The sequence below is a fragment of the Amblyomma americanum genome, chromosome 8, assembly GCF_052857255.1.
Source record: "Amblyomma americanum isolate KBUSLIRL-KWMA chromosome 8, ASM5285725v1, whole genome shotgun sequence".
Taxonomy (NCBI): domain Eukaryota; kingdom Metazoa; phylum Arthropoda; class Arachnida; order Ixodida; family Ixodidae; genus Amblyomma; species Amblyomma americanum.
In genome coordinates, this window is record NC_135504.1 from 53560435 (window position 1) to 53632523 (window position 72089).

The window sequence follows — 72089 nt, forward strand, 5'->3', positions numbered from 1 at the left end:
TTTCTCGCTCTATATATGAAGTAATTTTGGGAATCGATTTTCTGAAAATGTGTGGTTCTACAGTTTACTGACGGGGGAAGAGAGAGAGAGATAAAACATTTATTATTTCATTGAAGTGTTCTACGAGTCAGGTAGGCAGACTCCTCAGTTCAGGACTCCGGTGGCTTGGGCGGATGCCTGGAGCAGTCTGATGATGCGACACCGGTCCTCCAGACCATTGCTGGTCAGGGCTGCCTCCCACTGCTCGTATGATGTCTGTAATGTTTTTAGATGAGGTGGTTTTTGGGGACAATTCCAAGAAATGTGAAACAGCGTAGGCTTATCGCCGCACCATGGACAGAAGGGGCGGTATTTGGAAGTGTGAATTAAGCTGACGGGGGAAGTATTGTGCCTGACTTGCTGAAAAGTTCGTGCGGTGAGGAAACTGTTCTTAGTATATGGAGAAACAAACACTCCACAAAGTCATACTAGCTAAAAAAAGTAAAAGCATTTACGTTTCGGCACCGGTACGGATGCCTTGTTCACAACAGGATGAAAACGAGATGGGCTGCTGCTTATGTAAGAAAAACTGTACGTATAGTGCGGATGTCTATCACGGATAGATTGCCCCGTGTCCTGTTAAGCGCTTGGCTTGTCATTTGCATGTAAAGGGGTTGCTTGGGCAAGCGACTAGATAAAGATTTTTCTTTTTGATGTATGCGCGCGGCATCCCAGTCAAAACAAGCGGCGCCCGTTTTTGGCTGGTATTAACCGAGAGCGTTACAAGTCACTTTTTCGTTCCTGACGTGAGGCTGGTGTTCTTTGAAACGTCTCTTAAAGTCCCCTGTTTCGCCTATATAGGCTGCACCACATCCTTTCAAGGAATGTTGTAAACGACCCCAGGGTAGCTTGTCTTTTCAAGCGGGTCCTTTACCCGTACCACATAATTTCTGAGCTTGCTGCGTTCCCGCCAGACGGGTTTCCGTCGAACCCTCAACTTTGTCCTTAGTATGTTCAAAGACACAGGGGTGCCCTCGGGGTCTGCAGTGTTCGTTCCGATTACCTTACCACCCCGCAACAGCGGCACTTTCGAGACTCTAGTGCAAAGCGTCTATTCGACCTGCGTAAAGAGGAAAGTTACCGTACCACACTGTCTGAGCTCTGTTGTGCGCGGCAGCGTTTGGATGTGGACAGTGAATTCCTGCAGAGAACCCGCCGTTTTGCCAACCGCCTTGAAACTTGCCTCCTGTGTACAAGATATGCTGAACGCCGTGGCAGTGGTCGGGGTTGCTCTGGTCGACCCCGTGCAGTTTTGTCAGCTAATGTGCTGTTACCCGCAAGGTAAACGAGACCCTCGCATTCACTCAATGCCGGAAAATGGTTTACCTTCAGCTCCAGTACCCGCCTGCATTTTACTTTGCTCAGCCTATTGGGCCGCCCTTTATCCCGACCAGAGTTGTACTTAACATGTTACAAGTAATTGGTTACTTGTAATCAGTTAGACTTCTAGTAATTATTCGGTTACGTTTTCAAACGGTGACTTTCCAGGCAATTCAATCTCTTTTTATATAATGGATTTTTGGTAATCAGTTACTTTATTACCAGAAACAAGTTTCAGCCAACAGTAGAGCTTTGATATTTTCAACTAGACGGCCGGCACTGGTGCGGTCGGCTGGGTAGAAGCGATTATGTCCGTATCACAACCATGTCACGGTCGGCTTCTACAGCAGTTTTCGTACCGAGAAATATAAATGTCATGTGATGGCTTTATAGACAGTCCCCATTCTGTCAGATGGTGGGGCAACTTACCTCCCACGACACCGAACTGTCCGCCTTCCACACAGGGCAGGGAGGAGGGGACCTACAGGTTAAACTCGTTTCAACCAAGATCAAGGACCCGGTGGTTACTTCGTTATAGCAGTAGCTTCACTTTAGAATGTGTTGACCAAGCTTCCGAGGGGACTCATCTTTTCTTCGTTATATTCATTCTAAACCATTTCGTTATAATAATGTTTGACTGTAGCTCAAAAAAGCGTGTAGAGCAAGGATACTGTCCAAAGCAGCACCACTGCTAGAGTGATTTGTATTACTAGAGAGGAAAGTATGTGGACCACATGGGCTTCCCTTTCTCTTGCCGTCTGTAAATTGACTACGTTACTTCAATGCGTATTATCAAGGACTTCTCGGTGGGACGAATTCAATATCTCAACATCTAGCTGACAGTATTTCAGTTTATTCTTTTATAATTCCTCTCTTCACATTACACCAACCGGTGAAATATCTACTAGCTCTGGCCCACAAAGGTAGAAACGGACTTCCGGAGCAGTTTGTTGACGGATACAAGTAAAAAAAAACTGCAAACGCAATGGTCGGCTTTTGTGTCATTCTAATGAGTTTGCCTTTTTTATGACTCCACAAAACAACTGCTCTGTGCTAGAGGCTGTCATAGCATGTTGGTACTGCATATTGATCTAGTTTTGACGCGACAGCGTAAGAGCCCTGCATCGAAGAAAATCTGGCGTCGTCGTCGCTGCAATCGCCATTTACCTGCGATGGCAGGTGCTGCCACCGGTGGGACATGTGTGACCCAAGTTGCTCTTTCCGAGCATCGTATCGCAACCAATCCATACGTCAACTGCCCCTGCCATGGCGGTCAGTTTGCTCACAATATGGTGGGCAGGTCCTCATCACGCCACAAGGTCACGTGACCTAGGTGGCCGAGCTAGATTGCTTCTCCGGGGTTTTTCGCTCCCAGCTTCGACGATGACGACGCCATATTTTCTGCAGAGTGGAAACCTTAACGCTGTTGCTTCACGCTCTACAGCCAGGACTGGCTGCGGACATAGCGACCAGAAGCTGGCCTCATGGCGGTGCCCAGGCAACCCAGCACCACAATCCAACTCTTCCTCAGGAATTTAGGCTCTACCCCGGGCTTTGTGCTTTGATCTTCGCGAGCAGTTGGCATCAAGCTTCTTTGGATAACCGTCATTCACCATCTACACCTCCTCATCCGGACCATTTGCCATCTCTTATCTCTCATCCGTGTTCACCTCACAAGCGCCGCAAGGAATGGCAACCAGCGAGAGTTGAAGTGTTTGCTGTAGTATAGTTCCATCTCAATCGCATTTTATCTCATCTGATTCATAATGCCTTACCTTAACAATCTTCTGCATTGCAGCTATTTGTTTCTCTGCCGACGCGGAGAATATTACGTAGTCATTTGCAGCCGTAGCGGCTAGCTATTCGGTGGCCTGGTGCATTATGTCATATATTCGTAGTTAAGATCTCTGGAACTGTGCTGGCACCATTTAAAAACGCAGGTTATTTTCTCATTATGCGAAATAACAGTCGCATACCACACGTGGCTTCGCCAGCGTTGAGAAGCGCTATCTGACTAATGCAGAAAAACCGCAAACAGTCTACCTTCGGCGCATAAAAAAAGACTGCCACAAGGCCGTAACTGGCTCGGGTATTTGACGTTACGAGGGCATGCCTTGGAGGTCAGAAATAACGGCACGTGGAACAGATGTTCTTTGGCTGGCGCCAGGGCGGCTTGTCAGAGTTATCTCTCAGCTCGAAAAACAATTGTGACGGAACTTTAATTACAGCCGGCTTGAACACGCGGCCTTATTCAGGGTCATTTATCGCAGACACTGGCTCTAGCTGGCGTACGCGGACAATGAGCACCTCATACGCAGAGGCTGCGGACATGAGTGTAGCAACTATTCACGATACGATACACACTAATTAGCAGGTTTTTCTCATTCAATGACACATATCTTCCTCAGCTGTACATAGACATACACGTGCTCGCGTGAAGCGGCTCGTTCAGGAATGTTTATTTGCAATCAAGATGTAATCTCTCTTAGATAGGAGCACAGACATAGTGTCGATCACCGTAGTATATTTAATGAAGCAGAATTCGCATTTGAGCTAGTTGGTATTGCATCTTGCAAAAATAAATGAAGCGCCCTCAGGGCAACAGACAAGTAAGACAAAACAACACAAGCGCTTACTCGCAACTAGACGTTTATTGAAGAAACGCAGAAAAATAGAGAGAAACCGCATACAAAATAAACGCCTTCACTCAGGCGCATCAGGATAAGTATTCATGCAGGTGCGTAAAGATAAGGAAACTCCTTTTCATGCAGAACCTCCATAGGCTCTGCAACACACGTGTTCTCATTCTTACGGATGTGAAAGGCCTCAGAAACCTCTCTGGTCAGCTGATTAGGGTGTCGAAACAAGATTTTGGTTTGATCTAGCAAAGGTTTTGCAGCCGCTGCATTTCGAACAGTGCTTAGCGAGATTGGATGAAGGCGACTTTTTCAAGACAAAAAATGCTCTCGCAATCGCTCATTAAGGCAGCGCCCCGTTTGACCTATATGGGTCCGGTCACAAGAGAAAGGAATGTGATACACAACTCCTTTTGCACATCTGACATAGCGGTTCCCGTGGTTCAGGGTGTACAGCTTCCTTTTATCACGTACGCCGCAGCTAGAGCGCGCAGCAACCTTCGCACAAACACTACTAACTTTTTGAGGGGCAGAGAAGAAAATATGAACACCATATCGGTTACCCACGTTTTTTAGTACATGAGAAAGCCAATCGACATAAGGAATAACTGCAATATTTTTCTTTTTCCCTTCCTCAGAACTTGTAAGAAGTGACCTATTGAAATCTTTTACTTTTTCTCATCCGTATAGGTATAGAATTAATGATTTTACTCTCAACATAAGCAAGTCATTTAAATATCTAGGCGTCTTTTTTACATCGGACTTACGATGGAGTAAGCACATTAATTATATTGCGAATAAGGCAGCGTCACGTTTGGGTTTTCTACGGCGGAATTTTAGCCATTTACCAAGTAACTTAAAAACACAGTTGTATTTCAGTTATGTACGCTCCATACTTGAATATGGATGTGTTTGCTGGGACCCACACACATCTGAGTGTGTAGGAAAATTAGAGAAAATTCAGAATAGGGCAGTTAGATTTGTTCTTGGTAATTATAATTGGCAAGTTAGTATGACGGAAAGCAAACGAAAACTTAACTGGCAAGAGTTGAAGGACCGTAGAAGGTACATCAGATTGAAATTTTTCCATGAGATTTATTATTCAAAAACTGGCATAAACCGCGAACAATATATCCAGGATTGAAATTTTTCCATGAGATTTATTATTCAAAAACTGGCATAAACCGCGAACAATATATCCAGGCACCTCATTATATATCAAAGCGACTGGACCACTGCTTGAAGGTCAGAGAATTTTCTTGCAAGGGTGACGTCTTGCGTTATTCTTTTTTTGTTAGAACTGTTCGGGACTGGAACAGTTTGCCATCGAGCATTGTATGTATTACATCTAACGAAGCATTTTTCCATGCACTGCAATAATTGCTTTATACCTATAAATGAAGTCTGTACCCCCCTGCTGTAATGCCCTGCGGGGCGATGCAGGTAACTAATAAATAAATAAATAAACCTTCCTAGAAGCTAGAAACAACATGTCCTCTGGAAACCCAGCCAATCTTACTCTGTTCCCTTGGTCACAGAAGCTTTCTTTCATTTCGTGAAGGCACGACTTAAGCAAAGACGATCCTAAGCAGGCGACCGCAATGCCGCACTTCACAATTTTCTGAGTGACTTGACTTAAAATTTTAGAGACGTTTCACGGACCTCGGAGAATACATCCAGCACACATGATCCTGCATAAAATGAAGTTTATGTCAAGATACTGCAGGCAATCATTTGCATGAGTTTCGAAGGTAAACTGCAGTCCACACCCATATTCTTTAAAAATTTAATAAATGTCCACCGCCCTTCTTGTAAATTCATGTCTGTCAAGGAACACCAGATAGTCATCGACATACCTAAGAATATTTTATGCAAGGCCACTCAGATTATTTTCAATATAAGAGTCAACTCGAGACAGGAAGATATCATTGAGGACGGGCGCTACTTGGGATCCGATATAAACACCGGTCTTTTGAATAAACAAATTCCCATTATGGCCAACAAATTTAGAAGCCAGATAAAATTGGCAGATAAAAAAAACAACCTTCGGAAGGCTTTTTTTGTTTGTGGTTTTTTCTATCTTTTTTGTGTTTCTTGAATAAACGCCACTTGCGAGTAAGCGCTTGTGTTGTTTGGTCTTCCTTGTCCGTTGTCCTCAGTGCGCTTCGTATATTTTTGAAAGATAGATTTAATGAGCCGGAGTAAATTGAGAGCGCATTAATCCGTGCTCGAAAAAAGCCCCAGTTGATAGCGAGCGATAAAAGGGAGCCTGCTAACATACGACACATATCTTGGGTGCAGTGACGAATAAAAATCAAGCAAATCAGCGTTCAGTGCAGACTTCTCGTCTTGCTCGTATCTTTAAAAGAGGTTTGTATACGTTGAAGTTTTAAACTAGCGTGCGCGTAGTTACCTGAAGACCTTAAGTATCTCTTGACCCTCAATATCAGAGTATTCGACATTGTTTGACGTCTGCTGTAGCATCCCCTTGAAGAAACATAATTCAACCCATCAGGAATTGCACTGTGCGAGCGGTCACTGGGGGTTGTTCCACAAAACGTGCGATTTCTGCCACCTTATCAGTGTATATTGACCAGACACCAGTCTATAATTCACTCTGCCTCGACAAACAATGTGTGGTCGAGCTATTCAGAACTATTGAATGTTTCCGAGTTCTTTCGTATTTCACGGCAGCAGAGATAAAGTTCATTCTTGGGATTGACTGACTTCTGTTAGGGGTGCTTTGCTATTCATATAAAAAAAAATACATATTGCCTGGTTTTAAATCTGCACTGCATCAACATTCAAAACATATATGTAGACTTTTTGAAGTGGCGACTCATCTGTTAAGTTTTTTTCCTTCTCATGCTGGCAAATAAAGGGCGACCCGGATGGAAGGCTTTTCTACTGCTTAATGGTGCGGATTAAGAAAACGGTGCAAAGCTAGAGACAGAGGAGCGAAGTAGCTCATATAGGAATAGAATGTTCGCAAAGAAAGGCAACGTGTGCAGAAAGGCAACGTGTGCAGAAAGGCAACGTGTGCAGAAAGGCAACGTGTACCCGGGCGGCGCCTAGAGGACAAAGAAGTGAGAGACGCGCGTTCAGCTCGCTCCCGGCGACCAGCGCTGACATACGCGGCGAGCAGTTGACGTCAGAACTCAGGCCATGATGAAAGGGTGTCCTCACGGTTTTCGTACCACGTACAAGCACCGTCCTCCAAGCTGAAGAAAATGTTCCTCAGCTTGGCGGCCTCATCCCATTGGTTAATTGCGGCGACATGCTCAAACTGGAGGAGCCAATCGTCCACGTCCTCTAGCTCAGTCTCGTGAAGGGACTTTGGTAGCCGTGGGTTCTGGAGGTTGCAGTACGCGGCGCCTTGAATGACTGGTTAAGGGGCAGGCGCCGAGGTAGAGTCTAATGGCCTGTGTTCAGGAGGTAGTCGGCTAGGTACCGAGGCAATCACTAATAGCCCATTCTCAGGGGGCAGTCCTAGATTTCGGCGGCTCACTCGATGCACTGGCGTGTCGACAGGGACAGGTCTGGGGTCCGTGGTGTTAGGATGGGTGTGCGACATATTCCAGGGCGATTTTCAACTGTTTGGTCGAAGACCTTTTCCCAAGCATCTCGCCCTAGAAGAACCGAGCACCAGGCCAGGAAAATCTTGTACCCATTAAAAAACCGGTTGGTATCCGGCGGCACTGCGGATCGAACCCAGCATCTCCCGAATGCGAGGCGGATGCTCCACCACAAGGACACGCTTCGGCGTACCCGTCGTAGTGGCGCCATGACTACGGTCTGCTACTGTGCTTGACGTGATTTATTAATGTCCTGGTTCAACATCAGAGTAACATAAACGGGTTCAACAGAGAGTCGCAAGTTCTACATATTAATCCTGTGTTCTGCTGTAGACTGCATTACTGCCAAAGCATCCCTTTATTACTAAAAATTTACGGATATTATTGTTGACTACTTATATTTATGCTATGCATGGTATGGTAAGGTATAGTCAGGCACGGTATAGCATGGTGAGGTGTGGCGTGGCGTGGCGTGATACGTGTAATTCGACGTTCCGAAGTTGCACATGGGCTATCCCTTACAAAAATGGTCTATAGACAGTCGATAGATTTTTTATAGACTCTATTTTCTTCCTAAAGATATTTATTTTTGTCTCTTCATTGTCTATAGACTGTTTATAAATGAACCTTTACTAAGAGTGAATGGCCATAAATCTATAATTGTCTATAGACTGTCTATATAATTTGTATTGCCTACAAACCATTCTTTAAGGTTTGTCTATAAAGTCTGTAGTCTATATACATTAGTCTATAGACGTTATAAACAGAAGTCTATAGACTCTAAAGAAATTTTGTGAGGGATGAGAGACGCCGTAGTAGAGGGCTCCAGAATAATTTATATCACCTGGGGATATTTAAGGTGTGCTGATGTATAATAATGTAATATTATAGTCGATACAACTTAAGAACGCCGTCAGATTTCCCCGTCAAAAGACCCCCTTCCAGCAAATGATGTGGGTCGATTCTCAACCTCGTGACCCTGCTAGTGTGACAAACAGGGAGTGGTAGATGAAAGTTGATAGTCTCCTGTCTCCATGGTCGGGAGTGGACCCCTCTCTTCATTGTGGCGCCGCTCCCTTTATTGTCACGTTAGCAGGGTCATGAGAATCGGCCGACGCCACTGGCTTGAAACGCCTCCTTTGACGGGGAAACGCCTCTGCGTTCTTCAGTTGTATCCGACTACATTCACGACTTAAATTTAAAAACACGAGTACGATGCTCAACAATATGTTGTCACAGCGATGCGCTTGTTATTTTTCTGTTTGAAATATAAAGTTTTTGCCTGTTTTTAGGCAAATTGACGCATCGAAGCGCCTTTCACAGCTGGATGCTGTCGAAGTACGCGGGCTCTGTGTTGCTACTTCTCCACCTTACAGAGCTTGGTGTTGGCGGCGTCGGTGCTACGCGCTTAGGATTACGCCTAAGGAGCATCTCAAATGACGCGCGGGTTTAAAATGCTGCCTTGTAATTATACACTACATGGCATTGCAATTACCGTTTCCTTTCTTTCCTTACCCTCTTCCTAAACACCCTGTATGGGTGGCCCAGAACCTTTCCTTGTACCTCATACAGTCCTGCGCAAATCTTCTGAGAGACATTTGGAAGAGTTTGGGAGAACCCTGTTACCGTGGATATTAACCGTGGACAATGAATATACGAACAAATATGAGGGCATGATGTGGCCAGCGGATCGCGAAGAGCTAGGTATGGTAACATGGTGTCGAGTCTTAAGACAAAGAAATAGCGCGAGGCGCGTGCAGAATTGGTCACGTGATAGATTACGGTCACACCAAGACTCAACACTCAAAACGAACCATTAGCAGCAGCGTTGGAATCTTCTCTGCGCACAAAGGATACTGAAGCAAAACTCTCCAGGTACCCCGCATTTTTGGAACCACAAAAGACAGATGGCAGGAGAATATACGCAAGGGGGGTACGCGTGACTCCACGGGCCGTATAATATAAATTGCTAAGAAAAGAAGAATATTCGACCTTAAATTTTGCGGAAGGCTATCCTAGTTTACTGCAGTGGTTTAATTTCTAAACATTTTATTTTTTTTTTGTTTTCGCTGCTTTCGTAGTAGCATCTCGAGTTGACAGCCGGCTCAACGTCGGTGCTTCCTGATGCCCCCCCCCCCCCTGAAAAAAAACGCCCAAAACGTGACTGATAAATGTGTTGGGCGTAGTAGGAATGAAAAAATACACAAAATCTAAAAAAAATGTAGTTTCTCTTACCATTTTTGCAATCATGTACCCATCCTGTTCACCAAAATTCTGTTGCTGAAAAAACATCTCTATACGTATTATTTCGAGCAGTACGCTATAAGCGCCATTGGAAATGAAAATGAAAATTGGTTTTGGGGGAAAGTAAATGGCGCACTATCTGTCTCACATCTGGGTGGACGCCCGAACTGCGCCTTAAGGGAAGGGATTAAGGAGGGAATGAAAGAAGAAAGAGAGAAAGTGGTTTCGTAGTATACAGCTCCGGAATAATTTCGACCACCTGGGGATCTTTAACCTGCACTGACATCGCACAGCACACGGGCGCCTTTGCGCTTCCCGTCCATCGAAACGCGGCCGCCGCGGCCGGGTTCGAACCCGGCTACTCCAGATAAGTAGCCGCGCGGCGTAAACACTGAGCCATCGCAGTGGCTACCGCCACTGGGTTCATACTTGCGATACGTTCTTTGAAACTGTGGCCACCAACTGTTGCGAAAAAATTGAGGGCACATAAACTGTAGGTTCAGGATTAAATGTAAAAATACCATTTACGTATAGCTAAAATAACAACCTAATGTTTTTTGCGTACCAAATCTACACTGAGTTTAATGGAGCAATGAGATTCACTCTAGGAAAGGGCTTGAAACCTATTTCGACGAACAGTTCACTATAGGCTGGCCAGTATCGCGTCTATTGCGGGTGCTGATCCTAGGCAAATGGGCTGCACAACATATTACCGAGGATGCATACAGCTGATGAGAAACAAATATGAATAGGAATGGGATAACAAACGCGCCACGGTTATTAAGTATTATTGGCAGGGGAAGTAAAATGAACCAAAGAAGCGGACTGAAAGTTATATTTCTTCACACGTAGCATACCAATAACTGTGTACTTTCCCGGTAGACCACACGCATGGTAGACTGCTCTTCTGGCGTCTGTGATTGTGTCGCTGCAGTATTACGCATAGCTGCAAAACACCTTAAAAATTTAGTTTCTAACAAAGCTACCTTCTCTGCCGAAAGTTTATCTTGCCGATATCTCCTAACACCCTGGCATCTTCCCAGCGTCCTGTGATTACACCAAACCTAAGACGCTAACAAGAGATTCCCTTCAATGTAGACGACGCAGTCATCGGCGTGAGGTGAAATGTCAGCGAAAACCACCAGAGACCTCAAAAGAGTAATGCAAATATGAGGGGCCTACCGTGGTCCGGCAGACACTAACAAAACATCTGCTTTGCAATGGGTGGCATCTTATGTTGTGTAATCACAGCGACACACTGATCGCTCTCTGCTGGACTTTAATAAGTGTACAAACCCGTTCCCATACATATAATGACTTCCTTTCTGCCTTAAGGCTGCAGCGAAAGTGTAGAAGAAGTGAGCTGGTGATATTCCAGTTTAGGCTCAAAGAACAGACGAGGGTGAGGCCTCCAATGAACAGAGGAGAGAAGCAGTGGTCTGTCAGAACTACGGTGTGGATACTGAGAGAAGGAAAATGTGGAGAGTGGCAAAGGATCAAGTGCAGGCACCAGCAAATAAGGAAAGTGGCTGCAACTTGATGACAATATGAGTGAGCTCGCTGGGCGGTGCCCTTTGCTGTCCAGCAGGCACAATTCTCCATATATAGATGATGAAGATGCTGATAGCTTTGGAATGCTGGAGCGCTGAGCCCCTAAAGAGCGTGAGGAGATGTGGGGCTGACTGCGGAGGAGCTGGCGATTCGCGATGGGTGGATCGTGACTTAGTGCAGTGCTTGTATTTTCTTGTTCCCTAGTCGCTAACGGCCACAGACGCGTTGATCCCTGCCGCGACTGCTATCTTATCCTCACCCTACATCCTCTCTGTCTGTCACGACCTCTCTGCGCAGTCCAAGGTCGCTAAAGCCTGATGTAGACGGTTCTGGGTTGCTCAAGTTTATCCCTTCGTGCTCCTGCTCCATTGCGTTACTTCTTCGGGATGCCTCGGAGAGCGCAAAGCACGCTATAATAATAACAAATATCTTTGAAAGCTAGATTTTAGCGCTGGCCTGCCCTTTTTCTGCATGCCTTCAGTTCTAATAATGTGTCTTCGAGCCGCACAGGATATGTTTACGTAAAGTCACATAGCAATATACTAATCCTCCGAGAAAAAGTCGTCACGGTGGCTCAGTGGTTACGGCGCTCGCCTGATGACCCGAAAGGCGCGGGTTCGATCCCGGCCGTGGCGGTTGCATTTCGATGTAGGCGAAATGTTAGAGGCTTGTGTACTGCACGATGTTACTGCAAGTTAAAGAACCCCAGGTGGTCGAAATTTCCGCAGCTCTTCACTACGGCGTCCCTCATAGCCTGAGTTGGTTTGGGACGTCAAGTACTCATAAACAAGAGGAAATGTACGCAACAATAAATATGTGAACGTTGATGAGCAGTGGAGCAGCAGTAAAACTGCTGCTGTGATTGCTCAATTTTATGTAGTGCTTGTATCGCTGTGACTTTCTTTTTTCAGTGGTGGTATTTTGTCTCAGGATTACAATGAAGCAAGTGCATCACCAAACACGTAATTGGTTCTGTGAATTGACAATGCCGGTAATTTCCGAGCCAGTCGAATGTTTTGATTTATTCTGCAATGAGTATTATACAGCTGTCGTGCAGCATGATTCATTTTGCCTGTGGATTGCTTTTATGCTTTTCGTGCTTTTCTGTAGCCACTCTTTGATATAATGACGTCGTAAGCTGACTATGAAATGAAAGTTGTCCGTTGTCTTCTTCTTAGTTCGCGTCGGCTCGTCTCAATCTCTACTCCTTTTGATGAAAACTAATTTCGTGCTCTTATAACCTTTACCTGTATTACATGACCTCAACATTTAATCACAGCGCACTACTCTGACGTTTTTTTGCCATACTGTTAAACCTCAGAGGCTCATCTGTAGAATTAACTTCGGTTGGAAATCAATGCAGTTTTATTTTGATTATCAGTGTACATTACTGTTAAGGCTTAAGTGTTTTCTCTTCATCACCATCATCATCATTTATTTCATCTTAAAGACCCCAATAGGGTATTACATAAGAGGGGGGTACAAATGGTAATAACGCTAAATTGTATTTATTTTTGGACCAGTGAAACCGTCCATGTCAAAAAGTCCTGCTTGCTTAACAATAGACAGTGAGAATATTAGGTTACGCAGAAATTTTGCTGATTTGTTCCCGCGAAACAGTGGTAATAATATTGTAAGAGCAAGAAATGCTGCCGATGTGCACTGCAACGTATCCGGGTTTACAGTATGTAACACCTACGAATTTAACATATTTAATGTAAAGTGCTGGCGTGCCTCGTATAATATATTTGTGGCGAACACCAATAAGGATATTTTTTCAGGCCGCCACTGTGACTCAGTGGTTATTGCACTCAGCTGCTGACTCGGAAGACGCGGGTTCAATCCTGGCCGCAGCAGTCGAATTTCTTAGGAGGCGAAATTCAAGAGGCCGGTGTAGTGTGTCATGTCAGTGCACGTCAAAGAACCCCAGGTGGTCGAAATTTTCGGAGTCCTCCAAAACGGCGTCTCTCATAGCCTATTTCACTTTGGGACAATACGGGTGTTTTTCTTACATATGATCATTCTCTGAAAATGGTGCGAAGAAGGACACAATTAAATTCACATTTTCAAAGAATGGTTAAGGATTGGGAGAAAGAAGTAAGGAAGTATTGCAGCCATTTGGGCAGCTTATTTCCTTTTGTTCGGCGCTCTCTGCATGAGAATGTTATTTTCGTTCGGACTTTCATTATTTATTTTTATTAGTTATGTGCGGCTTCTAAGAAAACAGAATTTGTAGTAAATTACATAGAATTGGTAATTTTGCCACAGTTCTACTATAATTGCCTATGAACCGGTTCAGATAATGGCGCTGCGAGGCCGGAACTTGAAATGAAGTACACGTGTGACATCAACGCTGTCATTTCAAAATTTCGCCCTCAATCATGCGCTTGTCCTGCGAAAGAGTTTCACAGTTCAACAACCTTTACTGTAGATCAGAAAAATGGATTATTCGGACCGGCGAGACTGGAAAAATAGCAAGGAACGCAATTTGAAAGATCCTGCAGCTTTCAAAAACTGACACCATGTCTTTTGAGTGGAGAGGTGAGATAAGCGCTTTGGTGCCCGTTCTGGCCTTACATTTCATGATGGCTGTCATCTGTACTTGTCCACGTAGGAGGTTGTGGCGAAACTCGTAATGGCCCTGCACAGTTAATGGCCTCCGCTTGAGTGACGTCCCAATGTAGGCCGCCATGGGATAAATTAAAATTTTTGTGTCATGCAGAATGTGGAGAGTGCAAAAAAAAAGCAGAAGCAGCGCTTGACAAAGTGCTATATAAAGGGCCGAGTAAGGACCCTCAGCATCAGCGCCGTTCGCCCAGCCTCCAGCAGACGTTGTTGCCCAAAGTACAGCTTTTGTTCTCACCATGCTTTCCTTTAAGACCCTAGCTTTTTCAGCAGCGCTGCTGGCTGTGGCGATGTCCTCGGCGTCGGCGGTTGATCGTGAGTACATTTTATGATATTTCGATTAAGAGTACCCTGCAGCGATACCCTCTATCTTAGCAGTCCACAAAGCAGTCCTTTCTGCTTAGCGTACCCTGACTGTAAGCCATTAGGAACGAATGCTAACATTTGTACGAAACTTCATAAGCAGTTATTGGCTTCAGATAATAATACATTTCAGGCAGTGCGCTTTTTTTTTCGCCAGCGTCGCTGCGCACAGGGCACCTACCTGCAGCTTAGGAATTGTCATTTGCGCTTTAGCCACATTGTAGTGAGAAAATATTACGTAAATTGTTACGATGCACAGAACGTGTACCGGCGTTTCGAGAAAACTGGCGACTGACACCAGACGAAAGCAGTTCAAATTTATCCGAGCATAACATTATTTTGTTTTCAGGCATTATTAAGCACCTCGAGTTGAATGTCTCATGCCAGGAAGACATTTCACTAGTTGTTGAAGTGAACATAGACGTTTTAAGCGATGTACATGACATAGAATTCCAGCCTTAAATGCCGCACTAATAAAGGTGCACGCGCTAGTCCGCACTACTTGCTAGTTTATTTAAATAGAGTCAATAAATTGGAAAGGGAGAAAAATGGCTTCTTACAATTCGGGACCAGTGAAACTCGAAGTCCTCTACGCAACGTGATTAAACAGTTGCTCTTGACTCAAGGCCAGCTCAATGCAAGCGCTGCTCTGCTAAGCAACGTCTCGAAATCTCCGCCTTGAGTATAGGCGGCTGCAATGGGCGATAAGAAACATTCAACACTGTACGTCAAAAAATTTTTTTGTAGTGGGTGGTCAGGCTTTGCCGCTCTCCTGTCCATTTGATGTACTTATATTGTTCATTATATTTGCTGCATCTGAACTCTATGTACAAGTACCCTAAAAAACTCAACCCTCGCCGCATGCGTCTAGAAGCTCTTTAATATTGCTTTAAAAGCATTTGCATTGTAACAACTATTTTCATTTCAAGGATTCCTTTCGAGTTAGTCTCATAGCCGGCAAGGGTCCACTGGTGCACATACATGAACAAAAACTAAATAAATCATCGCTGCATCTTTTGAATGCTTCAGCATCCAAGTGTTCGTTATATTCGAAGTTCACGCACTGAAGTTCGTTATATCGAAGGTAAATACGTGAAATTTCGTCATATACGAGGTGGCATACTGAGGCTGCTTAAATCCTAGGTAGCGCAGATATATTCGCCATATCCGAGGTGCCATACTTAAGGTCGGTTTAACCGAGATAAACACACTAAAGCTCTTTTTCGAGGGGTATACCAAGTTCGTTATATCCGAAGTTGATATACGAAAGTTCTTTATATCCGAGGTGTCATACTAAGTAAGGTTCGTTATATAGGAGGTAGCAAAGAAAGTTCATATATATAGTATACCGATTTCATAGCCGCTGGGCAGGCTTCCACCTGCCAACTGTGGCAGTGGGACACCTGCCACTGGCTTCTGACAGATCGCAGTGACCATTTGCGCTTCGACAGACTCGCCTAATTCTAACGCATCAATAAAAGAGTAAGTCAGTCAAGCTTGTATATCGCTTCTCATGTCATGAACCGACCGAAGATGGAGCAGGGTTACCATTCGAAGCACGCTGCACCACCTGCATGTTCCGTCCTTGAGGAAAAGGGAGCTCGTCCCTAAGGCAATCTGCAAATACAAAATTAAAAAAAAACGCCAACACGCCGTCTTGTGATGTTTTTGAGCACCAGCAGGCCCTAGCATGTGCGTCAGAAGCGCTACGTTATGTTGAGGACGCGGTAATGCATCCAAAAAAGAACCTTTAAGTGGTGAGATACTAGCAAGCACCGCAGAACGAAAAGCTAGCAGTGTTGGAGTTGATTCACGGTTAAACATTATGGGCGAGATTTATGAAGCAACCAGAAAAAGAACGACGGTATATGACACCGGGGATACAGGGAGACATACGATCCGAGTAAGTTCGAGCCGTAATAAAGGGCCTCTATAGACGCAAATAGCTCGAGTATGATCTATAAAAGTGTTTAAGCTCAATCACTACAGCAAACCGCCCCATATATTTTGTTCTTAAAAGGTCTTCCCTAACTTCTACGCCGACAAGATTAAATTAAAAGAACGCACACAACCTGCAAAAAGTTGCAGCGAAAAAAAACTGCACGATTTCACATGAGTGTGAAATGAGCACAAATTTCCTCATGAAGCAAGCGTGACATAATATGGCGAGTGTCAGGGCGAGAACCGATGTACCGAAATTTTTTTCTAAAGGCGCGTTCGGTATGACGGCTATTGGATTTTCCCTAACGAGGTAACCTACAAGGAATAATATGCCTCTTTTAAGGAGCCTAGTCGGCAGACATTGCGGATCGCGGGCTCACTTTTCATTGCCTCATACGCAACGAGTGGCGCATCAGCGTTTAAGCGATGTTTTCTCTTTTGCCACACATAATGTGCTCTAAGAATTACGTATTGTGTCGCCCGGACTTCTATGTGTGTGACAACGGTTGGCCATAGCACAGCGAAGACGAAAGACTAAAAAAAATAGCACACGCTTTCCAGTTCGAGAAAAATATCGTCAAGGAAATGTATATAACTAGAGCGTCCGAAGGTTGAGTTATTGGAAGCACAGCCGGCCTTTCATGTACCCGTCCGCACGGAAGTGATATTGGGCCTCGGCTCCCTACTTCGTTAAGTGAAGCGTGCAGGTTGTCGAGAGTACAGCGGAGCTAGCTGACGGCTCATCGCTTGAAAGCGAGTATGACTGGCGTGCGCTTATGATGTGTATGGAAGGAATTGAAAAAAAAAAAAGAATAAAGCAGTGCTTGTCAGGTTGCCTAATGAACACGTTGTCTGGGTTTAACAAATTTTACCATAAGAATGCTGTAAATAAGTTCAGAAAGCAGCGTGACATGTTTTGGACCGTAGTTCCTTCGTACTAGGTGCATAGGGAAGACTTTAAGCAGATTTCAAGACATGAATTTTTGAGGTAAAAATATGGCTTTTGCGGCAGATTAATACCAGTGGTAGCGGACACCGGAAAACCGCTGAATCAAATAAAGAATTAAGCAAGTTAATTGCTGATAATTAAGTTGTTAGCTATCACAATTAAGCAGTTAGTTGCAAATAATGATTTGTAGCCGGTCGTTAGTAACAGTCATATCAGTTTATAGAATTTCGCACACGCAAAAATGCTCGGCGCTGTGAACCAGAAAATTTTGGCTGCATCGTGCAGAAAGACATGCGCTTTCGAAAAGAATGCAGGCAAATCATCCCCTCCAGTGCATGTAACTAGTAAAAAAAAATCCAAATTTTGTCCAGCCACAGTGCCAAGGGCAATCGCGTTTTATAAATTCTAAAAACTCATATGGCTGTTACTAACGATCGGCGACAAACAGGCAATTGCAACTAGGTGCAGAACTCTAACAGTTGAATAGGTAATGATTAAACACTATTTAACCAGATGGCTAATTAAGCGACTCACCGGTTTTTTGGTGTCTGCCAACGCTGGTAACACTACGCTGAGAGACCCATATTTTTACCTCAAAACACCCATTTTTGAGAAATAAACTCTTCCCTGAAACACCTGCTATATATTGATGTAAAACTGAATGCAAAGTTTTTATCTGATTGTAAATTGTTTTTCTATAATTCGAAGCCGCTATTCGTCTTTTACCCAAATGTCGGACAGTTGGCCTCTGTTAGAACCGGACTGAGGTGTTTTCATCGGTATCAGGCGAGGTCGTTGACCGGGTAACCTGACGGGAAAAACGTGTTAATATCGGTGTGGGAAGAATTAGTTTTATGCTATAGATGCGGAGGCGGTGCAGATTACTCCGAAGCGCTCGCACTGTATAGCATATCATCGCTCTAAGGTGCGATACCAGTGCTCGGCGAAGATCGGGTTAACTATCGGCGTTCTACTAGCTGCGTCATAGTCGTGCTCTCGCGCTCTTATTGAACGTAACTGCTTGGACGGGGTGTCAGCATTGCTAAAAAGCATTGTCCTAAAGATAAAGGGGACCAACCCGCCGCCAGCACTAGCCAGCGCCATAGAAGCGACTTCCTCGCTGTCAGGCATTACGCAGAGGCTGCCATTTCTGTAATGGGTAAACGTGGACGGGCTCACTGAGACTTTCACCAATTCTTCGTAGGATATGTAGGTACTTGCCATGCTGAATAATAAACAATTTCTTTTCGCCTTATTTTTATGCAGAATCATGTATAGAGGTTGTCTTTCCCAACATCTTCCACTTCGGTGAGGTGAGTCATTTGTGACCAAGTAGTAAAAAAATTCAGGCCAAGGGAAGTGGGGGGGGGGGGGGGGGGGGTGTTAAACACTTTTCGGTGTCTAATGACTTCGGCAGACTTCGGTGTTTTCGGAAATAGTCACTGGTTTAAGAATTCAGTTTGTATGTGAAAAAGAAAAACACTGAGCCTCAAAGCAGAAAACTTCAAGTAATCGTAACGATTTTTCTCTTACGCTGAATTCACCAACAGGTAGAGTTGCACAGCTTTCCTCTCTTCTCGAAACGACACCTACGCGTCTGCTTAGCTCAATTAACATGAGCGAAGACATGCTGCGTGCAATGGTTTGATGACAAGTTCAATAATGAATGCGCTAAATGTCTCTGAAAATGTAAATTCGGCAAAGTTTGCGTTCGTCTGATGCTGCTAACTTTTTCCTTGGAGCAGGAATGCTCTATGACATTGTGTATAGTTACGCGGGTGAAACCAGCTAAACGGTTCTTGTCGTTGATAATTTCGGCGTTTCGCACTGCACAGCATGCACTTGTAATAAAGGAAGAGCTCCGATAGAACGCTTTGTTCTGACGCAGCTCAAAAAAGTTCTCATGTTTTAGTTCTTGTTTTTGTGCAGTATCTATGAAACGTGTTCCTCAGAGGACAGCGAATTAGTATTAAATTAGAATTAGTATTAGCTCTACCCGAAGTTGTATATTAGATTTACCTGGCTCATTAAATTTGTCTCGGTTGAAACAACAAACTTGGGATAATGAACACTCTGATGGGGCTCCTAGAACACTATTCATAGGCCGTAAGTTTCTCGCTGGGATCCTTGTTCCAGCTTTTTGTTGTAAAAACAAAAGAAGCTAAACAAGTTAGCGTTTTCTTGAGTTTATCTTTATATACACCAGATAATGAAACCGCCTCATAACTCTTTCATCATTAGAAAACTTTCTTTTTCAGTGCTTGGGAGAAACTCAAGACTTGTGCCATGGCGACGTAAGTTATACAGATTTGCATTTATTTAGGAAAGAAAAATTTAATGTGATCATCATCCGCAGAAAATTTCTCTAAATAAATAAAAAACTAACGTGTGCGCAAACGCTTATCCGGTTCATCCTTACTGAACCAAATAAAGCAGGATTTGTTGGTTGTATAGGACAGGGTCGTAACGGCTACGAAGGCTTCATAATGTACACCTCCAAAGATTAAATTAAGATTAAATGAAAAATAAAGCCCAATAGAAGGTAAGCGATAACTAAAATGTCTTTTCGCTAAAAATGAAAAACAAAACGGAGGTTTGATATTTGTCCAGAAGCTCAGTAAACCAAAACACTGCTAGGAGCGAAGGATGCAAAAGGATAACAAATTCACCCTGCGTAAAAGGCCTAATAGTTATACTCTCAAAGGCCATTTTATTGAACGAGGATGCTGCTATCTGAACATAAGAATGTCACAGTAGTAAAGAGTTTATAAATTCCTTCGGGTGTACAAACATGGCCTACTCGGTCAAACACTAATGAAAGGTCATTATAGAATATCTAACCGGCGATTCCTAATGCCTGCGCTGTCCTCACTACAGACACTACTCGACTGTGTCAACTAGCGTCTCTGTAAGAGACAGCAGCTTTTGTACTGCGCCGCAAAAGGAGTAGGCCACGTTCCTGAATGCCTCAATGAATCTGACATTACGCACCTGAGCATGACTTCGCCGGCGTGTTCCTAAATAGCTGCAGCCTCATTTCAGTGGAGACTAAATGTGAACGTTATCGTGTGCTGATATATGAGATCTTGATAAAGAGGCTCAGGGAGTGAAAGCAAAAGGGGGCGTTGAACTGCGAAATGCTTTACTTCTTTGAAGTTCCAGTACACTAAATCGTTTAGTTTAGTTCAGTTTAAGGGAGTTTATGTCCCAAAGCGACTCGGGCTATGGATACGCCGTAGTGAAGGGCTCCGGAAATTTCGACTGCCTCGGGTTCTTTAACGTGCAATGACATCGCACAGTGCGCAGGCCTCTAGAATTTCGCCTCCATCGAAATTCGACCGCCGCAGCCGGGATCGAACCCGCGTCTTTCAGGTCAGCAGCCGAGCGCCATAACCACTCAGCCACCGCGGCGGCTGGTACAGCAAATAAAAAAGAACGACTTCTATTGATTGCCTGCCCGGTTTCGCCTGGCGCTCCAATTTGAAGTGTGCTCTGCCCAACTTAATGAACCTGTAGATTTCTTGATGGTGGTGAGCAAAGAACATTCCATTATGGGACACTAATCTTCAGTGTCGATTTTTTTCCAGGGAAGTGTGCTTCAAGTTATGGAGAACATCTTCCTAGTGAGTTATTTCTCTCGTTGAAACACTCTCACCTAATGTTACGTGCGCGCGTTCAGCGTGCAGAGGTCAGCCGTGTACAGAGCGTCTGTCTACATTGAAGATGCAATATTTATGTGATATTTTTGAACTAACGAGTTCGGATCATTAGCCCTAAGGTAATATCAGTAGCCAAATAGCTCTATATGCAGCAAGATATTTTATGATTCTCTTGATAAAAGTAAAGCCACTGGCAGAGTTCAAACGACGCAGGTGCATATCTTCGGCGTACATTCACAATTGCCAGATATTTTCGTTGGGCATACAAAATTTTAGTCAAAATATGCGCAGGATGCTTGGCGCAGCAGCTTTAGGACACCGCGTAAAGCAGTGACTGAATGTTGTGTTCTAAATATCTGTGCTTTAAAAATGGTGAAGCCAAAACAGACAAGAATGACCAGCTGCATTCGCCTTTCACCATAGGCTGGCCAAGGCTAATGAGCTTTCTGCCCTTAATCGTTAATTTAGAAAACAAGGATCTCGATCCTCTTCTTCATTTCTTAAAGGCCTTGTTTCATAACATTTTGTCCAGTAGGCATTCAAATAATCTAGGAAACAATGTGGACGCGTAAGAGTGAGTGAGATGGCCGAAAAAAATTTCCCGGGAACAGAGTTTAACACTCTTTTTGTTACCACTGGATTAGTAACACCTCTGAATATAGTCACGAAACTAGGAGTGCCTTAAAATATCAACTTAGGACGAACCAGTGAAAACCATTAATTATGGAGAACATCCGTACATTTGAGAGACAGTACGAAAGTGTAATGCTGCGAACCTTGATGCATTTTGTTTTGCTTTTGTAGCCCAGTGATTTTTGTTGTTAGGTTACATATATGTACGCAGTCTCTATGAACTACAGAATGAAAGAACTCGTTACAGCATTTCGCTGCCGCAGGCTATCCAGCAAAAGATTAAAGCATTTGGTGCCTTCATGTTCGGAGCTTTGCCTCTCACTTCTGAGCGAATGCTTTTTCCCTGTTTTTCGCGATATGCAAGCAATTTTCTTCATATAAGAGCAGTGTCCTCAGTTGAGAAATGTTTCGAGATTCGTATTTGTGAGCAGCTGTCCTGAACATGATCATGTCTGAACTAGAAAGGTTGCCATTTTTGAAAACAAGTCTAAATGTGCGCTGTTGCTGCCTTCAGCGAACGCCAAGTGTCTGCTGGCTCATTATTATGAACGGTTGACGGAACAATCAGTTACTCGGCCTCAAAGTGGACGCTTTAGCTAGTTTGTTTTATTTTGAAAAAGAAATGGCGCATGGACACGAACTGACACGTTATCTATTTAAGTTTCTGTCGTTCTCATACCCGCGATGTTTTTGAAACACGTTACTCAATGTACAGCCAGGGCCACCTTTTCTTTGATTCGCTTCTTTTTCCTATCAAACTAAACGAGACAACTGACATTCTTTTGTGCTTACTAGTGCGGTGTCAACGGAATCTCGCACCTGGACGTTGGAGCCCAGCTGTTTCTGCTTGAAGGAATTATAACCGAAGTTCTGAACCGCTTCGGGATGGGTACGTATTGTCATGGACGTCCTATATCACGGAGTATAGCAGCAATGGCACTCCATTTTTTTTTCATTTTGTGCAGACTGTTCCTGCAATACTTTTCCAAGCCTTGCATGTAGAGAGCTGAGAGAAAAAAAAAGAAAATGAATGCGGCCGACCGAATGCCCCGCTCAGCCGCACTACAAGCAGAATTCACTAGGCAGTTTGCGTGCCGTGAGCTCTGATACGCAAACACACACAGGTAACACACATACGGTCATACGGCACACCAAGTCACATATCCTTGTTTCTGTGTGTGCGTGTGAGTACGATCTGGTGTATACCCTGATAAACAAGTCGCAAGGGTTAATGGTATCGTTATAGCTTGGCCCGAGAGAACACCGAGCAGCGGAAGCAAAAGTACACTCCTCTTGGCCGCCCCTCTGTCTGCTCAAGCTGTCCCTCAATATCTTGCTCATATAACTGCTACTGGCCCCCACATTCCTCGCTATAGTTTCAAATCAGCACCACTAGAAACGGACTTGTCTTGAAAGCAGTGTTTCTACAAAAATAAAATGGGATAAGGCACTGTTTACGATGCATGGACTGATTTTGCGTCTGCTGGCGCAACTAATGGAATAAAACGATTTTTGAACTGTGATTTCTACTTACCGTACGAAAGCATCGAGCAGTAGTGAACCTTCATGTTTACTGTGTTTGAGCTTTGTAGATGTGTTTCCACGGTATAGCAAGAGAATACAAGTCGGACGAAAGCTAGAGTCTATCGTAGTCTTAATTGTCGGCCGCGTTTATACGAAAGTGGTGCATTTTCGACATGGGGTCATGCCAGCAGAGTGCTCCAGAGTTTAGGCGTAGCAGATCATGTCTCGCGTAAAGTTGCCGGAACCTCGTGTCATCAATCGAAAGTCAAAGCTAAACGCGCCAGCCCCCGCCCCAACCAAAATTTTCCAAGATACAATGCACCAGAGCACTATAAAGACCGACTTTGTATTCTCATTGTACCTCCTTCTATTACATCAAAACAGTGCGCCTGCCGAACTGATTATAACGTGTTTGTATTAATTTCAAGCTCTGTATAGTTGGTGCGACCGGATGCGATGCAATCTTCGTCCCATTAATGCAAACGCCGCTACAGTATGAATCCGGTGAATTGGCTTCCGACCGTTAGTTAGTTACCTTCTGCGTATGTAAGATGCTAGACGCTACTCAGCGCGGCGTGTGTGCTAACGGGCACCAGCCACCAGGCGGATGGGGCGATGGAATTTGAGGATCGTTGTAATAGTATCGCACTAAGCTTTCTCATGTCACAGATTCGCGGTCTGTTTACCGTGAGGACTGCAGGTCCTCTGGTGAATACCATCTTCGCGCTCTGCAAGACCGCTGGAGGCATGGTGAACACCTTGTCTAACTTGGGCCACTCGTTCCTGGGAGGATTCTTCTCGGGGGTCACCGACATGGCCACCTCCGTTTTGCCGCTCGGGGACTGCACCGGACTGCACATTGGCGGAGAGATCATGTGCGACAAGCCTGTCGTCTTCCAGTTTCCCAGTGCTTTCAACATCGGAAAAGTACGTGTCTCAGACATTATTCAGTGTTTGGTCCATGACTGGCTTTCCAGGCGTGTGATACAAGCTGCGGTCGCTCAGGCTGGTCGATCGATTACGATTAGCAAGCATGGCGCACTGAAAGATAATTGAGCTGTTATTTAGTGCGGGCCCCGAACAGCACATGTGTTTCGCTCAAATTAGAAATGAATGGTACCACACTGCTCTTTTCTAGGACCAACCTTTGCCAGTACATTTTTAATATTCGGCCGGTTACCTGTACTCCTTCCCAATTAGAACAGATAATCTGCCTAATATAGAAAATATATCGGCAAAGGCTGGTACTACATAGGAGCAGTGTGAAAATATCCCTTTCCTATGTTGGACCAATCCCTTGTGTTGCTTGGGTTGGGGCGTAACTTTCTACTTTGCAGCTGTCGGAGGAACACGTCGCTTTCAATCTTTGGTTGTGGTGTACAGAATTATTCGCATTTCTCCTACAAACGTCGTGAAGCCGGCTCAATAAAATAGCAAGACAATTTCACACGCACAAAGAAAAAGTAAGTGACAAAACGCGATGCAATAAATGGCGTATGGACTGAAAGAATTTCTCCTGCGTGGAGTTCAGAACTCCGCAGAAGTATAAAAGCGACTGTGCTCACTGATGTAGCTTATTAAACAACGTTGCTTCTGTCTCGCTACTAATCAATGTTTTGTGGCAGAATCCTTAATCTGTATTGTTTTCTTTCTCGTTTACAGTGCCTCAACACCACCATGGCCACCTGCGTTGGTACTCACCCTAATCAGGTATAGAATACTCTGGTTCGGTCACTAAAGGCTTTGAATATTTTGCGTTAGGGCTGTCGTTTGATAACTGTTTTTGTTTCTTCCCCAATATTTGCCCGTCAGGCCCAAGTGATCCAGCAGTTCTTCAGCACTCTTACCGTAAGTGGCTCGAGTTATAAATTCTCATCTGACGACTGTTTGGTAATTCCCTTAGGAAAGTGGGCTTTTAATAAACCGATTCCCGATTCATAGTATGCAGGATTCCTTTTGATATACACACGTCTAGGCTGTTAGAAAATCTTGATCAGTTTTAAAAATCTCTTTGAAAGAAGTTGCAGGCGAATTTTTTTGACAACATTATATGGGCTTTAGCATGAGAGAATTTCGATGTGAATAATTTCGAAGAGATGCACTCAATGTGTCAGGCTGCAAACTTTCAAGTCATTGTTAGGGCTGCTTGGGAAAATAATGCTTTGGCTATTTCTGCTCTAAAGGATATGTGTGTTTTTGGGCGCTCAATTTTTTTGTTTGCAGCTTGTTCCCAATCTGTTGGGAATGAAGCTTCAAACAATATTTTGTGCCACAAACAGTTTAAAAAAGGTTATTCCCTTTTCAGCTGAATAAAAACTTGCTGTTTGAAAAAACGAACAAAACAAACAGATGAATAAACGTAAGGAAACAATCTCCAGAGAGAAAACAAGTTAGTATTAAGCGGACTACTGTGCCAACATTGGATGTCTCTTTATGTTACGTGACGGAAAGCAAGCTTTTAATGTGTTACCACAAAAAAGGAAGAAAACGCGCTTCCAACCAATTATAAACTAGTCTTTTCCCGCCAACACAATTTTTATGCGAATATGAAACTGTACTCGGACTTATCAGAATGGACATCCAGGTATAGGCCTCATCTTATGAATTACATGTTGTTCTTCAGCGTCCGTCACGTTTGTACTGATTTCTTATGCATATCCAATCTATTAGCGCCGACGGCATCACAAACAAAATCTGGAAATGACATCTATTGTCTCACATTGCTGAAATGACATTTATATTTGCTTGGTTGGGCAGTTCAGCTGACAGCAGTGCCTTGCTTTGCGCAGTGTGTCTTCACCAGCGTGCTCTTCAACTCTCCAGCTGATACCATGACAGGCCTACTCTGCACCGCCGTCAAGGCCTTCGTGGAGATCCTTAGCGTTGGTCCTCTCAGCGCCGTCGGTTCTATTATGAAGCAGCTGGAAAGGGCTATCGATATGGAATGTGAGCAGACTCTTAAAGCAGTTCCGTAGACTGTTTGGACGCGTGGATGCATTATATGATCACCTGGATGCCACCTGTTATCATATACACGTATAAAGGCAACCCTGCATTTCAGCTTTAAGTGTAGAGTATGCAGGGATTGGTGTTTTCAAAGATACCAAATGAACGTGCAGGACGAGATACGAAGGAGAGAAATGCGAACACTTCGAAACGCAGAACACTGCGCACCTTAGTTTTTGCTAGGAGGCTTCTCGTAAGCGAGCATGCATGACGGGGCAGAAAAGAAGTGTCGTTGGAGTGAAAATCTGCCCACGCTATCTTTACACGTGGCAGATGGCGACGACTGCCATCTGCCAAACTTGGTTTTCTCTCCCGCCACCTCTCTCCTCTTCCTGGCAGGTGGCCACACCTGCTGTCTGCCCATCATATTGCTGCCTCATTGCTGCGATTCTTTCCCGCGCCTTTTGCCACCTCTCACCTCTTCCTCCAAGTCTTCCTCCTAAGTTGCAGGAGAAGAGGACGCCTTACAATAACTGATTGGTTTTGGGGGAATGGAAATGGCGCGGTATCTGTCTCATATATCGTTGGACACCTGAACAGCGATGTAAGGGAAGGGATAAAGGAGGGAGTGAAAGAAGAAGGGAAGAGGGAGGTGCCATAGTGGAGGGTTCCGGAATAACTTCGACCACCTGGGGATCTTTAACGTGCACTGACATCGCACAGAACACGGGCGCCTTAGCCTTTTGCCTCCACAAAAACGTAGCCTCCGCGGTCGGGTTTGAGCCCGGGGACTCCGGATCAGTAGTCGAGCGCCCTAACCACTGGGCCACCGCGGCGGGTTAAAGAGGACGCCTTACAAAGAATGACCTAGGTCATATGAAAATCACTGAGATTGACGCATGAAAATTTGTTAAAACAAGCGACCCGGCTCAGAATATAATGATAATCAGAACATAGTCAACTTTGAGTAAACATTGGAAGAGAATTTGCACTGGAAAGTAATCCGAGGTGGAATAGAATGACTAGTAAAATGAAAGTACTATCGCATACTTCTGCATGAACAAAAATTGATCGTCTCTATTATTTCTGGACACATGTAATGCTCGTAAGATCTACTCAAAATGCACAAGAATTTGCAGAGTGCTCGAACCCCTATAGCAATTGTCTATAGATAGTCTATAGACTTCTTGTAGACTGTATTGATTTCCTATAGATATTTCTCTTTGTCTATTCATAGTCTGTAGACTATCTATAGACAAAAGTCTACTAAATGTGTATAGCCATAAATCCAGAGACTGTCATAGACTGTAGTATTTGTGTGGCCTATAGACTATTCTCTAGCATTTGTCCACAAAACAGTCTATACTATTCTCTAGCATTTGTCCATAAACAGTCTATAGACTTCATAGAGAGAAGTCTTTGGACAGCCTATAGACCATATAAACAAATCTTTGTAAGGGAAGGTTTTGGAGCGGTAATGCAAATGAACAGAATGCGATGCGTGACGAAGCAGGGTAGTAAGTGGACAGCCCAAAATGGGTACCTCCAAGCGACGGCTCTTTTTTTAAATGTCCATCAAGATCATAAAATGCAATGCACCCAGGGCTACCACCTGCACTGTCCATCGAGTCATCGATGGGCAGTGCAGGTGGTAGCCCCTGGCAGCACGCGTAGCGCCTTGAACAGAAAGCGAGTTCAGGGCCCCACGAATAAAAAAAATGGCGCCGCTGTAAATCCGGGTAATGTCCAGCATGGAACACAGAACTCTTCGCATGAATTTAGACTTTATGAATGCAAGCTTCAATCGCGGTAGCTGCGGAGAATAAGATTTCTAACGTTCTTTGCATGTTCTGAATAACTCAAAAAGTGCAATTACTTGCTATGATTTTTCTGAGGACCAATGCGTCTTTTTTTGTGATGGTAGTGTGCTTCACCAGGGCATGCATATTTAGGCATATCACGCATGTGGCGGAGACTGGAGGGCACTGTTAAATCAGATGTATAGAGCGGTGTATCTTTCGCTTCTCTAGACCAGTCAAGTCTAAAGTTTCCGGTTGGAGAACTCAAGAGTCCTAATTCTGGACTTATCTAAAGCTTTTTTGAAGTAACACGTCTGTGCAGTGAAACTCATTAATAAATCAAGATATTATGAATGATATTGTACCACCACTTGTTTAAAGTCTTGCGAATTCTGCATTGAAGCAGCAGTTAGCGGCGTGCATACCATCGCAGGAATATGTAGTTTGTGCCAACTAATGAGATAGAAAAAGCAGCCTAATTATTAGTTCTGTTCCAGCAACACTAGAAAGTATATTTTTCTTGATGTGGCTCAAGCCGAGCCACAATCGCTACCATGTGCAGATAGTAGGAGCGTTGAAAGATGGGATAGAAAAGCAGGATAGTAAAGACGCGCTAAAGACAAGGCCGATCCCGGAGGTAGTGCAATACCGGGCCAACCGGTGGCAGGAGTGAAGCATCCTTCAAACTCTCCGCCACATTTCCAAAAATAAGTCCAATTGGACCCGTAACAGATACTCTACGGGGTCCGGACATACGCGAAAAAAATGGACCTGTAAGACGAACCAGCAGCCTCACAGCGGTGCTGTCTGGAGCGGTAAGACGAGCCAGGAGCCTAACAGCGGTGCTCTCTTCTCGTTCCAGGTTGAAAGGACGTTCTCTCTGACGTACGGCTTCTCCGTCGCATCAAAGACGAAGTCCATGCTTGAAGATACCTCACTGCACACGCTAGTCTGTTTTTTTGTTCTCAAGAAGAATAAAGGTTTCGAAAATCACCGCCACTTACTTAGGCTGTCTGTTTTTTTTTCGTTACGGATTTCTTTACAGTTTGATACTATATAGAATACTGGACTGTCTCCGCGGGTAACAGTTGCAGTTAACAACATGACTCGAAGAACAAGCTATTGATACAAAGTATTGATGCACAGTTTTGTGGTGTGCTGAAAACGAGGTAATATGGATCGAGATTTGCAGTAGGTAGCACCACAACATAAATGGCACGTGCTGGTCACAAAGGGTGCGAAGAGGAAGCGCCGATTAAGGCCGTCCGAGTTAAAAGCGCGAGTACATCGTGAAGTTGATGGAAATCCTCTGTTTCACATGAATTCGTTGCAGAGCTAGCGCTAAAAGAAAACGTCGGTCGTGATCTAATTGGATTGACATTGCTTCCTTGTAGTGGCTAATCCTGTCTTTTTTTAGCTTGCAGAGCAGCAAGCATGGTCGTAATTAGCTTATTTACCATAATTAAGTGGCATATGCAAAAACTTCCTTTCAGAACCGTTTATAATGCTTCCCGACGTGTGCTGTGTGTTCCTGCATTAGGAAAATTAGTATACATCGAATTGCCTGGACAGCACAGCGGACAACATGAAGAAAGACAAGAGCACTGGCGTGCAGGTTGTTTGGTTTTCGCCTTCTCTATTCTCCAATGTTCTCCAGCAGGCAGATTAAGCAGGAAGGAATCAGACTGACACTTATTTTGGTGGTTCAGTGCCCTTTATTGCGAGAAAAATATTAAGGCAGTGAACGTGAACTGATTCGTTGACACTACCTGTCCTTACATAACCAACAATTATTAAAAAAATAATTTTTTAAGTGGAGTTTACGCGCATTTTTTGCTATCTACATTTTTGCTGTTGTCAAAAGCGTTCCACATTGGTTTTTGATAGCAGTCTTAACTGTTAGATGCGAGCGATGGAAACTATGAAATAAAACTTTTGCCACATATCGGAAGAATGGACAATTAAATTCAGTACCTCTCTAGTACCTTACATCATCATCATCATCATCATCATCAGCCTTACTACACCCACTGCAGGGCAAAGGCCTCTCCCATGTCTCTCCAATTAACCCTATCCTTTGCCAGCTGCATCCACCCTTTGCCTGCAAACTTCTTAATCTGATCCACCCACCTAACCTTCTGCCGCCCCCTGCTGCACTTACTTTCTCTTGGAATCCACTCCGTTACTCTTAAGGACCAGCGGTTATCTTGCCTTCGAATTACATGCCCTGCCCAAGCCCATTTCTTTCTCTTGATTTCGACTAGGATGTCATTAACCCGTGTTTGTTCCCTCACCCACTCTGCCCGCTTCCGATCTCTTAACGTTACACCTATCATTTTTCTTTCCATGGCTCGCTGCGTTGTCCTTAACTTAAGCTGAACTCTTCTCGTTAGCCTCCACGTTTACAGTTTTGCAGTATTCATAATTTTTCTCCAAGAATGTTGTACATGACTCCGCCAATTATTAAAACATTATTTTCAAGAGTAAGATAAAAGATTGTTGAAAGCTGCGTACTTCAAAGACAATAAACTTTTGAGCGGACCGTGCGTCGAAAAAATCGCAAAGCGACAGAGCGCTAAAATCAGTAGCTAAACGAGCGTGATGGCGATATCAATCGAGTGCCAAGCGGTGCGGATTCCTCTGCTTCTCTGAAATGCGTGTGCTTTGGAGCCACTCTGTTGTGGTTTACCAACAGAGGTAGCAGAGTGCATAGAAAAGAAATACGAAACTTAGGGCTAGCACAGTGAGCGCACAGAGTAACTAGTTTCGGCTGCATATGCATCCCCTCACATGCACTCCAGCCTGCACATGCATAATGCGCTGGGACTCGTTTCAGGCACACATTCGATGCTCCGATAAGCTTAGTGTTGTTTTGGGTTGAGTGGCGCATAAGCATCTAGGGATATCATGCGCCAAGTTTAGTCTGCGCCAGTAAATTGGCACCAGGCTGACACAAAGCTGCAGGAAAGGATCAAAGTTTGCACCACCTCTCAGAAAAAATACGAGAGTACGTAGCGCCTTCAATAGAAAATTGTGTCGTTCGAATTTAAAGGTGTGTACTGCGCGTAAAACGTGCTTCAGTTTTGGCACTCGTGCACAAAGTGGTACTGGTGATGTTGTAACAAGCAATATTTGTAGAACGTCACAATGGGCATAGATTTTCTAAATAAACATCAGGCGATCATCGACCTTCGATCCAAGCTCATCACGCTTTCGTCGGATGAAGCCATCCCTTGCAATGGCAACAATAGAGGAACATGTTCTCTTGGGTGCCCTGGATGAACAAGTAAGCTTCAATAGCCGATCAAGCGTCTCTCTCGCATGGAAGCTCTCATCGAAGAAAACACGGGGCTGCTTCTACAGCGATGAATCGGCATCGCAAAAGACACTGCACATTTCCGCAATGGCCAAGCTGAAATGTTGCTGACGAACTTCAGCAATTCAGCAAGGAATACCAGCGCGTTAACAAAGGAACAACGATTGCTTTCTTTGACAAACTATCCGACGTTCGCGACGCCTACGCCTTCTCCGATCGAGTTCCAGAGATTCACCTTAGGAAGAGCACCAGCACGTCTTCGACATAAACCCAGCCCTCCCCCGGAAGAGACGAGACCAAATCCGCAATCTGCTTCAAAGCTGCAGCCAGTCCTTCTTGTCATCGCCGAAGGTCCGACAAACGCCGATAGCCAAGAATCGCATTGTAACCGACCAGCACGCCCGACCAGCACGAACAAAGACAGATAACTTCGAACCTGCGTTGATAACCGCCGCTTGAACAACATACTGAGGAAGGACGTCTACCCCCTCCTCCGCATCTACCACGCACTGGACCGGCTCTGCAACGCCAGGTATTTCTCGTTGATGAGAATGCGGCTACTGGCAAAAGAGCAGCTACCGGCAATTTAAGGTCGATGAAAGAGATCGCGATAAGATATCTTTTATAACTCCGGATGGCCTCTTGCAGTTCAGGGTGATGCCATCTGGTCTTTGTTCCGCACCCGCGACGTCTCAGCGAGTACTGAATACAGGGCTTGAAGGCCTGAAGTGGAAAATTTGTCTGGTATATTTAGATGACATCGGTGTCTTCGCCTAGAACATTGAAGAACACCTGGAAAAGCTTCGAATAGTACTAGACGCAATGAAGTCGTCCGGTCTAACCTTGAAAGCAGAGAAGTGCCACTTCGCCTATGAAGAGCAGGCATTTCTAGGCCACATCTTTAGCAAGGAGGGAGTACTCCCAGACCCGCAGGAAACAGCTGCTATACCAAAATTTCTACCGCCGCCTGGTAAGAAAGCTGAGCGCAGATTCCGCAGACTGCGCGTATTACGGACTATTTGTCAAGAACTTTCCGCATATTTCCAAGCCTCTAACACAACTAACAAAGGCAGACGTGTCATTTTCAATGGGAAGCACCACATTCAATGAACTTCATCATTATTTACAGTGACCACCGATCCTTGCTCACTTTGATGAAAATGCCGAGATTTAAATTCACCACGATGGCAATACGGGCGAGTTGGTGGCACATACTTAAGGGAAAATAACGCAAAAGACGGGGACAAGTGAAGAAATTCACACCGACGCAAACAGTGAGGGCCTAGACGCCGTCCTCGTTCAGAAAACCGACAGACTGGAGAAGAAATCGCATACGCTAGCCGTTCCCTTTCCAACGCCGTGGCTAACTGTCCGAAAACTGAGAAGGAGTGTCTTGCCATCATCTGGGTTACGTCTGAATTCCGCCCCTACCTCTACGGACGACCGGTCAACGTGGTGAAGGATCACCACGAACTCTGCTGGCTTCCCAAATTGGAGGACCCCTCTGGCCGCCTCGCTCGATGGAGGCTGTGCCTCCAGGAGTTTGACATCGCCGTCGTTTACAAGCACGGGCGCAAGCACTCCGATGCCGACTGCCGGCAACGAGTCCCTGTTGATGCACCGCCGCCGGACAACGGTGAGTACGCCTTCCTGGGACCTATCAGCTGCAGATCTTTTGCACAACAGCAACACTCGGACCCCTACCTAGAACGCCTCTTCGGGTACTTGGAAGGCAAGGTTTCTTTACCTCCCACCTCGTTCAAGCGAGGATTGTCTTCGTTCTTGGTACAGACTGATGTCCTCGTGAGGAAGAACTTCGCAGCAAACCAAACAGCCTGCCTCCTTGTTGTGCCTAAAATGCTTCGGGAAGAACTTCTGCAGGTTTCGCACGACGAGCCGACAGCTGGACATTCCCGGTTTTCTGGCGCTATCCACCGCATTTCATGCAAGGATTACCTGGATTGTCAGCAAGGAAAGACCTCTCCAATTCTACGAGGAGGATTTCTGAAAGTGAAAGTTTCAGGCCATTCCCACCCCGGCGAGGGCGTCCTCAACCTGGGGAATTTAGGGAAGAAAAAGGATATAAGACTGGATGGCGGGGGCAGTTAAAGCAGATCACTTTTGATCTTTGACGCTTGCAAATATGTTATTAAAACCAAGTCTTCTTTCTCCACTAACGAACCCCTTCACTCAGCGGCACTCCCATCTGGGTCGGAGCGGGCGTCGTATTGACCATGGTTTCGTCGAGCAGCGACCGCGGTCCCCACCTTCAACAGCAGTCTGAAAGGGATTCAAGGATACAGGCGCTATGTTCCTCAACGATCACATAAATATTCTACCGAAGATTAAAGTAAATGAGTTTGACTTTTGCCTCCACAAATGTGGCCTGAATCAGGCGATAATTAATAGAGATATGACCTTTGTTTGCCGCTCACTATTCAGTTGAACGCAACACAGCCATCTTTCACAGTAAATGAGCCTGAACTAACTTTTCTGTCGTCACGATGACGGTGGTGGTAGCTTTGGTGGCATCGTGGTGGTGCACCCCGTACGTAGCCATTTGCGCTACTGATACTGACCATGGCTTTCCTATGATTGCATCACCAAACATTGCTCCTTTTCAAAAACATTCACTTCGTGGCTCATCGGTGAGGCTGAACTTTAGCGCATGTGACTTGGTACAACGGCGACCGTTTAAGTAAAAGACTCTCTCTGTAAGCGTTTCTGTACATAGTAATTTCTGTAAAAAGGTCTCCATCGTTAGAGTTCGCAAGGCTGAAATGTCGCACCTTTCTCAATGGCGTCTGGTTTTTTGTAGAGCAGTGCCTATGTTGGTTTGGGGAAGCATTTAGAATACAGAAACCACTGCGCAACACTCCAGACCAGTCCTTCAGCAGTTTTACTTTTAAGACTCGCACAGTGAGCTTTTCTAGGCATCGAGCCTCTCTCTGCGCAGGCTCTATTAATGAGATTAAAGTTTGCTTATGCCAATTTCGCATCTTCCGAATATGTGGACATTTACACAGATATGGTTAGTGCACAAGAAACTAATCATATTGGTAGTTTTCTCAGTATGCCACGCCCGTGCGGAAGCATCAGTTTATTCCGGGCGTGCGCGAGCGGATTTTTTTTTGTGAAAATGACTCAGAAAGTGATCCTGTTTATCGAGAAAAAAATTGGACGACGCTTGAGCTTCGCCTTTAAGAGTAGAACGCGGCAGCATATTGCAGCGCTGCCAGGATATTGCTCACGTACGCATTAGTAAACACAAACGCTTCATGAAGTTAGACCACAACGCATTCACGAGGCCCACTTTTTATTCAGTTAGAACCAAAGAGCCTTCGCAGGAATCCGTTCTGAACGGCTGTGTCTTGAAAAGCTTCGAGCTGGAAACAGCGCAACGGCCGCTGGCAGAGGTCTCCCGACACTTGGCGTTGCCATGGCCCCTTACAAAGTTGTCCTCCCTCGACTTCCTACCGGTAATGTTGTCCCCAACACCGTCTTTCTGCATGCTGACCTCAAGGGTCGCCCATACCGTGCTCCTGACTTCCGAGACGCACTGGCGCAGATTCTGGACCTCCGTGAGATTCTGTGTATTCGCCAGTACCGAATAATGCCACGTTTGGACGGTTACATGCAATAGCGGGCCTTCAAAACAGACGCCTACAGACAAAGCAGGGTTACACGTCAAATGTCTAAAATGCACGATATTTGACCCGGACACCAAAAACGTGAAGTTGAAGCCTCTTCAGCTCCCACGCTATATGAAGCACTGTAGGATTGTGGAAGCTCTGGAGCCTTTGGGAACTGTACTAACTATCCAGCGCGAGAAGTGGCGGTGCCCTGGAATGGAGCACACAGAAACAGCGAACCGTGAAATCCCGCACACGCTTACGGATGGAGCGTCAACAAGTAAAATTTCTCACACGCTCAACGTTTTCTGCGCACAAGCTTTAGTTGTGTCCCCAGGCAGGCCTCCGCTTTGTCTTCGTTGCAGCCGTGTTGGCCATGTACGGCGTCAGGGTCATACGCCTCGATGCACCCAATGCCGACGCTTCGGGCACATAGCAGACAACTCTGTTATGAGTTATGCTAACAGGTTACGCCAGGGCAACTGGGCGCATGACGACGAAGTGTTGTCAGAGCACATTATGGATGTGTCGGATGTTGTGGAAGTGTCGGGAGAACTGAGTCATTAGCTCCCCAACAGATGCTCGACCAAAGGCTTCTGCACAAAATAACGGCAAGCGACCAGCTGCAAGTACGGACAAACAGAAATCCCCTTCTTCAGGCCCAAAGCACCGGATCAGTGTTTGCCTGGCCTTGCTACTTTGAGTCTTGTGCTTGCTGCTCAGGAGCTATATTTCATCCAGTGATCACGAGAGCTGAACACCCCTTCTGTAGAGACAGTGGAGGCGCTACAGCAAGTGAATGTGCGAGATGCCGTCTTCGCCGGCGATGCCCCTTCATCGCCGGAGTGCCGCAGTGTGCCGCCTGAAGTGTCAGCCTCTAGTGTGTTTGGTGCCCCAGCTGGTGGCAGCGTGGTTGTGAGCGACGTGGTCCACTCGGCTTCATGGGCCGAAGCCTTGGCTATCTCGGAAGAGGCGATGGACAACCGTGCACCTTTGAAGCGTCTCGCAGGTGATGAGGTGTGTGTCGGTGGCGATGAGCAGAAGGTACCTGGTGTGCTGGCATTGGGAAGGGTAACCTCAAAAGCAATGGCGATGTCAGCCCTACAGGACACCGATTTGCAGGCGCCCACCCCAGTACAGGGGATTGCGCTCAATAAGACAACCACCAAAAATGGCGGTCGTCGCAGCATTTCAGGTCGCTACCCTTAACACTAGCGGTTTCCGTAATCGTCGAAGGGAACGTCAGTTACGGCATCTTTTAAAAAAGTGGGGTATGAGTGTTGCAGCCATCCAGGAAACCAAGCTGTGCTCTGATTAGTAGACAGAAGCAGCTCTCGACCCTTTTTTATCAGAATTTCATATTACCATTAGCCACTTGAGAGGCTTATTAGCGGTGTGCATGCTATTCATGTCCACCACACTGGCGATTACTGCCGTACCGTTTCGCACAGATGATGACAGGCGACTTATCTGCTGTGACCTCTCAATTTGGAGTGTGCAGTGGCGAATTATTTGTGTTTATGCCCCTGTAAAGCAGCGTGAAGAAGACGACTTTGCCTGCCACTAGTCGACCATTTGTGCGCGCATAGTAACAGTATGCTGTTGGGTGATTTCAATTGTGTTTGTAGGGATGACCCTAGTGCTGCTTTGTTTATTGATTTGGCATGCGAACACAACCTGCTGGATGTTAGGCAAAATAAGGAACATAATATTCATTTCACTCATTTACAGTGCTCCTCTAGTGCTCGGCCTGAAGGATTTACATTTAAGCAGGCATGTTAGCCAGCGTTGTTGGTTCCTGGGTGCGGCTCATATTCTTCAGTGATCACTGTGTGGTGCGTCTTCAGATACTGAGGTACAGTCGGCGCATACTCCATCCTCGATGGGAGCAGTGGAAGTTCAATAGCTGTCTACTCTCAGATATCTTCAAACTTGCGGTATCTACTTGCTTGAAGGACACATGGTCACGTGGTGATCTCTCAGTTTTGCAAAAAATGGGACCTATTTAAACAACAAGCAAAAACGTTTTATTGAAAACTCACAAAGAATGGCGTTTTTGAAGAGACATCACCTTCGAGAGCTCGGCAGTACTTTCGCTGGGCTACATGAGTTTGACAGCATTAGCTCAGGTGCCTACAAAGAAGATATCACTGCTATGAAAGCAGTGCTTCAGCACTTTGAAACCGAAAGATAAAAGGAGACCTTGATAAGGTCTAGGTCCCGTAGGTTGCTCGATGAGCAACCCCCTCATCGGGCCTTGAGTGGTGGAAGGCAGACGGCTCTTGCTAAAGAAATATTTCTAATTCATTATGTTGGTTGCATTAGCGATGGCCCTGGTATTATTGATGCTTTCTTTGACTATTATCAGAAGCTGTTTGGGGATTGTGCGGGCATAAATGTGAGATTAGATTACAGTTGCTTATTCGAAGCCTTTCCTCGATTCGACGATGAGCAGCGTGCTGCAGTGGAGGGGTCTATCATTTTGGACGGAATTAAATCTGTGATGTCTGACCTGACGGCTCACAAATATCCTGGGCCGGATGGTATTAATAGCGAGTTCTATAAAACAATTTGCACTTGCAGCGCCAGTTTAGATGGAGTGTTGCCAGGCTTCTTACGATGTTGGTATTTTGCTCCCACTTTCTATTCTGGGCATACTATTTTAATTCCAAAAAGCACACATACAAATCGGTTGAAAGAAGTTAAGAGGTGTTGTCCAATTTCCCTCTGTGATGTAGATTACAAACTCTTTGCAAAGGGTCTTTGCAATCGTCTGCAGCTAGGTGTGGCTGACTTTACCGGCACGCATCAGGTAAGTGGTATCCGAGGCCACATCATTAAAACCCATATTCATATTGCACGTTCTGTATTGGAGACAGTATCAGGTGAGACTGGACAAGTAGCTGAAATTCAGATTGACCTTGCCAAGGCATTTGATAAAGTTCGTCACGATTTCTTGTTTGCGGTCTTAGAGCATGCAAATATTGGAGATGTTTTGCTTAGGGGCATAAGATGTGCTATAAGGTTTGGTTTGGTTTATAAGGGTTTAACGTCCCAAAGCGACTCAGCCTATGAGGAACGCCGTAGTGAAGGTCTCTGGAAATTTCGACCACCTGGGGTTCTTTAACGTGCACTAACATCGCACAGTACACGGGCCTCTAGAATTTCGCTTCCATCTAAATTCGACCGCCACGGCCGGGATCAAACCCGCGTCTTTCGGGCCAGCAGCCGAGCGCCGTAACCGCTCAGTTCAGCCACCACGGCGGCTATGTGCAATAAGGCTCATTGTTACTCATGAGCTAACCATTGTAATTGTCTGTCTGTTCGCCAAGGCTGTTCATTATTGCCTTTGTTGTTTTCCCTATATCTTGAACCCCTTTGTCTCAGCATTATTAATCAGCGCAATTACCGGTAGTTGGCACAATGTGAATTTAAGATTTTAGCATGAGCTGATGAAGTCGCCCTCTTTCGTTCTGACAAAAAGAGTGTGCTTGAGGCTTTACATTTGACTTAACAGTTTTGTGAGGTATCAGGTGCGGCTCTTAATTGAGGTAAATCTAAGGGGTTTTGCTTGGGTTCCTGGGGTACAACGCCAAGTCATTATGGTGACATAAGCTGGGACTGCGGGACATTTCACTTCCTAGGGGTTCCTTTTCACCAAGTTCGCAACAGTGGAGCCTACTGGTATTCAGAGATAATATACATGAGGCGAGAAACCCAGGCTCGGATGGGCAGGGACATGTCTCCGTTTGCTCGGGCTTAAGTCTGCCACAATTTTAGTTCCAAACTTGCCTATGTGCTCCACGTTCTCCACTGTGCGAAGAAGGAAGTGCAGGTGATGCACAGAGTATTTGCTACCTTCATATGGCGTTCCGAAAACGAACCCATCCTTCGCGATTACCTATTTCTTTCTGTAGAGTCTGGTGGAATATGCCTTGTTTACTTATTCGTGTATCAGCTTGTTTCTCGTTTTTTTTTCAAATCAACAAACCACTCTTTCTTAGTAGCTGCGCTTAATAGGCGTCTCAGTGCTTATTTGTTCGCGCTGCCTGTGAAGGCATGACTTCGTGCTAAGAAGATGCTTGCTCCATGGACGGTAAATTGCCGCCTGTGCAGTACACCAGAGACAATTGGCCATTGCTTTATTCTGTGCATTGATGCTATTTTCCTCTGGGAGATATTAAGACAGTTGAGAAGGGCATGACGTCAGAACTTATAGTATCCGTTTTTGCCTGTGGAGAAAAACTGTGTTGTGCCACATGATCTATTTACGTTGCTGTGACTATTTAGTCTATGAAAGATCCGCGTGATGGACCGCCACGCCGATTCACCACGGTCGTCGATATCTTTGTTTCGTTTGCAATGCGCTTTGATGTGTGGAGTATATGTTGCCCTGGAAGAGCCGCATAGCTGGCTCCCCTATTGGGGTGCATGTGTGTGCCTCCCAGGCACTTCATGTTTTGGAATGTGGAGACGTGCAGAGGAATGGTGGCCTGGTGTTTTGTCGCGTAGGCATGCTTGGTTTTTTTCTTTTCGGCACTATTTCCATGTAATTAAGAAAAAAATAGAACCTTCGTGGCGTGTTTTGCGTGTGCTCGCCTCGCGGCCCTGAAAACCTGTGCTCGATTTCCCGTATGGCCAGAATATTTTTTTTATTGGAGGTTCTCGTATTACAAGGCCGGCAACACCAACAATGCCGACACCGGCTTTTCTAGGACGCGGGCTCATTAACGCTGTCGCGTTAAAATAATGTCGCGCTACTTCCCTAGTGAAAGTCACCAGCTTTAGACGGCTGTTTTTGTACAATGAGCATGCAAAGGTCATCGTGCCAAAGCCGCGCACAAGGACAATGATGACGCGGTGCGTGCCAGATTTCGCAGTGACCCCAAAAAGCAAATGCGGCATAAGCACGCCTTGCCGGCAACTACCTGTTATGGCAGCCAGGTGTCACCCGCTGTGGTTTTCGCAGCTGCGTCGGAGCGTATTGCTGTCTTTATTTGTTTTTATATTACATTGCGAAAAGGCGCAAGGATCACCATCATTTCAAAACTGTAGTCCTCTCCTCCCCTGTACTTGCAGCAATGACAATGCAGGAAATCACGGACGTGTGCTGTGCTGAATCTGAAATGTATTTTGTTTTCGATTAGGCTCAGCAGCTGCTTAGTGCGTGCAAACTCAGTTATGTGCACTCGTACTCGGGAAGCGCGAGGTTCAATCCCCACTGGCACCGCATATCTGGCGCTTTTCAAATGGGTGCAGGCTTACCTCTAGTCCCGTGCCGGGTTTTTCTAGTGTGGTTTGGTTTATAGGGGTTTAACGTCCCAAAGCGACTCAGGCTATGAGGGACACCGTAGTGAAGGGATCCGGAAATTTCGACCACCTGGTGTTCTTTTACGTGCACTGAGATCGCACAGCACACGGGCGTCTAGAATTTCGCCTCTATTGAAATTCGACCGCCGCGACCGGGATCGAACCCGCGTCTTTCGGGCCGGCAGCCAAGCGCCATGACCACTCAGTCACCGCGGCGGCTTTTTCTGGTGTGAGAAGCGTGAAGACACGGTTCATGGCATAGTACAAAAGCACGTTAAACATGGTTCTGTGGTCAAGCTACTCTAAATTTATTCAAGTAAAATAATCATCATGTGTAATCCTGTATATTTTAGGCTTTTCATTTCTTTTTGTTATCAAGGCTGGCGCCAATAGCATTTATCGGAAGTAAGAGAAATGTTTTGGCATCTTTTCCACTTTACTCAAAATATACGTTTCGAAACACCCGCCAAGCGTTGCGTCTTACTGTGTCGGGCGAGTAATACATATTAATATGCATTCATATGTCTTCGCTATACGGTTACCGCATAAGTAAACATAAACAAATAACTAGCCTCTTAAACGTCCGAGGCACTTAAAATGAGGAAATGTTTGTTGCTATGCACGTGCGATATTTCCAGCGAAAGGGGTGTGCTTTTATTAGCGTACATCTTTGGTTTTTAACCGTGGAATAAGTTTTATTTGTCACACGAAACCACTGACTGACGTCTCTTAAGTGAATATTCAACAACGTTTGCTATTAAAATCTTCATGTGTCCAAAGGCCAGCAGCAGCTGCGAAAAAGTGCCAGGTTTTTTGTAGCTCAGTATGACTGGGCAAGGATTTCTTTCTTGGTGTGCAACTGCATCAAAGTTTACAAAAATTGGCAGACATTTTATTTCGAGATAGCCCTTCTTCATTAATTGGTTCGAACATTGAATTTGAGATTATTTTTTTATAAAGTTTTCGAAAAATGTTTTTCGTTGCTGGTCCATATCAATTCCCAAGTGTCTTCAGTTCTGCGTTTTGTCATATATCGATAATAGATGTCGCACAGCATTGTTTTGGCTGCTTTTAATTGCTTAACCGGAAGCTGGGATCGTTTCATGAATTCTTGACCCTCGTCAGAACTGGAACTCGTAATTATTTCCTATAAAACAAATGCCCGATTTTGTTACCGAACGTATGCATGTAGAACTCAACTGGCTTCCAAAACAAAGCGTTTTTAGATTTTCCGATCGTGTACTGCTTGCTCTCGGAATATCTGACGAATAACGTGGACAAGCAGCTATAACGTATAGTCGGCCAATATGGCCACAAACAGTTACAATTTGCAACTGTTTTAAGTTGCACATCCTTCGTGTAATTTGTTTTGGCCTATCGTAGGTGTACAAAGCGAAATGATGAGGAACAAAGTTCCAGACTTGTTCAGGTACGTGCTGTTCGACATTCAACACGATCTAGACTCACAATGAACACCGGCTTTCTCTACATAAATCTGCCCTTCGCTGACAGAAAAAATACCGCTTTTCTTCAAAATGTTCTCCCCAATGTTTACAATTTGCCAAGTTGGAAGCCTTGTGACTGCTCACAAAGCAAATAACCCTTACAGCCGGTACAGTGCCCCAAACAAGGTTTACAAAGCAGCGCTCACTGTGCCATTTGAGGGAATAAAGCATGCGTTAAGTCGTTCGGATGTTCCAATGTAGATATTAAAGTGGTAGCGTAGCTTCCATAGAAGTCACTAGGTTCAAAACTTGACATTGTGGTGCGGAGCCATTGCCATGTTCACAGTGAGTGAACAACGCATCAATAGCCCGATAAGTAAAAAGCAAGTTACGTCACAGCATACGCATCGTTTGCTGTGACGTCACAAACAAGAACACATGATACAAGGAACAAAGAAGGCGAGACGTGCACTGACTACCTAAATAGTTTTTTGGTAGCCACCATATGTCGTCTCCTCATACATGACCCTCGTCTTGTGTGTGGTGCCGAATTTCAGGATGTTAATGTGCCCGAAAAAACTCTATTTTTCTTAGTGCCCTAGTGCTACAGCTACAGGAGAACGGCCCTCCGTTTGTGAGCTGTTTTCGAGTACCACATTTTTCGAGAAACTAGCCGCTTCAGAATGCTGTTGATCACTTTTCTCAAATAAAAAGGAAATATAGGGCAAATTATAATACAAGTTATATTTTATTTGAAGACCATAACACAAAAAGCTGTATTATTTGCGAGTGCATGTATTTTAAAGAATGGTGTCCCTGCACTAAAGCGCCTGTGGATGTTTTCAAACGCTCACAGATAACACGCTGAAACGCAAAAGCTCAAACTCGCTCGTCAGCTTTTTTTCTGGCGGCCAGGTCGCGGGTGCCGGCATAAAAAATAGAGCCAGTACGCAGGATTAACTGTAAACAGGATAACCCTTTCCTCCTGCATAAATATAGCCTACACCTGCTTCCGTTGGTTCGCGCTGCTGCGTATTTGCTGTGTTCAGTGTTTTATCTCTAAGCGTTCCTTCGAAAATGTACGCTTGGAGAAAATCTATGGAGGGAGGTCCACATTTATTGGATGCCCCGGTAGCCGCGGATGGAGAGCCGGCGGAGCGGGCTGTCGACGTTGCTGGACAGCTGCTTGATGAGAGCGTCCTGCTGTGCGCGAGCCAGGTCGCGTTCCCAGCTTCACTTCATCAGCGCCGCTACAGATGCTCCCCCCCCCCCCCCTAGCGCGGTGTGTGATAAAGGAAAAAAAGAAGATAGTTATGTACAAGTCCCGCGGAGGGCCTGGGAATTTGGTTGAGCAGGTAATGTCCAGAGAGAAGCGAAAGTCGATGGTCCGAGTGGGGGCGCCGGCGTTGGGTTCAGGCCTCCGGAGGGCGGACAAGGCTGAAGGGCGGTGGCCGAGGAAGGGTCACGGGGCAGTAGGATAAAATGAGAATATGGGTGTCCCAGTATGCACGGGCGAACGGCACACTGCTCACGTGAGAAAGGGCGCGCTTGGAGGTGACCCATAAAAAATCGCTGTTGAAAGCCGAAGTGTCTCGGTGGCAGGAGGTTTTGGGAGACGGGAAGGAGACACTGTTGTGCGCGAATGTTTCGGGGAAATGGGCGGCTCTGATCTGGACTGAGGGACAGAGCTCGGATGAAGGGGAAGCGTCTGGGCGTGCAGAAGGCCAGAGTGCTGAACTGCGCTACTGCGGCCGCTCAGGTGTCCATGCGCAGGGATAGCGGATGTGGGACTGAGGGCAGAAGGGCGCTTTGTGTCGAGCTCACCAGGGGACTGTGCCGGAGCGTGTGCACCAGAATGCACAACACAGGTCGCTGTGAAAACTGAGGTCGAAACAGCGCTCTTGGCAACGGCCGGGCGCCGGTGCCCGCCAGTGGCATGATTGGCGCCCAGGTGGTCGGAGGAGTGGGATGAAACCGAAAGGTCCGAGTCGACGCGGTGGTGCACAGGGCTTGGGGCACCCCTGGAGGCAGTGGTAGAGGAGGCGCTTGAAGGGGCGGGTGGAGCAAGCGTGGAAGAGACCACGGTGTAGGATGAGGCAGCGGATTGGGAATGTTGGCAAGAAACCGACGCGTGCTCGCGTGGCACTTTCCGAACCATGGGTGGGAGCTCATTCGGCTGGAAGAGCTCACCGCGCGGGATGGTAGGCGCGGGCATGGCGTAGAGAAGAAGATGCCGAAGGCCAGTGCGAACAGCGGGCGAGCAGCGGCAAGTCCAAGTGGAGGGACAGGACGGGCAGGAGCACAGAGCCGGTGGGAGCGGCGTTGCGTGCGTCGGGGCTGTCGTCCGGTGGCACAGATGTGGAGGAGGGTCCACATTTATTGGATGTCCCGGTAGTCACCGCTGGCGAGCAGGTGGAGCGGGCTGTCGATTTTGCTGGCCAGCTGGTTGATTGTTGTTGTTGTTGTTGCCTTGGTCACACGGCACATACCCACGACGGGGGATTGGCCAGGGTTCAGTGGGGAGACCCCATAGAATGGGGTAAACTCGTGTGAAGCTAATGATTGTGCCTTGGGTGAAATTTCAGAGTAATTTAAAAGAAAAGGAAGAAAGAAAATATCGAGAGAGAATATCTGAAAGATATGATAATACCCAAAAGCTCTTTTGAATGCGGAAATTTTCGAAACAATTAGCAAGGCAATCTGCCGGTAGCTGTTATACAATTGTGGAGGTATTCGCAAACTTGATGCAATGCAAAACACCTGGCGCTCGCGCCGAAAGAGAGGAGGAAGGGAACTGACAAGGTGGGACCCAACTTCGTAATGGGAATTTCTACGTGTGCTCTCCTCTGATGTGCAAACCTCCGGCAAGAGAGTAAGAAACGCTTCAATGTCCCTACTTCACCACAAGCCGCACAAAGGTCTGTGGGACTGAACCCGCATCTACATAAGTAAATATTCAAACGGGGAATCCTGCACCGCATGAGTGTCATCGCTACCTCACACTGCCGGGTTTTACATGCACGAGTCTTCCATGGGTGCATGAGATGTTGGTAGTCGACAGTAGAGAGTAAGAAATTTATTTAGATTACCAATGAAACAAACAAGAGCTGCAACTAACAATCTATTTAATTTACCACCTTGTTACAATATGTACGGCCGGAGACTCCTAGAATACAGTGGAGCCCATGTGTGGAATGAAATCCCGAATGAAGTTAAAGAAAAAAATAACTTTTCAGCATCTTTAAAACACTATTTAATTTCCATGAAAATGTAGGAATCAATTGTGTGTGTTAATCTTGAAGTTTTTTATTTTACACGGTCTGCGGTAGTATTGTGCTTGTGTTGTATTTGGACCCCTCACTAGCCGTAAAGGCTATGGGTCCAACCAACAGTTTGTGTACTGTTTCTGAGAATAAAGAAAAAAAGTTACAGCCAAAAAAAAATCGTTGCAGGCGGCGGTTATAAACTGAAAAAGCTGAAATCGAGTCATACCGCAAAGAACAAGATTAAGGACGCTACAGGCAACTGGTGCATTTAGAGCAGATTTTGCCAAAAAGTCTGCCGCCTCATTTTGTAAAATACCGCAGTGACCGGGCATCCAAACTAAGCGCACCTCTTTCACCCAGCCGGGAATAAAAAAAGTTTAGTGCGCGTCTCAAAAAAGCGTCTCGTGTGGACTCCAGCGCCAGCAAACCAGAAAGACAATCTGACAGGAATATTACCTGAGAAACAGTTGTGAGAATTTTCAAAGCGGCCAGCCCCAGAGCCATAACCTCTGCTAGAAATATGGTTGTGTAATCCGGGACCGAAAGGCTCCTCGAGAGAGAATCTGAAAAAAATACCAACCCCTGCCTTCGTGTCGGCCCCAGACGCATCTGTAGCAATTACAGTATGTCGCGGGTACTGGGCGAGGTGATCAAAGAGGATTCCAGTTAATGTCTTTGCAGGCACATGCTTCGCATTAAGTGGGAAAATATAATGAAAAGTAATATTCACAGTGGACGCTACCCAACCAACTGTGCATACAAAATTGAGATCCACATCAATGTTGGATAAAAGGTTCTGAGTAAATACAACTTGAGGGAGGCCGAACCTTGGCCAATGAGGAGTGAGAAAAAGGGCTGGGTGCCAGACGAAACTAGTAGCCACACCAGGAGCCGGCTCAAATGCCCGCAAAAAAGACCTGACAGTTAAAAGGAGAAAATGGGAGTTAAGGTCAGGAATACGAGCCTCCAAGTACAGGACTGCGGTGGAAACTGATTGAGGGAGACCTAGGCAGAGACGCAGTGCGCGCCTTTCTAGCAGCAGCAACGGATGAAGCTTATATTTAGGGGAGCCAGAAAAAAAGTATGCAGCCAATTCCAAAGTGGGTCTGACATAGGCTTTGTAGAGAAGTACAAGCGTACCAAATTTCCTATTACTTATCCGTAGTAGCCTACCTAGTGCACGCTCTCCTCTCTCCACGTTAGCCTATATGTAGGGCCGCCAATCCAAATTGGCATCATAAATGACGCCTAGATACCTCAAAGATTCCACCTGAGGTATGCTGTCCGAGCGATAGCGTAGAGATATATATAGAGGCATGTTGGTTTTAAAAGCCAGTACGCTGCTTTTGTGCACATTTAATACCAAATTTAAGGTATCCAGCCAAACCTCGAGCGCATTGAGGTAATCCTGGAGACAACGATATAGGACATGAATGTCTGCTGCAGAAGCAAAGAAAGCTATGTCGTCTGCATAAACATATAAAGTAACATCAGGGTTTACTGGAATGTCGCACATTAGCAGATTGAATAGAAGTGGCGAAAGTACAGAACCTTGTGGCACACCTCTGGTTTGGGCATAGGTGTCTGAAGTGAAGGAACCGTCAGAGCAAAAGAACTGCCACCCTGTTAAAAATTCGCGGATCCATGCATAAATGTAGTACGGCGGTAGTAATTATGCTAATTTAGAGAGAAGGATCGAATATTCAACACTGTCGTACACTTTAGCAATGTCAAGCGTCACTAATGCTGATACTTCTTTCTTGCGCATAGCAAGGCGTATTCTGCTCTCCAAATCGACATGGGCAGACCAAATGGAGCATCCCCGGCGAAAGCCAATGTGGGCAGAGCTCAATGCATTCACGATTGAGACATGCGTGGATAAGCGGCTGTGCACAATTCTTTCTACGAGCTTCACCAAATTGGATGTTATAGCTATCGGCCGAATGTTATCAATATGAAAGCCTTTCTTTGAATATTTTAGGAGCAATATTATTTTCGCCACCTTCCAGGAGTGCGACAGCAATGCAGTTGCTAATGATGTATTGATCAGGTCGAGGAGGTTCTGAGTGAAGTCTTGCGCTAGTATTTTCACCATACCGACTGTGACACCATCCCAACCCGGAGCTGAGGTTTGCATTAAAGAAACTGCAGTTAATAATTCTGATTTATCAACGGAAACACAGTCTGAGCAGGGGTAGGGGGCGAACAGGGGGACTCTACGCTGCTCCTGAAAACGTGAAGCAAGCCCTTGGGCAATTCGCTCTAATTCATCTTTCGCCTCATGTGGAGAGAGCAGCTCTGAGCTGGTTAACTGAATGGCTGAGGAGTTCACATTCCGTTTCATAAAACGATACAAAGGCTTCCTATTTTTTGGGTTCGCAAATATGTGTTCAAATTTTGATTGTAGTCATCCTTTGCCTTTGCTATGGTTCATTAAACGAGGCCGAGAAAAATTTGTAGTTAATCCAATTTGCCGGGCTCTGATTGTGCGAAAGGGTCCTCCACGCTGCTTTCCTACGACGGAAAGCTGTCTGACACTCGTCATTCTACCATGGGGATGGTGATTTATTAGAAATAGCAGAACGCACAGTGAACTGGGAGCTCTCCGTAGCCTTCAAAACTGAAGAAAACACTCGCTGAGCCCTATTGGTCGTGCATGAACAAGGATCAGATGTAAGGGAGGCGCGCAAAGATGATTTGTAGGCTGCAAGACTAACTAATCTTCGGGTAGAACCATGATCTCGGAGGGCGCTCACCAATATGGTGAACGTAATTGGCAGGTGGTCACTAGATGTGAAACAGCCAATTGTGGACCATGCCCCTATACCTACTCCTCTTGCTGCCAAGGACAAATCGAGAACTGAGCTCGAGTGTCTGCGGATGAAGGTTATGGCCCGAGAATTGTAACACAGCACATCATTTGCTGACATCCATGCCCATGACATATGTCCATGTGAATCAGTATAGGAACCCCAGACGACGTGGTGTGAGTTGAAGTCCCCAGCAATGATTACCCTGCTAGAGTTTGCAAGTAAGCTGTCTAGGTGGTCTGTTCTGCATACTCCATTTGGAAAATAGACATTTGCTACTGTGACAGTAGAGCAGTGCGGCAAAGTGAGAACTATAGCTAGAAGCTCGCCATCAGAATCCATTACTTTTTTAGTTATTAGAACCCGGTGACATAATTTTGACGAAATCAGGGTCACCAACGCCCGCCCCTACCATTTATGCGGTCCGCACGGAAAACACGAAACCTGTTTAAAGAAAATGACCTAACAGGGGCGAGCCAAGTTTCATGCAAGAGCACGATATCTGGGTTACGAGAAGATAGCAGAATTTTTAAATCAGAAAGTGGAGATGCAATAGAGCGGCAATTCCATTGGAGAACCTTTACACCCGCCATGATGCCTATTCGAGAATAGAGGCTGAAACAGCCTCTTATAGCATATCTGACTTGGAAGACACTCTAGAAGGCCCTTTTTTTGTCTTGAGCGGGGGAACGGTGCACTTAGAAGGAGAGGTGGAAGCACGACGCTTCTGCGTAGGAGAAGCCATTTCAACATATTTAGTGCAAACAGTGTGGCGAGAAAGACTTACAGGGACGCTGTCGAGAGGCGGCACATGAGACGGCACCTTGGGTGATGACGTGGCAACGAAACTTTGAGCACAGGCTTGATGTGATGTTGATGCTGGTGGAACTACAAGCTGAGGTTGAGAAATAGCCTGATTTGCAACAATATCAGACGACGCCTGCGTGAAGCTGCTGAGCATGCGCTCGGCCACCACTGAAAGCGCCTTTTCGACGGTTGCCACTATTGAGGCAGACAATGTGGCCTCGATGTCACGAGCAGAGGAACGCACAAGGCTGGCATATGAATGTTTTCTGCGGTTAATGAGAGCATAAGCGTCTGCCCGTGAGCAGCGATTCTGCTCAATTAATTCCAATAAACTTTGCTCCTGTGACCGACTTTCACAAGTGGCATCATCGGCGCTGTGAATGCTACTGCATAGACAACTGCTTGGTTGTTCAGCGGTGCAGCTGTCGGAAGAGTGATCTTCGCCACACACCCGGCATCTGGTCGCCGACTTACAGGCCCTATCACTATGCCCAAATCCCCAACAGTTGGTACATTGCAGGGGACGAGGATGCAGCGGGTCCTCGCGGTAGACAATTGGGCAAATTTTCAGCTCCAAGTGGCATGTGCGACCAGCAAAAGTTATGACTGCGTTGTAACACGCACTCCAGTCATCTCGCGAGAGGAGCGGTATACAGCAATAATTCTAGGCCCGGTTTCCTGGAACTCCTCCAAAATTTATTAATAATAATAATAATTGGTTTTGGGGGAAAGGAAATGGCGCAGTATCTGTCTCATATATCTTTGGACACCTGAACCGCGCCGCAAGGGTAGGGATAAAGGAGGGAGTGAAAGAAGAAAGGAAGAGAGAAGTGCCGTAGTGGAGGGCTAATAATATTAATAATAATAATTGGTTTTGGGGGGAAAGGAAATGGCGCAGTATCTGTCTCATATATCGTTGGACACCTGAACCGCGCCGTAAGGGAAGGGATAAAGGAGGGAGTGAAAGAAGAAAGGAAGAAGAGGTGCCGTAGTGGAGGGCTCCGGAATAATTTCGACCACCTGGGGATCTTTAACGTCCACTGACATCGCACAGCACACGGGCGCCTTAGCGTTTTTCCTCCATCGGAATAATTTTCACCAGCTGGGGATCTTTAACGTGCACTAGTTGACATCGCACAGCACACGGGCGCCTTAGAGTTTTTCCTCCACGCGGCGGCTGCGTTTTTATGGAGGAATTGAAGATGACGGGTCCCTCCACAGACAACGCCCTTAGTGCACGCAAGCTGCTCAGGAATGAAGGCTTTAACCGGCAGAGAAGTGAAGGTGTCACACCGGAGCAGATCCTACACACACTCAATGCTTGCTGACTTACAAACAATGGCACGCTTCCCAAAAGGTTGCACTTCAGAGATGTCGAGATAGTGACTGATTAGACTGTTTAGTTGATGCTGTATTGTTTTCAGATTTTTTATTTTGAGAACTCCATCTCCGATCGGTACAAGCACCACGGGAATTGAATCGAAACCATTTTTTCGAAAAGAATTTAGAGGCAAGCTTTCGGCCTGCAGGCTGGCGAGCTTCCTCCCGGGGAGGTGAAAGACATGCCTACACACAGCGCCCCGACAGCCTTACATAACCCGAGTCAGCGCAGCTACCCTGAACCCTGGCCAAAACCCCACGAACGTGCAACGGCCTCACCAAAAGTAACGCCCGGCACCACCAGGAAACGCAGCAGGCAGGCGGTGACAAAGCAGCAGCAGCCACGAACGAACGCCACGAACTCCCTTTGTTTATACACGGAACGGCGTCGACCAGACTTCTCCTGGTTGATGAGAGCGTTCTGTTCTGCGCGAGCCAGGTCGCGTTCCCAGCTTAATCTTCATGAGCGCCGGCGGCGATGCCAGCGCCGCTACAAATCAACACATCTGTAATAATATGAGCAAATGTATTGGAAAGAGACTCGAGTTTTAATTGTTGGTGGCCAGTAGCCATGATAGAAAACAGTGCCCAGGCGAAATTGAAACTTTATTTTGTGCACAACGTCTCCAGTACGAAGAATCTGCAAGGCGGATTTAAAGTGGTGGCGAAGGCTGGGCCGAAAAGTGGTTCAGCGCGACTGCAGCACAACCAGAGGATGGGGGCAAAACACTCATATAAAGAAATGATAAAGCTACAAAATTGGAATGTAATCTGCCAATAGAAAAGAAAAAAGATATTAGCACCTTGTTTTATGAAAGAGGTAAGTCATTTTATTAAAACCTGGCAAATTTTGTATTTTTGCAACACTCTTGACCTGCCCCCTATTCATGAGTGCGCGGTGCATTACAGCGCGTCTTTGCAGGCCTTGTTTCGATACCCGGCTAACCCGGCCACGCCAGTGTCTGGAAGTGTTGCTGCCTTTCTATGCTGCCCCTCCTTTACCAGTCACTTTCATTGCGTTCCCAATTGCACATTAACAAGGCCATAACTAGCAGGAACTCGAGCACACAAGGCGAGCACATTTGACTGGCAAAGGTTGGGGCGCGCTGAAAGGCAGCAACCTTCGAGAGGTACGGGCTCGAAAACGCGGATTCTACAGAAAGACCGCTTTATAATTCGCGCCAAAGCATACGTATGCGTGACGTCATTCTACGTCACGTTTGCGTAGTTTGCCCCCCAAAATCCAGGGGGCGCTGGAGTGCCCACGAGCCGCCATTTTTTGGACCAATGGGCGTCTATGGAGCCTTCGCTACCAGTGTACATCTACCTTGGAATCTGGTCGAGCCGAATTGAGTACTTCAACCAGCGATTCGCATAAAAAAATTTTGCCGTGTAAATTTGCTATTTTTATTTCGTCAATTTTTGATGCTTTTGCATTTCGAAAAGTGCGACATCGTCGATTTCTAGCGCAGAAACAGGAAGATTATTTCAGAGCACGACACTCCTCTGTTTACAGTTGCACCGATGACTTCTCAGAGGGACCAATTGTGATATTGGTTAATAGTAGGGAAGCCTACTTTAATAGCTCATTCGATCATGTGCAGCTTTACCGGGCAAGAATTTTGAAAATTGAAAAATTGTAAGACACTCTTAAGGAAATAGTGAAAGTAATGGTCGATTATTCTGATATGTGGCAAAATCTTTTTTTTTTCTTTTAAGTGTTTCCATCGGTCGCATCGAATAGTTACGAGTGCCATCGAAAGCCAACAGGGAACGCTTCTGACGATAGCAAATACACTAAATAGAAAAAAAATGCAAGCCTGCTATCGGGTGATCTAAGGATATATTTATTGTTATAGTAAAATTTTACATCATGCGAAAAATTGCGTTCATGAACGGTTTCCCGCTGGAAACTGCTTTTGTCCAGAATCTCTGTATATTTTATTGATGTTGTCAGCTTCACGTGCAGACCTATCTCTGCAATAGTAGCCCAAAAATACGTTTGTAAGCTTTTTTAAGAAGGTGATGTCACAGTCGTTTATTGGCGTAATTTGCGAACAGCTGAAGTTTAAAAAAAAAAGGCTGTCGGTGATATGTGATTAGGAAGGTCGGCATACTTACGCGGCCTGTTTATCAGTTCCTGGCGTTCCATGGGCGGAACCACAACACTTCCGGATGTCGCATCGCGACACAGGGGCGTTGGGGGCCCTTCACTGCTATCTGACATGCAGTTGGTGCTGGAACGCTTCTCCGGGGTAGTATTCATGTCATTTTCTGCTTCGACTGGCCCCTTCTCACAGGGCTTGACTGACAGAATAATGGCTTGGTTCCTTCTTTCACCACAACTTTCATGACAGACTTTCACGACAGCTTTCACAACTCCCAACAAATGCGCAATGTCCTCTTAACACACCGCTACCCCCTTCAATTATTGATTATGTCATTGGCGGAGCTAAAAATCTTAACCGCACCTTAAATTCTCTGTGCGGATTAGTTCCCGCGGCATTCTAACGTAATTCCTCTTAGGTCCGCTCTCTCGTTAATTGTGCACTAAAGCTCCCTTGTTGCAAAGCATTACGACAGTGATGTCACTTCTTACCCTTGAAGCATGTGTGTCCCCCTCTGCATGGCAAGGACGAGAGTGTTGTGTTCGCTTCGTTCGTCTGCCTGAATTTTCTCAGAACTAGCTTTGCTACGGTCGATTGCTCGCGTGTCTATCAATTGCCATTTAGATGCCCTGTCTTTATGTTTCTGGGCCACCGTCAACTTCTTTCCATTCTACTTTTCATCACCAGGCAAGCCAAGCCATCATCTTTACATGTTCAAGAAAGGTCGCAAATGAAATGAAGGAGAAAAAAAACCGTCATTGATATTTCCTAAAAACACTACTGATAATTATCTCAAATTTTAATATTCCTAACCGAAACATTCAAGCCAGTCCCAAACATTGGGTGTCAATATCTGCACGCAACCGCGCAGAACACGGTCATGAATACGCCTCTTCTCGTGCAGGCTTTCCAATTTCTGGGCATCACGTCTGAACCTTACTGCAACGGTCGCGTCCATGGGCTCCCTGGTCACGATCCCGAAGAGTGGCCTTGGGAGCCAGCCGTAATCGACGACAAAGCAGCCGGAGACAGCTTTTCCCCGCCGTTTCCATCGTCCATTGAGTATCGCGTCTGGCAACCAAGCGAAACTACCAGCGCGGCAGATCTGCTTCGACTATTGTGGTCCGTGTTGCGTTTTCGATAATATTGCTCTTATCCTGCTTATAGTCTGTTTTAGGAGTTGTTTTGAATTTTTCTTTCTTACAATGTATGACATCCTTTTAATGTTATTCTATTATAGTGTCTGTTCTCGTTTTTCTGTTTTTGACCATTGATATATATGTGTTATCGATCTCCCCCCCCCATATGTAATACCCCACTTAGGGGCCTTTAAGGAATAATAAATCATGATGATGACGATAATAGTCCTGTGCACCGATTAAAAGGATGCAATATTGGTAAATTTCATTCTGGCTATCTACTGCAGAAAAAAACATCTACTCTCGAACGAACCTTTTGCGGAGCTAGATGCGTCCAGTCAATCATAGTTCTCATCTCATTTTCGACCTAAAACCCACGGCTACGTTCGCGTTTCTGTGGAATCCAGCTTAACTCAGCAAACGCTTCCCTTGGGAATTAAGAGAAGGCCAGAGGGCCGGAGCACCTGTAACAGTGCCATTCGGCTAATGGTACGACCCTTGGACAGCCGTCTGGCATATTTGTCGTCTCGCGGTTACTTCGCACCGCCGCCTATATACCTGGCGCCATCTGTGAAAGCTTCATGCAAACGGACTTGGCATAAAAATTCGTTTGAATCAAATGACTTTCGCCGTGACTCCATAACACGAACTAATATCATATGTTTTAATAGGGGGCTGCAGGCATCGAAATGAGGCTGTATTCAGCAACGGAGGAAGAGAGGGTACGTTTCGGCTCTGTACCGCTCGCTGAATTTGGGAAGAAAAGTTATAGCGGAGTATTGTTGGCCTACACACTGGAAGGTACAAACTCCGCCTTAACGAAATTATATGTTGGCGTGAATGGCGCAATGTCCCTCTGAGCTTAATTTGTCACTCTGTAGATTACATTCATAGATCGCAGGGAGTCCTCATACCACTGCTGGAGCAGTGGTGCAGCGGTTAAGCGATGAGACACTGGCCCGAGCAGATGGCTGTTTCATGCACAGCGACGGGTGGTACTAGAGACTCGGGTTGCCCTCCCCGAACAATGTCTCGCAAATAGTCGTTATTTCAACTGCTACCTTCCACAGTGAGCAGTTTGCTCGCAGTCTGGAGGGAAGGTTTCGGTAACGTCACAAGGTCATGTGACCAAGATGGCCCGCCTAGGCTGCTTCTGGGGTGATTTTTCGTCGATCGATTTTTCCCTGTCAGTAAACAGCACCGATGGCGCCGCCGCCTTTTCTGGGGCATTGAACTAGTAACACTATCGCGTTCAAATGCCTTTCATATCCGACCTCTGCTTTGCATGCCGGCGCATGCATTTGCTCTCCTGTGGTTTGTCCCAAAGCTATAACTAACACGAGTTTCCTGTGATTGCTGTAGTGATGGTAAGTGAGGTTACTAACGCATATTTTACTTTTCATCTCATCTCAAAGCGCAGATTCACTTGTTTTTTATAGATTTTAAAAATGTGCAGCCTTCGGCCTGTGTGATTTTGACGCAGCAGGCGTAAAATGTTTTTTTTTTCTTCAGCGCCACGTGCGGCGACCTCAATACCAGTCTACGGTAGGGACCCTGTCCGCAGGCTCAAAATGTGGGTACCTGCGTATATGGCAACAGTAGCCTTAGCACCGTGCGCTGCAGAGGCCTTCAAAGTGCGTAAACATTTCTGTGCGCTGCGCCAGCTGTTCAGTACAAAAGTTGAAAAACAGCGCCGAACTTTATTTTGGTAGCTAGGCCGCAGCTTTTGTCTTTTCTTTTGCCCTCGGTAAAAAGGGGTGCAATGTATAGAAGGCACTTTTTGGACGCATGCAGGCGTACGTTGCCTCAAGGCCACCGCGGTTCGCTTCACGTGCTGCTGGAGGGCCGTCGTTTCAACTGCCGTATCACGTGGTGCATTCTCACTGCGCACCGCTCTCCTATAAAGGCTCCTGGGCACACGGGCAATCAACAGCAGCTGATAATCTCTGCTCTAGCGCTACCTCCCTTCTAGCAGGTGACGTCCATCGTTCTCTGGCAATATGCGTTCCTCGGCGACGCTGGCGATTCTGGTCTTGCTGGGCTTCCTTTCGAGCGGATGCTACGGTAAGCGTCATTTTCATTTATAGGCTTCAGCCTACGTAGTCTGTTTTCGCAAACTGCGTCCCCAGTTTAAGATCCATACTTTCGATGTTCCGCACGCATAAAGAGACGGCAAGATATGTAGTTTAATAGATACTTGGGAAAAGGTCAAACATAGGGCGGGTGGTGAGCTTTTTCAGCATTTAAACAGGTTGGTTGGCTATTTCAGGATTTAAAAACCCTTTAGCGCTTATGTAGTTTCTCCCAGGGCAGTGTCTAAGTTTGTGAGCTTTAAGTATCATCTCTAAAATAGTGCTCACTGAAGCGAAATATATCTACTCGCATAAGGTTTCGCAATTTATTATGAATTTTAGTCCTATTTGCGTGCATAAATTTCTGACTTAACCACAACTGAGACTATATATTCGTCACACGAGCTGTTCATAAGACACGTCGTTATAGAACCGAATTTGTGCACTACTGTTTCTAATTCGACACAGGACGAATCAAACAAATTAGAGAAACGGGACTATCAATTTATTTTGAGCCAACTACTGACGGCCATGAATTTACTCCAAAATGAAAACACAAAAAGATTAAAATCGCACACGATTTGGCGTGGTCAGGCCAAATGTGAATTAGGCGCGTAGGACTACGGTTTTCTCTTCAGTTTCGGTGTTTCTGTTTCACTTGAGGCCACATTTAACCTCAGCCCTAAAGTTTTGACGCAGTATCGATAATGGGTTGATGCCCGTATATGTGGACTTGGTCGCTTTTACTTCACATCATAGATCCCCTAAAGTCCGCATACCAGGCCTGGCGCAGTGGTGCAGCTGTTAAGCGATGAGCCACTGACTTGCGATGGCAGGTGTTGCCAGCGGTGGAATTTGTGAGGTCCAGGCTGGTCTTCCCGATCAACCTCTCACGATTAATCATTGACTTAACTGGCAACTGCCACGGTGGGCAGTTTGCCCACAATTCAATGGGCACGTTGTGATGGCGTCACAATGCTACGTGACCTTAGTGGTCCACCTAGGGCAGACTCCCTACAACCCGGCAGGCACACAAAATGACTTCGCAGACAACAGCTAAACGGCTGAGTGTAAGGTCGAGTACTGACACACCCAAATAGAAAAGCAGGAACATTAAGGACGAAATGGATGACCAAAGCCAAGACACAGGCGGGACGAGTAACATCGATACCTGAACGCAAAAATAACAAAGCTTTCTGCATGCTGGCTGTCGGAATTTTTGCTGTGACCTAAAGGCGTTCTCTCTTAAAAGAAATTGGGAAATTTTGACATGCATAAACAGGCGATGACGGTGTTGCCTTCCTTGGGCCTAAATGCATCGCATCAGCATGTATTTGTGCTAGAGAAATTACTGGGTATATATTTTATTACCGCCGTGAAATGAGGCGCGTTCAAACTAGCATAACGCAACACTGTACCTTTTTACACGTACAGACCGGCGCACAAAATGTATATATATATATATATATATATATATATATATATATATATATATATATATATATATATATATATATATATATATATATATCAGCAGTAGCACGGAGAAAGTTTTCTTGAAACGACATAAATGCCCGTAACAACCTTCGACGTTAAGAAATTAGCAGTAACTGAATATAATGATTCTATAAGAAGCATAACGTTAATTATCATGACTGAATTTCTCTTTTGTAGCCTCGACATGTGCGAACTTCAGCTTGCCGAATTTTCTTGACATTGGCAAGGTAAGTTCAATTAAGTTTACGAGGGTGTTGTTGCGGGCTAGTTGGTATAACATTGCTGAAAAGGGAACAGCGCGAGCACAGGACGAAAAGAACAACGTACAATACAGGCGGTGACTTACAACTGATGTTTATATTTATGTGTGTGCACCTTTCAAATAAACATCATTTGTAAGTCAGCGCCTGTGTCGTGCCTTCCTCTCTTCGTCCTGTGTTCGCGCTGTTTCCTCTTCAGAAACTTCAATTAAAATGAGACTGGACCTTGGCTTTACAACTCAACAAAGTAAAGTGCAAAATTTCTCGTTTGAATGCTGACTCGTCTGTGATGTAGGACCATTCTACAACGCGAAAGCACTGTTCCTATGGGCAAACCCCAAGCAACTAATTCGATGTAAGCGGTTTTAGTGGCGCTCCCTGTGGGTTCGTGCCAACGTAACAAAAAATAAAGGAAAATGAATTAAATAAGTATAGCCGCGACACGGATTCCAACCCAGGGCTGCGCGAACAGATCAGCTTCGCTGGCTACTGCGCGAAAGCACTAGGCGATAGCCGTAGCCCATCACCCCTCGTGTTAAACTTTAACACGTTCTCGCGCTGTGCATTGCACATTCTCTCATTAACTAACTAATACTGCTCTGAAAGTAATATTCGCGCTTTGGAGCTACGTGGTGGTAGCGACACGCGATGGCATTGACAACACTGCTGCTGAAGCGCGGCACTGGACTTAGGCCTGTCGGTGTACATTGGGTAAATTGGCACTGACGATGAAAAAGTTGAAGAGACGTATAACTGGCTCCCTGGGCCAGTGGACACTTCAGTCGCGCTTTGAGGTATGGGGTTGGGGTGTCCACCTGCAAAAAACCGCTTTCCCTTTGGTGCTTAGCAATGCTAAACCGCTAGGCAATTTTTCAAAGGTTTTATATAAGAAACTCCACTGAGGAGAGCTAGCAAAAAAATAAAATAGTATTGAGCCAAGTGAAAGATGGCGTATGGCGCAATATCTGCCAATAGATACGTGATTCATTGATTCTTTGTCCAAGCTTGAGTCAGGAGTACGTGAGCGCCTGCTTATAGGGAGTTTCGTTTAATAGTACTCGCCTTGTAAAAACCTGCTATAGAGAAAACAATTGTCGCTAGAGAAAGCTTCCGGCCGCTTCATCATGATTGGAAGCTAATAATGGCAGCTGTCGGCTTGCCCACGGTGCAATGCATCGCACTTCTTAATGATATGTTCTAATGCACACACGCAACGGTTTAATCTACGGGCATGTTTTAAAGCCCTGCCAGAACACTTCGTTAGCCGGCGTCGTCTACAAACTATTTTGTAGACAATCCATCCCTTCTGGCGGAAAATGCTAGGAATCGTAAATAATCTTTTGGCGCTGCTAGAGGCAAGTAGAAATATCACGAAGCTGCTTTTCTGGCTGTATTTCTCAAAAAAGTTATGGCCTTCCAAAACTTATGCTGTACACCCGTAAGCTCTGTCTCAAAATGCGCGCTATTCGCACATCCCGATCTTCATATTTTCAGTTTTTGACAAAAGAAACAGAGCGACAAGGTTTGCTTCTCAGCCGAGTGCTCAAAACCTTTTCGGCACCCCTTAAGACCGAGAAGTTTTTTAAACATTTTCGTCCTTTCCTTAACGCTCAGAGGTTTACAGGTCAAAGTTGGCTATAAGTGCTGTCCTATACAACGAGGGATCAAACCTCGTTGATTAGCTACTTTTGGAAAGGCGGGTACGTTAATTTCAATGTTTCTGAACATTGCCAATGGTTGATGTAACAGAAGGAATTCAATTCATACCGAAGAGAAAACACCGCCCTGCCTTTGACCAGTGTGGCTTACTCTAGCAGGTGGTTTAGCAGAAAAACCAAATTCAGGTAATCACGGAGAACAACCGTGACAACTATACCAGAACTAAGACAACGAGAGAATGACCCGGAACTTATGGTATTTATTAAGGTCAGGTAGTCAGTTAAGTTTTCTTTTTTTGTTTTATGTTGAGTAATTTGCAGGTGCAACTGTTTGGTCGCGAAGCCCCGCTAAGTACTGCTGCTATAACGGCAAATTATGTGCATATTAATCGTGATCTGCGGTTATGGTGCTGCGTTCACTTCGTATATATTTACTCCTGTGCGTATCTTTCAACATTCTAGTGCCTCAAGAAATCTGGAGACCTTTGCAGCGCCAACACGGTAAGTGATTAGTTGCCGTAGTACTTGAACGTTCCGTGCGAGCTGTCACCTAGTAGCTATTGCCCGGTTGTTAAATATTAGTTATTAGTTTTTTTACCTTAAGAAATACTGGAAACCAGTGTAAAAGAGGGCTTTGGCTGGAGTGGGTGTCGCATAAAAAGCGAAATAAAGGGATATAAGCTTGAAAAGAGAATATTATAAAAATGCGATAACATAACGCCAACGAACAACAAACACTGGAACAAGACAACGACTACAAACCACGCTTTGGCATGTTCAATGTTGATTTGACAGAGGTAAATAATATAGCGTGATTTATCCCTACGTTAAAGATATTGATACACAAATCAATCCACTGAATGCCTTGTTTTCTACCCTAAGCTAAAATGAAACCAATGAAATTGCCGCCGATTTTTGATTCACTGTGTACAGATTTTTATTTTTTTTTATTCTTTGTTGCATCAGGCATTAACTGATCGTGTTTGAAGGTAATCAGAAATACTGCGATCAAGAAAACAATGACTGATACATTTAAACTGTCTTTTGTAAAAACATCAAGAAGTCCGCATGAATGTTTTTTCCAACTGGAGTGTCATTCTGTAAATACGACAGCTGAGTCCTCGCTCTTCCTGTTTTCGCTCTCAAAACGCATGCTTGATGCTGCGTCCTTTCCACAGAATGCTGCTAGAAGGTTTAATGAGAAAACTTTCAGTGCACTGTGCTAAAAAAAATCATCGCGATTTTCTTTTAACAAGCATTTAATCCGACTAATATCATTCTCAAATCGTGGCAAGAACGATTATCATATTACCGGGACAAGGCCTGGCTTACTAGAGATAAATCATTTTGTATTCGTCCCTTTAGGAAGAGCGAAGCCTTCCATACTATACAGAAAGATGTTTAGGAAGGCTTACTATATCCTGTCTCACCTGAGATTGCGAAGAGGATACATGAACATAATCATCAACATAATAATGAATATTTTTGCAATGCGCAAGCGAGCTTTTGATGGTCCCAACTGCCCCCTAGTTATCTCCTAAAAGAAAGTACTGTTACTCATTACTTTTCAATGCTTGTAAAACAAGAAACGTTCACGTGCTGCGTTCTTCGTGCTATCCCTGTCGATACCGAAGAAGCTCCCTGAAAGGTTGTTTTTGCAGTTAGTCGAGTCTACCTGGAACCGTTTATTGACCTTGTAATACAAAGTTGAAAATGCAAATAATTTTTACTTCTGCTCGGTGAACTTTATGAGTTCCTGGCACACTTTCAGAAATGGCCTTTTGCACACATTTATGAAAGTAACGCACCATTGTCAACTTTCACGGATTCAAGGTGCCTGCTTGAAGATCGCCTGATGCAAAACAACTTAAAACTCAGTGCAGTAACGTTCCAGCGGCAGTAGAATTTGTGAATTTTGCTCATTTATTTTTTTGCTCCTACCAATTCTCCCGCAGTTCTGCAATCCTCAGACACTCAGAAATTATTGGAACTTAGCTAACATTAAACTTTACAATTTATCACTTAATAAACCTTCCAGCTTTTTATACTCTTATAATCAGTGGAACAGGAGAGATAAAATCGTCGATGTTCTTAACTTTTATCAATTTCTTCAATGCCTAGCCAAAACAGGTTTTAAAAAAGCATGACCCGTTAATGCTTTGTGTTTTCTTAACCTCTTTGCAGCAAGGCGTCGTGGAATTTCTGGAGGACCTCACTCGGGTAAGAGAAAGTCTTAATCCAAACACATATCAAGCTTCGTGCTAATTATAAACTTGGTTGCTGCGACAGAGGCCGCTATGAGTTTTGCGTCAACCATGGCGGGTGGACCATTTTACTTAAGTCGGACGGCGCTGACTAGTGCTGTTCGTGTGTTCAAAGCGCTAAGAGCTAGTAGATGTGGGCTAGTAGCCTTAAGAAATAAAGCAACCCGTTTCCTGAATATACTGAAAGTACTCTCGTGAAAACACTGGGGGTCCGATAGGATGCCTCCATGGCACATCTATCACTACTTAGTACGCGCTTCCTTGGCCTATGGGCGTGTAATGTACGGGTCTGCGATGTTATCATACCTTAAAAGGCTAGATCCAATACAAAACCTAGGTTTGCGTCTTTGAACTGGTGCATGCCGAACACCCCCCGTAAATAGTAAAATAGTATTTACGTAGATTCAAATGAACAGCCCCACAATGGCAGGAGAACGTGGTTACCTATGCATACATACTGAAAATAAGGTCACTAACAAAACATCTGTGTTACCTGATAGTTACTATGTGCACATTCAGAACATTTTTTACCAATAAATCCCAAGCAGTGAAACTAATTCTCCTCCGGTTTGAAAAAAAGTGCCAAGAAATCGACGTATTTAACACGCTTCCCGATGTTTCTGCCACATTAGTACAAAGTACCGTTTTCCTAGTGTATGCGATTTTATATCGACGCACTTTCCCAAAAACCAAACCCCACAGGAGCATCTGCAGAAAAAGGTTTTGCAGTAAGCCAAAAATATGAGCACACATATTTCTAGAGAGATGGTTCTAAAACAAGCCTGTGCTTTGGGAGTGCAGTAACACAAGAGAAATGGAGTAAAATAGTCAGGCAGCCTCAGTGCGCTTCAATTTTCACAGCGGAATGTTACGTCATAGCTGTACCTGTAGAAAAAATAATGAATGAAAACATTGAAAGCAGTGTTATGCACACTCATTGCCTGAGCGTAATTACATTTGCAGCACTAAACTCGAGAAATGCAGTTCATCCTATACCAGGAGATTTATTACATAGCTTTAAAAAATGGCGATACACAAGGACGTACAATAACATTCTGCCAGGTCCCTAGTCACGCGGGATTCAGCGGGAACGGGGACGCTGACGCTTGTGCCGCACGTGCCAGCAATGAAAAAGTAAAACAAGTAAACATACCTCATAAAGACTGCATGAAATCTGCACAAGATAAACAGAAAGAAAAATGGCAGGCGTCATGGGACAAGGAAGTTAACAACAAGCTGCTAAGCCCCGTCCTTGATAAGTGGAAGACCTGTAGACACCAGGAACGTTTTGCAGAGGTTATTTTATGTTGTCTCTGCATTAAACACAGAAACCTTGCACACAACTTGCTACAAAAAAAAAAATCTCTTTGTGAAAAATGTGGAGATGAACTTGCAGTTCATTACATTGTATTCTCATGCGCTCAAATCGAAAACGTTAGAAAAAGTACTTCGCTCATTTTTATAATTATTACATTGCTTTCCACCCAACGTTGCTCTTAGGCAACGATGCAATTGTTAATAAGTCTTCTGCTTTCAAATTAAAAAAGGCAGGCCTTCTTGATCGCATGTAAATTTTGAGCCACTGCTTCGTTTTACTAATTCGGGGTGTTTCGCCCAACACTTTACAGTTGTAAATCTTTAAAAACAGGCTTTTGAGTTAGAAGAGCGCTTTTTTCGGCATGTTTGTCAGAGGTGTAGTACTTCAGGATATAGCTATGACGTTCTAATTAGCAGGTTGGTTAACTATGCTGTATAGTAAACTTTTAACTGCTATTGTTTGGCTCCTTAATTATTCAAAGGCCTGTAGCCCACCTTGATCAATGTCCGCATCGGTCTTATAAATTCAAAAACTTGGTTACCCTTGGCGCTGTAGTCCAACAAGCTCTGGCTATTTCGTTGAATTACATGCATTGGAGAGGCTGCTTTGCCTGCAAGCTTCTCGAAAGCGCATGCATTTTTGCGCAATGTATCCAAAATTTGTTGGATCAGAACGCCGAGGGTAAACGCGTTTGCGAAATTCTAAAAACTGATGTATACATTACTTACAGTGGGCCACAATCCCCTCAATAATCAAGAATACTAACGGTAGTAGTTAAAAAGTTAAACATTCAATGTCAGTTAACCAGCCTGCTAGTTAGCGCGTCTTAGTTGAATTCTGCACTACACCGGTGACTGTGCATATGCCGAAAAAAGCGCTCTTCTAACTAAAGGACATTATTTTTAAAATCTGTGCAAATCCTTAGGTTAAATACCCTGTAGATACATCTTGGCCACTTCCTCATTCCTGAGAAGAAGGCTGAGGTCTTTATTTGGTTTGAAGGGACCCTCCGGATCCTTACTCCGCCATGAATGGTCGCTGAAGTTACTCGACATCATTTAAAGCTAGTACTATTCGCCATTTTTTTAAATTTTGCCTTTGTCACCGCAAGGTAGTACAACTAACTTTTTAGACTCTTTGTACCACAGTTATTTTTTACATTTGTGTAAAATTTCAGAGGAGAAAAATTTTGTACACTTTGAGCATGGCACATGATAGCCTTAGACGCTTATGCGCCGCTAAACTCAACACAAAACAACAACGCTAATTCCTTAAAGAGGTTCACAGCTGGGTTAGTGCAGCTTATGCTGACGACTACGCTTCGCCAATCCACATGTGTGATTCCGCTCCAGATTTCCAACATCGGTGTTCTCAGCCTTCAGCATGCTGTATATGCCGATTGTGTAACCGTTTAGAGAGAAGGCTTTGCCTTTAGAAACAGAGCGCCAGCAACACAATGTCACGGTGTATCACAGTGCAACGTCCCATTTCCATTTAAGACGTGAAAAGGGAAGTCCCAAAAGTTGTCCTCATGTAACAGGCTTTGAGGGCCGAAAAGTTCAACTATGATGATGAGTCGGCACTCTGTGGGTTCGGTGCTAACCAAAATGTAGGTCTTTTCTGGAGTTCTGAGTGGCTCATTTTAACGCAATAGCATCACAATGGTCGTCTTACCAGATCCCTGCCGATGACCGGTGTGACGAAATTCGTTGAATGGTCGAGAGAGGGCACTCGACCTTCTGACGTCATCAGAACCAGCCCATCCAGTTGGGAGCAACCTATCAAACGTCAGAAAAAAAAATATGACATATGGAAATGTCGACGCCGACAAAGCATTGCGGATACGCCCTGCTGCCTCTACCAGTCAGAATATTGCGGTTGATGGACCGACAGTTGCAAAGAATGCGACGCAAACACACCAAGTAGTTCCCACAAAAGGTGCAGCAAATGTGATATCCAATTCCATCGCGTTTCATTCTTGAAGTGATCTAAGCGTCCACGTAGTTTTTTCGCCGAGGCAGATCCGCTATGCTGAGCGGGAAGTATGCTGGAAGCGAGCAATAAGCATGCACCCATTCAATACTTTTAAAACTAGACTTCTTGTCCTCTGACTTTCTGGCTACGCTTTAACTGAGTTTAAAAGGATTTTCTTTAGCCTCGATGACAGCCTTCATTCCTATGCGATTTTGTCTTTATCAGAAAATTATAATGGCACAAACACAGTTACCTCATCTGGCTCTAATTGGGTGCAGAAAAATATTTAACATGAGAACCTTCTTTTTTGGCCTAGATGCAGCAGAATACATACTATCTCTCTATCGATTTTATAAAACAACTTATATTCGAATCCCAAAACATGATGCATTTATATGGAAAGTTGCTGTACCTTTAGTTTATCACGGATGAAAACTGGAGTTGTTTATCACGCTTCCTTTATATGCGGCCATCGTTACGCCGGACAAACAGGATATTGCGTTAATAACAGATTAAGAGAACATGAAAGATACTTGTTTGATTCAAAGATTCCACATCTTCCAAAGTATCGCTTTGTATGTAAATCGTGTGAAACAGTTTTTAATGTCACAAACATTAGGGCAGCATATAGGCAAAAGCCCACACGCCAAATAGCCGAGGCGTTCTACATAGCGAAGAAAGGGTCTGATTTTTTAAGTAAGTCTTCGATTATATTGAAAAAGAAGAACTTGACTGCCTTGCCACTTCACATCTGAAACTGTTTCCCAGTTTACTGTGGATAAGATTTTGCTTTCGTAATTTTTTTTCCTTTCAGTCATTGCTTTGCTCTTTGCTGGCTGCTTCTTGGGATGGCATAGAAGGGCCTTTTTTTAATACAATAATTTATTTGTGAAAGCACTTGTGTCTTCAACCGCCTTCCTTTTTTTTTGTCTGATTTTCGCATTCCAGCTGAGACGATTAACGTATAACTCGAACAAGCCACCATCTTTGCTGCAGTACACGAAGCGCTTGGAATTTTTGCAATTCCGCCTTTTCTTGCAGTAACAAAGAAAGTAATGTGTGCGTTTGGTGCTTGTTTAGAGGACGGCCACCAAGGCCGACCTAAACTTAAATGGGCAGCTGCCTTTGTGGTCATTAATGCAAAAAGCAGGGACCACATTGGGGCCATAGAGACTGCAAGTCGTCACGTCGTTAGAGTGCTTCGCTAAATTCAGCTAATGAAGCTAGCAACTGAAACAGACATTCTTGGTTGCAGTGCCTTTTTGAAGGAATCGCCACTTTGGACCTCGGGAACCAGTTTTACCTGCTTTATAATTACTTGTTGTATCTCTTGGATAGAAACGATTTTGGTAAGTGCATCGCATACAACCTTTTTCCTTTTTCGTTTCGATTGAGTACGGCCTAACTTTCTTAACGAAAAAAAGCATTGTGAAAGCCAACACGGTTACCGCGGAAGTCTAATTACCTAAAAACGACAACAGTCTCTTTGTCTCCGCTACATAAGATCTTGCTCATTTGAAAGAAATATCCGTGGCTGCCAGGTCATACTTGATGCTTGCTCTCTTAGTTCAGGAGCGATACGTATCAGCCATAAGTGGTGGCCGCGTATTCTACATTGCAGCAAACAACCCATCTGCAACACAGGTAACCCAGATAACCACAGACGTCTCCGGTATGACCTGCACATATTCAACACGGTAACTCAAAATATCCAAGGAAGGTCTAATGATATCCAATTTGCAGTTTGCAGCTATAATTAAGACCATCAATTTGAACAGAACTGTAATCGCAATAATGTCCCGATTTGCCTTCATGTCGGACGCAAGTGGGGCCTTGGGGATGTTCTTTATACATGCTTTATTATGTGCACTGCACTTGCTTATTTCCTTTGGCAAGAAAAAAGTGACGTAAGTGCAAACTGTGGGCCTTGCACGTTGTCCGATGTGAGCGTGTGAACCACACAGTGCCTCATTTAAAGGACCACAGACACCAAATTGCTGGTTACATGTTTCCTTTCAAATGATGCCTTAGACATAAACAAACATAAATGACCCCATGATATATGCTTGAGACCGCTGGATAATATATAAATCAATTTATTCTTGATTCCTTTTCGGTTCATCAACCCAACGATGGCTTTGACTTGTAGTTGCCGTTAGGTCAAGTGGGCACGAAGTAAACGGCAATATAACTGCTCATTCGTTATTTGTTGCAATTCTATCTCTTGAAGAATGCTGGTTGAAATGTAGTTAATTAAAACTACGCATCAGCGTTTATACGGCAACTTTTCTCTTGATACAAGTGATATGAAGGTAAATTACACGTCGCAGCCATCGCTCGGCTTGAGAAACGTAAAAGCATTAGAGAAGAAATTCTGTGATCATGGGATAATACCGTAAAGTTATTCACGTGTTCAATATCTAAGGTACCATTTGAAAGAAGAAAACACATAACTAATATAGGTTTTCTTTATCATAATGCGACCTGAACGTAAACAAGATTTTAAAGCTAATCTTATTATCTGTAAACATAGGGCGGAGGATTTTCCATGACAAGGTGCCTGTTTATAAAATGGAGCAGCTTTTACTCTATGCTTCTAGTGTGCCAGACCGAGAAAGAAGGGAAAAAATTACCAAAAAACGTACTTATGAAAATTCAAGTAGCAAAAAATTTTTATTTCATGAAGCCACAGTAAAAAGTTGTTTCAATTTCTTTTACTTTAAACTTTGGCCAAGTTTTAGTGCTAATCTTAACTGCTTTATGCAGAGTGACGCAAATTAGCTGTGTGCGTTGCTGGTGCTAGTACCTCATGCTGACTAGAATGTTCTCTCAGAAGCGATACCCTAAAAAAGGTTTTATTCTTAGACGCCTTTGGAAAACAGCTGCCATTTATCATCACGTGAAGCTTGAAAACTGATGCAGTAGGCACAGAAAATTTACTATTGCATCGTGCGCAATTAAAAAAATGCCGAACAAGAAATTCAGTCTTCCATCCTTTAAAATTTAAAGCTATATAATTGTGCACTTTTAGAACGCCAAGATATTTTCTCACGACTTGATAAAATGTAAATGAAAAAGACCCGGACATTTTTTTATTTGAGTTAATTTCACAGATATTGCGACAGTCGTCGTGCTAGACACAAATAATCACGTGCGTTACCAGTGGTAGCAACGCGCGCTAACCACAATTTCGTATAGAAACGGAACACAAACAAAAAAAATTGAGCCTTTACAATGGTGTGTAGAAGAGCAAACATGAATCACTACATTAAAGTTGGAAATTATTCACTGCAATAAACCACAGTTCCTGGAATGAACAGCAGTGCACCTATCACTATATATAAGCTCTACCCCATTGCAAATATGCATTTCTTGCTGAAACCTGCGCCCGACAACGACGAAGACTCCCGATATCATTAGGCCGGAGGTTATCATCATCATCATCATAATCATAGACTGTGCGATAAAGGCGGAGCGTTTGCCGACAACTTTAACAGAGGGCTAAGCCTGTCTGCTTCTCAACGTAACCACTATCACCTTGCGCTCAAATTAGTGACATTGCATTCTTCAGCGATGCGTCATTTGTTACCTGGCTTAACGACGCGAGATCTTCAGCTGTAGTAGCAGAACACTACCTCTGTCAAAATACACATCCTAGTTAATTAAAAGCAGTATGCAGCAATGCGGAAGTGCGAAAGCACCATTATTATTCTCCTGCCCTGCACAATCCGTCTGTTTGCTACAAGCGTCCAAGGAAGTCACGAAAAGAAAAGGCGCTTAACTGGCTCCCTGGCTGTGTACACACGTCAATCGTGCTTTGGAACACCCTTCGCGGTGGCTCCGTGGTAAGGGCGCTCGGCTACTGATCCGGAGTTACCCGGGATCGATCCCGGTCGAGGCGGCCGCGTTTCGATGGAGGTGAAACGCCAAGGCGCCCGCGTGCTGCACGATGTGAGTGCACGTTAAAGATCCGCAGGGGGTCCAAATTATTCCGGCGCCCTCCACTACGGCACCTCTTTCTTCCTTTATTCCTTCACTCCCTCCTTTATCCCTTCCCTTACGGCGCGGTTGAGGCGTCCGCCGAGATGTTAGACAGATACTGCGCCATTTCCTTTCTCGAAAAAATAATAATAATTGGTTTTTCTGGAAAGGAAATGGCGCAATATCTGCCTCATATATCGGCGGACACCTGAACCGCGCCGTAAGGGAAGGGATAAAGGAGGGAGTGAAAGAAGAAAGGAAGAAGTGCCGTAGTTGAGGGCTCCGGAATAATGTCGACCACCTGCGGATCTTTAACGTGCACTGACATCGCACAGTACACGAGCGCCTTAGCGTTTTTTCCTTCATAAAAACGCAGCCGCCGCGGTCGGGTTCGAACCCGGGAACTCCGGATCAGTAGCCGAGCGCACTAACCACTGAGCCACCGCGGCGGGATAATGTTGAAAAATTGAAAATTGTATTTTTTGGGCAAAGGTTTGCTATACTATACTATTTGTATAAATTGGTTTTTAATAGACTGCTTCCACGTGTAGAAGGTGAAGTGCGATTGTACATTACTCTTAACAGTAAAATTGAGGACACATTCGGCCTTTATCGCAGTGTGAGAGGCCTGATAAGGTTTTTTCAGGCTCAGAAAGCTTTTACTCCAAGAGGCTGCATGTGCAACGCTTTAGTTTATTAAGAGAAATTCCAGCTGTATGCATATACAGATGCATACATGAGTCGACTTCTGCGCGCAAATATAATGTTTTGCAAAGCTTAAAAAAAGAACAGGCTTTCTTTGCAAAGCAGGCTTCGATTATGATATTCTAGCGCGAATTCAAGGGGAATTATTTTAATGTCAGTCAACGCTTATTGGTATCACCAAAAGTGACAAGTGTTCTTATAAATGTATGATGTCATTTAATGCGAGACGTTCTCATTGGTGGCGTGTGACAAAAGCCCTGCTCAACTTTTTGTGTGAAACAGGCCTGGATACTCGTTTGTGACCGCCTGTGCACAACCTACATGGTTAATGACATGTGTCGGTGTTGTGTTGCAGACACCAGTTTTGAGTTTTATGTGTGTCCAGTAACCGCGATGCGAGCGCCAGCCAGTGTTGTGTGTGTGTGTGTGTGTGCGTGTGCATAGACATCACCCGTGAAACTCATTTTATTATGCCATCATCAGCCTTCATTCACACTTTCCTTTTCCTCCTCTTCCCTTTCCCCTGTGTGGAGTAGCAGGCCAGGGCCCTGTTACCACCGGCCGACCTCTCCGCCTTTCTTTCATTAAAATTCCCTTTCTTCTTCTTCTCTCTAATGCGTGACACTTGCATTTTTCTAGATATTGTGCTCCCAGCGATAAAGGACCTCTGCAAGAGCTTCAATACCGCAACAGGCGGGCTCATCACCTTATCATGCGACGCCCTCAAGTTTAAAAAGAACGCCGTTTGCGGCAAGCCCATCTTCATCAGTTTTGTAACGAGTACCCCATTTGCCAAAGTGAGTGTCTTCTGCGTTTCAGCAGTGTGCAAAGAAGCAACATAGCAGAGCTTATCTTCTTGATGTAAGAGATAGAAAAGGGACGTGAACCTAAAATAGGCAGCAAAAAACGAAGACCACTGCAAGTAGGCCTAAAGAAAGTGGTAATCGCTCTTGATCGCGTGCATCCTCTTCTTGGTGTCTTAATTTTTCATTGGGCTTTTTCGGTGGTTTCACGGTAAGCAGTATCATAAAAAGCTCAACCCACAGCTGCTTGCGCGATACATGAGGCACTCCAACAGCAGGCGTTAGAAGCTAAGTAGGTGATCATCTTATAACATTGACTCCATTTACACAGAGGCTGTATAAGTGGTTGAATTTTGAAGATGTTGCGCAACACTAACCACCTGGAAGAACGTTACAGCGCTGCAAGACGTTGACACGCCACGAAACGGACGGTGCATATGTCGTGTTCGTTTCATGGTATGTCAATTTCACGTAGTGCAGTAACGCTTCCTTTTTTCGCTACTCTGTCTGCCAACTGCCTAGACTGGACGTTAAACGTTATAAAGCATGATACATTATTAAGCATTATTAATCATTATTAACATTAGTAAGCATTATTAAGCATTATTACGCATGAAATGCTTACGCGTCCGTGACCTCTCTCTCTCCGGTGCGGGCTCGAGCAGAGAGAATCGGCGAGCAGCCAAACGTGGGCGGGGCACACAACGTCTGCAAAGTCTGTTAAACAAGGTGCTGGGGGTAATTGCGGTCTCGGAGTTCTGAAACCTAATGTTGCTTTTATCAATGGACAACTGCAAATGCATAATTTCATCAGGGCTCCTAAATGCATTAGTCTAAAACCTATCTGAAATTTAATCTGAGTCACTTTATTCTTGTTGTTTGCCAGTATTGGTATTACGTTGCCATATAAGCTGTCTGTAAACTTCAAAAGAGTCTATTTTCAAAAATTAGTGGCGGGATTCTCTGACACAAACGGTGTACACTTGTATCGTGCTTGACAAAAGTAACGAGGATGTCGTGACGTCTGGAACGTCTGCTGCCAGCTGAGTGACACGGTCGCGAGCTCGTCTCGGCTATGAGGATAAGCTGCGTGATGTGAACCTACACGTATCCTATAGGTGATGATAAGCCACCTGATGGCAAGAGATTTGCAAGGTTAGCCATGTCACTTTTCGCAAAAACGTTACATACAAAGCTGCCTTCTCGGGGACATGGCATCTCTACCCAGGCCTCTATTCTCGGGCAAAGGCCAACTGGGGCAACAAAATTCGATTCGGAGGCCCAAGAACTGACCTTGGGCCATGGTTCAGTGTCCTTAATTGTAATAACTGAGGATGGTGATAGAGAAAATCACCATGCCTCACAGAGATGAAAATGGCACCTTTTAATATTAGGTACAGGCAATGTACAGACTGATTCCAGCGTCGTAAATGAGCGCTACCGGCGGTAGAAAAGAAAGAGACAAACTCGAGTTCCTAGTCACAATCTATATGACGCAGGTCTGGCACATCTGGGTTGCCACTTGAGCAGGCAACTTTCAGTTGCTTCAATTGCTTCCTGAAAACGATATTGCACATTCCCACCATGTTTTTCTGATATTTTGGGACTACTGCTGACGACACGCAGATTCAGCATTTTTTCTCTCGTATTTTTTTTTTTCAAAGTGCTTGGACGTGACTGGTCTCACATGCGACGAAAACAAGCCAGTGGATGTGAGTACCTGCTGATTGATGGCTATTCATATAAGTAGCACATTTAAACCTAAAAAGAAATAGAATGCTTACACATAGGACGTACTTTTTGAGATGGAGCTTACAAAACAGCGTTATGCTCGATACCGTCCATGTTTATGTAAAACAGGTGTATTATCCACTATATACAAATTCGAGCTGTTCGGTTTCCATGTCGCGTACGCACTTGGCTGCACTGTCACCGTACTACGCTGTGGCGGGCTAGGGTTCTTATGCACTTTCAACAAATAGTTCATGTGCGGTGCTGTGTTCCAGGATATCGGTTAGTCCATCTATTTGGCAGAATATATTTAGCATGAAAAGAGGAGAACAACCATGGCGTCCCAGGTGCTTCTAAATGAGTTTATTCTTCCTGGCGTGACAACGAAACGGAAGTACAGTTTGTTTTTCTCGGGCCGCGTCGACACACTTCACGAAATCATGGACTAAGTATGACCTCCGCTATTCGGACATGCCACCATAATTTATTTATTTATTTCGTGTACACCTCAAATTCCCCTAATATTGGCAGTATAGTAGGGGGGGGGGGGCAATAATGGTAATAGAATGGAGAAACGTAGCAGAAGTATTTTAATAGCCCATTAGGTAATCAGATTTGAGTGGCTACATATACCTGCGCTACATGTATAATGTGGAGTGGTGGGCGTGATGAGAACATACGCCTGGTCGTTTATTACCTTCCCTTGTGAAAAAAACGTAGCTCGCCTCCCTTACAGCAGTATCTCAGAATGAAAGAAACCGTTAGTCCTAATTGCTGACCGTCATGGTTGGCGTGGTTACGGGCGCCAT

The 72089-nt window shown here is 45.0% G+C and overlaps 2 protein-coding genes and 1 pseudogene across 2 annotated transcripts in view; 2 read left to right on the plus strand and 1 right to left on the minus strand.

The window, feature by feature from the left end:
- The first annotated feature begins 14147 nt into the window (after window positions 1-14147).
- On the plus strand, window positions 14148-28807 carry LOC144101653 (uncharacterized). The gene is made up of 10 exons (XM_077634791.1): window positions 14148-14305; window positions 18510-18556; window positions 19502-19537; window positions 20831-20866; window positions 22331-22424; window positions 23760-23986; window positions 24722-24769; window positions 24872-24907; window positions 25849-26005; window positions 28667-28807. Exons 1-10 carry the CDS (start codon window positions 14230-14232, stop codon window positions 28669-28671), a joined length of 762 nt encoding a protein of 253 aa, XP_077490917.1. The 5' UTR covers window positions 14148-14229; the 3' UTR covers window positions 28672-28807.
- On the minus strand, window positions 28420-28571 carry LOC144102840 (U2 spliceosomal RNA; annotated as a pseudogene).
- Window positions 28808-54925: 26118 nt separating the features above from the next.
- Window positions 54926-72089, plus strand: part of LOC144101654 (uncharacterized) — a 22752-nt gene continuing 5588 nt past the window's right edge. Inside the window, exons 1-7 of the mRNA XM_077634792.1 lie at window positions 54926-55081; window positions 56764-56813; window positions 58967-59005; window positions 60689-60724; window positions 65316-65409; window positions 69386-69543; window positions 71214-71261. Of these exons, the coding sequence (XP_077490918.1) occupies window positions 55018-55081; window positions 56764-56813; window positions 58967-59005; window positions 60689-60724; window positions 65316-65409; window positions 69386-69543; window positions 71214-71261 (489 nt within the window). The 5' untranslated portion in view covers window positions 54926-55017. The remainder of the gene's footprint in view (window positions 55082-56763; window positions 56814-58966; window positions 59006-60688; window positions 60725-65315; window positions 65410-69385; window positions 69544-71213; window positions 71262-72089) is intronic.

Coding starts and splice junctions, on each gene's coding strand:
- LOC144101653 (XM_077634791.1), top strand. CDS start 14,230: ATGCTTTCCTTTAAGACCCTAGCTTTTTCAGCAGCGCTGCTGGCTGTG. Junction 22,425..23,759: donor TCTGAACCGCTTCGGGATGG/GTACGTATTGTC, acceptor TGAGGACTGCAG/GTCCTCTGGTGAATACCATC. Junction 24,770..24,871: donor TTGGTACTCACCCTAATCAG/GTATAGAATACT, acceptor TTTGCCCGTCAG/GCCCAAGTGATCCAGCAGTT.